At 36.8% G+C, this 60,948-nt stretch overlaps 1 protein-coding gene and 1 long non-coding RNA gene across 2 annotated transcripts; both read left to right on the forward strand.

The window, feature by feature from the left end:
• The first annotated feature begins 35,983 nt into the window (after positions 1 to 35,983).
• On the forward strand, positions 35,984 to 37,060 carry LOC122147853. The gene is made up of 3 exons (XR_006161857.1): positions 35,984 to 36,056; positions 36,171 to 36,202; positions 36,341 to 37,060. It is a non-coding gene; the product is annotated as an uncharacterized LOC122147853 (long non-coding RNA).
• A 5,085-nt stretch (positions 37,061 to 42,145) lies between these two features.
• Positions 42,146 to 54,483, forward strand: LOC109104222 (transcriptional adapter 2-alpha-like). The gene is made up of 15 exons (XM_019117587.2): positions 42,146 to 42,419; positions 43,567 to 43,673; positions 43,772 to 43,831; positions 43,986 to 44,077; positions 45,221 to 45,384; positions 45,912 to 46,000; positions 46,104 to 46,176; positions 46,280 to 46,343; positions 48,163 to 48,206; positions 49,786 to 49,896; positions 50,161 to 50,232; positions 51,505 to 51,637; positions 52,374 to 52,417; positions 53,681 to 53,754; positions 53,861 to 54,483. The coding sequence occupies exons 1-15, from the start codon at positions 42,395 to 42,397 to the stop codon at positions 54,044 to 54,046; spliced, it is 1,338 nt and encodes a 445-aa protein (XP_018973132.2). The 5' UTR covers positions 42,146 to 42,394; the 3' UTR covers positions 54,047 to 54,483.
• The last annotated feature ends 6,465 nt before the right edge of the window (positions 54,484 to 60,948 follow it).

The raw sequence follows: 60,948 nt of genomic DNA on the forward strand, positions 1-60,948 counted from the left end.
TCTCTCCTGACTTTTTTACTGGAGAAAGCAATATTATGGATAGAGTACTCATATTTTATCCAGAAGCAATGGTTTAAATCGCCATAATGATGAATATTTCTTATAAACACACAGCTTATTACTTCACAAGACATTAATTGATAGACAAGAGTTGTGCTGTGGATTATTGTGATGTTTTTATCAGCTGTTTGGACTCTCATTCTGACGGCACCCATTCACTGCAGAGGTTTTGTTGGTGAGCAAGTGATGTGATGCTAAATTTCTCCAAATCTGTTCCGATGGGGAAACAAACTCTTCTACATTTTTTATGGCCTGAGGGTGAGTACATTTTCAGCAAATATTTATTTTTGGGTGAACTATTCCTATTTCCTTTGTGGAAACTATGATACTTTTTTTAAGATTATTTGATGAATAGAAATTAGAATAGAAAGAACAGCATTTATTTGAGAAATAAATATTTTTTAACATGAGTCTTTACTGTCACTTTAGATCAGTTTGATGTGTTTTTAATGAATAAAATAATAAATTTCCTTCAAAAAATCTTACTGATCACAGATTTTAAAATGGTAGTGTACATGTTACAACTGGACGGAGTACAGCAAACAATCCAGAACACTTCTGATATCAGATTTCAAAGCAAGAAAAGAGTGAAACAAAAGAAATGTGCCTGATTTCCGATCAGTGTGCTCAGCATCTCTGCTTACATGACCTGTGTCAGCTGATTTTATCTGCGAGATACTTGATGCACTCAATAAGTGATATGTCAAGGACCAGTGAGAAATCGCACCATAAGACTGTAATGGCCCTGAGGGGGTGTAAATTTCAGCATGATGAAAAGAGAGTCTGGGCTTGGAGTGAGCTGCTGAGGTTGCAGTTAAAATCTCTTTGTAGAAATTGAATGATTTGAAAAGAAGAGAAGTAGAGGTGACAAACCCTTCCCTTTAATCAGCAATTACTCATATTCCTCCTGGAGGGCAAAGGTGACATATTCACCCATCCAAGGCCCATCCAACACATGCCTTGAGCACACAAGATCCACAATACCATCTACTTCTCCAGGGCCCATAAAGTTGGTCTGTTCAAACAGAACTGTTTGCAGATTTGAGCCAGTTCCAGTAGTTCTCACCCACAGAGCTCTCACAATAAGCAGAAGGTGTTGGGAGCCACAGGGCAGGAGGAAGTGACTTACAGTAATCTGATCTGCAGATCGACAAAGTGCTCAATCAATGAAAGGCCTTCCATCCAGCTGGCCGCTGGTGACCCCTCGCCCCAGCAAGAACACTCTTCCTGGGGGCCATACACCCCCTGCCTGTGCCTTGATACTGCTTGGAGGAGGGGTACACACACACACACACACACAATCAAACTTATTAGCATAACCATAGGAATCCCTCTATTAGCAACAAAACAAGCCTTACTTTCCGGATTAGCCAAAGTTCTGCTTAACTTATTTCAGTTCTGCTGTGAACTCCGTAACCCTGATGGAATGGAAGTAATCTCAATATTGCTCAAAATGCTGCTCTGGAGGGGTATCTCTGTAGAAAAGACCACCCGGTTGCAAGGACCCAAAATATGAACCCCTTTTTGAAATACAAATGCAGCTATATAATTCATGACTGATTAAAAGTATTAAGTGCACTATTGCAAAGCCGTGTGTGTCTGTGTCCTACTAACTCCTATTGACCTCAAGAACATGACAATCAACAAGACAATTACACCACGACACAACAAATAACTAACAATAATGACAAAACAAAAGTTTAAATGAAGTCAGCCGACAACAAAACAATAATCCTATAACAGAAACTGTATAAATGGCTGCCCACTGCTCCGGGTGTGTGTTCACGGTGTGTGTGTGTTCACTGCTGTGTGTATATGCACTTTGGATGGGTTAAATGCAGAGCACGAATTCTGAGTATGGGTCACCATACTTGGCTGTATGTCACGTCACTTTATTTCCCATCTCCCAAAAAGAGAGAAATGAAAGGCAGAAGACTGGATGATGACAGTAAGTGACGGTTACAGATTTACCTGTCCCTCTCTAATCAGGGACAGTAAAATGTGCCAGAGCCTGGATATTTACAGGCATATTTAGACGCATCTTTGCCCACTGCAGTCCATTAATTCATAATCTATGACTCATAGCTTTGGAGTGATTTTAGGTTTATTTTGCATTTAGAAAAGATAAATGCAGAAGATTCATCAAGCATCAGCATCAGGGTAGAAGTTGTGAAGATAGGAGTATCTCACCACTGTCATACATGTTAATAATAATGCTCATAATGGATATCAACACCATACAGTGCTGTTTTCCACTAAATCATTGCAAAGCAACTTTACAGAAAATTAAGTTTCTACAATATTTAGTAGTAGCTTATCAGTGATGACTTTCAGTTTATGTGCATACGGTAGAAATGTTCAGAAAAATCAATAAAAGACGTAAACAAACAGACGATTAACATTATTAACAGCAATTATGCAATCAAACTTATAGCAAAATGTGGTAGTTCTGTATGTTGTCTCTGGGTTAGCATCATCTGAGGTCCTCAGGGGCTGGCATCATCTCTTCTCAGGTGTTCTGGATCCAGACTGGAGCTTGTGTAAATCCTAGTTACCACGGGATGTAAATCCCGTGGCAAAACAGAGAAACAAATAGAGTTATGATTGGAATAGCTGCTGTTCCAGCCAAATAAAATTAATTGGTTTAACCCAAGCTAAAGAATAATAATGCGCATTTGATCAGATATAACTGCAGTCCAAAATTATGAGATGCATTATTTGAATGCTTGGCCAAAGAGGTGTGTTTTTAATCTAGATTTAAAGCAGAGGAAGTGTGTCTGAACCCCGAACATTATCAGGAAGGCTATTCCAGAGTTTGGGAGCCAAATGCGAAAAAAACTCTACCTCCTTTAGTGGACTTTGCTATCCTAGGTACTTTCAAAAGTCCAGCGTTTTGTGACCCTTAGGGAGCGTGATGGGTTGTAGCGTGGTAGAAGACTAGTTAGGTACGCAGGAGCTAAGCCATTAAGGGCCTTATAAGTAAGTAATAATATTTTGTAACTGATACAGAACTTAATAGGTAGCCAGTGCAGAGACTGTAGAATTGGGGGGTAATATGATCATATTTTCTTGACCTGGTAAGGACTCTAGCCGCTGCATTTTGGACTACCTGTAGCTTGTTTATTGAGGATGCAGGACAACCACCTAGCAGTGCATTACAATAGTACAGTCTAGAGGTCATGAACGCATGAACTAGCTTTTCTGCATCAGAAAATAGGTAAAATTTTTCATAGCTTGGCAATGTTTCTAAGATGGAGGAATGCTGTTTTTTGTAACATGGGAAATATGATTTTCAAAAGACAAGTTGCTGTCTAATATAACACCCAGATTTTTTGACAGTAGAGGAAGTAACAGTACATCCGTCTAGTTGCAAATTGTAATCTACGAGATTCTGTGTAATGTTTTTTGGTCCAATAAGTAATATCTCTGTCTTAATTTAATAGGAGAAAATTATTGGTCATCCAATCTTTTACATTTTTAACACACTCTGTTAGCTTAGATAATTTTGACATTTCACCTGGTCTTGTTGAGATATAAACTCAGTTGAGTATCATCAGCATAACAGTGGAAACTAATCCCGTATTTTCTAATGATATTACCAAGGGGCAACATGTATATTGAAAATAGCAGAGGACCTAGGACAGATCCTTGTGGCACTCCATATTTTACTGGTGATAAATGAGATGACTCCCCATTTAGATAAACAAAGTGGTAGCGATCGGACATGTAGGATCTAAACCATCTTAAAGCCTGCCCTTGGATACCTGTATAGTTTTGTAATGTATCTATGAGTATGTCATGATCTATGGTGTCGAACGCAGCACTAAGATCAAGTAAAACTAGCAATGAGATGCAGCCTTGGTCTGACGCAAGAAGCAAGTCATTTGTAATTTTAACAAGTGCAGTTTCTGTGCTATGATGGGGCCTGAAACCTGACTGAAATTCTTCATAGAGACATTTTTTGGCAGGTAGGAGCACAATTTAGCAGACACAACTTTTTCAAAAATTTTAAGACATAAATGGAAGATTTGAAATGGGTCTGTAATTTGCCAGTTCACTAGGATCTAGTTGTGGTTTCTTAATAAGAGGCTTAATAACCGCCAGCTTGAATGGTTTTGGGACGTGACCTAAAGATAACGACGAGTTAATAATATTGAGAAGCGGTTTTTTCTTCTGCTACAGGTAACAACTCTTTCAGTAATTTAGTGGGTATAGGATCTAATAAACATGTTGTTGGTTTAGATGCAGTGATAAGTTTATTTAGCTCTTCCTGTCCTATATTTGTAAAGCACTGCAGTTTATCTTTGGGTGCGATGGATAAAACTAAAGTGTTAGACGCTGTAGAATCTACATTTGTTATTGTATTTCTGATGTTCTCTATTTTATCAGTGAAGAAATTCATAAAGTCATTACTATTAAACTGTGAGGGAATATTTAGATCGGTTGACGCCTGGTTTATTTGTTAATCTAGCCACTGTGCTAAATAAAAACCTTGGATTGTTTTGGTGTGTTTCTATGAGTTTGTGGATATGCTCGGCCCTGGCAGTTTTTAGAGCTGGACATACTGTTTTTTTCCACGTGATTCTAAAAACTTCCAAGTTTTTTTTTCTCCATTTGTGCTCAAGACTACGAGTTTCTTTCTTGAGAGCGTGGGTATTACTGTTGTACCATGGCACAGTACGTTTTTCTCTAACCTTTTTCAATTTGATGGGGGCATATTTAGGCAAGTGTTCATCAATCAGCAATGTAGCATACTTGATAAGTGCTGAGAGTATAATGAAGATTTGCCTTTGAATTTCTCAATAAATAAAATACAGAAACATTAAAGCCCCATCAGGGATAAGTCCATTATGCCAAACACACATTTTTTGGCAGTTCTGTTTTTCAAGCTTCAAGCCAATTTCGCTGAAATAAAGCTGCAATCCACCAAAAACTACATCATTTATTACCCTTAATAATGGTCATACGTCCCAGAGCCTATTGGAAACATTAACGTCAACTGCAATCTCAGCACTCCTTCCCCCGTGTATAGCAATTTTCCACACATTATTTTTCGATCTTTCCCTGCACTTCTACTGAAAAACTAAAATACAGATAAAAAATGATGTGTAGTAAAGCTTGCAGAGAGGATTACCCGAAGGACTTGGCTGAGTTCCAGAGACAATTCTGATGAATTAGAGTGCAGTGAGAAAGACTGGATGTAGGGAGAGGAGCTGGAGCTGGAACTACACAGATATTGCTCTCAAGTGTTGATAATTCTGCATTTTCTGAAATTAAAATAAAATAAAGATGGTTTCTTTGCATTTTAATCCCTATGGGTTGTGATCTATATATTGATATGTGATCAGACGTGCTGTTTGTGGACATTTGGAAGAGCTTTAGGTATGTGCTCAAGGAGGTGCCGTTTGCTGCCAAGGCTGCCAGTGCATTCACCCATCGAGTCTGCGCCAGCAGCATTTGGCAAGAACTTATAGTTTGCTTGCACAGAATCCAAACTGAACCCTTCTTTCTGCCTTAGATAACTGATTCAGGCCTAGACTCTCTGGCCGCTGCACTATGAACTGTTTCTAAAAGGGATTTTAGATTTTAGTTGCAGAAGTAAAACTTCCATTCAACCCAGTTACTCAAGTTATTGTAATTTTTATTTTTATTTTTACTCAAGTTATTGTACTTTTTTTACTGTAAAAAAAAACAAACAAAAAAAAAAACTATTAACTAGCTGCTTATTAGCATGTCTATTTTTAACATAATGGCTGTTTATTAGTACATATAAAGCACTTATTCTGCATGATACCTAAACTTAACAACCTCTTTAATATTAATAAACAGTAAATTAGGAGTTTATTGAGGCAAATGTTGTACTTATTGGTTTGTTAATAGTGAGAATTAGATCTTAAAATAAAGTGTTACCAAAATATATATCTATCTATCTATCTATCTATCTATCTTAAATTGAAAACAGAGCTGAATGGAAGCTGAAATCCTGGAAAACTATAAATATATAAAATATGTATTTAAATACATTTTAATATAATATTGATAAATAGTAAATAAAATATAATCTTTAATTTACAGCACTGTTAAAAAGTTTGGGGTTTGTAAGATTTTTTTGTTTTGTTTTTTAAAGAAATCTCTTATGCTCACCAAGGTTGCATTTATTTGATCAAAAATACAGTAAAAACAGTAATATTGCAAACTATTATTACAATTTAAAACAATTGTTTTCTATTTAATTACATTTTAAATTTTAATTTATTCCTTTGATGAGAAAACTGAAAATTTTCTAATGCTGATTTTGCTAATATGTTTATTTAAATAAATAAACATATTTTGAACAGTGCATTTGAATTGTGTTAATAATAATACATTTAAATACATAAAATCACACAAATAATGGTTTAAACTCTATTGTTTACCAAATGTTGGTAACAGGGTTTCAAAGAGATGCAGATCTCATAAAAATAAATGTAAAATAAAACTGATAATCTCCTGAGGCTTACATTTTATGAAGGTTAAGAACCTCATTTCAACTCAAACTTGTCTCCGGATCAAAAATACAGCGAGAGAGGTTTAGCGTGCTTAAAAACTGACTTGAGTTTAAGCATTGTGAGCTCAACTGTACAGACACCCCTCAGGGTCAGCGAGGCTTGGAGTGTGGATGTTGCATGTTACTCATTCATTACCAATCGGAAAGTCTGTGCACCTTAATATGAGCTGACAACTGAGTCATAGTGTGTGTGTATGTGTGGGTGTGTATATCGTATATATGTGTATGTTCACTATAGTCCACTTAGAGAGCAGGTGAACTTGATCACCCTTTAATCCTATAAGCATTATAATGGCAGTTACAGTTTCCACCAGCAGGGGCAAACTTGTTTGAGACACTATGAAGTATTGTTTCATACTACAATATGACGGATCAGATACACATCTGAGTATATCATTACGTGTGCTGAGTGAAGTTAATGTCCTTTCCTGCAATCAGGAGAATTCAGGAAGTCTCGAGAGGTCCAGCCAAGCTGCAGAAACCGAGCACAGGAAGGTAGTGATTGATGAAGTGCGGTTTAACGTGGAGAGAGTCTAATAAACACTCATTTGCCACGGCACACTTCCTGTGCTTCAGAGAACTGTGTGGGCCAAATAGACAGGAAAGCTGAGTGGACAACTTTTGAAGCTTTATCACTCATGTCAGAAAGAAGCGCCTAAGTAAGACGAAGCTAAAGCAATCATTCTCCTCTCTGAAGATCAGATTGGATGGACCAGCTTTGTTGTAACAGAATGACACTGAGTCAGTGAAATCTCGAAGAGATCAGCACGCTTTCCCAGCTCATGGTGGTCTGTAGATCACAGGCACTTGTGTAGCTCAGCAAAGACAGGTGCTGCTAGTGATAGCTCAGGACTCTGCATCTGCTGCTGACAGAGAAACTCTTCTGCTCTGGAGTAGACCTGCAGCAGGCTCGGAGGCCAGCGGACTCATTCCGCTCCACTAGCAGGATATGAATAGGGCAGGAAGTTGTAATCCTAGATCACAAAATTACCCGACTAGAATCTGAACTGTGAACTCAGTGCTGACAGACAGAGGGTTAAAGGACAAACAGAGGGGTAACAGAGTCATAGTGAGTGACATGAATGGAATGGTTAAGGTAGTGGTGTGTTTAACTATTTGCTAACTAAACAGTATATCAGTTTATTCATAACAGTTTGTTTATGGACAGTTGTATGTAATGGTAATGGGTGTTTCTTGATTTAAGGCACTTTAATACAGGTTGTTTTTTTCTTGTTGTTATATGAAAGCCACATTAAAATTGTTATTCTTGTAATCTATTTAGAATGCCTTCATGTTTATTTGTGATATTTTTCAAATGCCTTTTATGCATACATTTATTTTTCCCTTTGTACCAGATCCAAAAAATGAAAACCTATTATATATTTATATATATATATATATATATATATATATATATATATATATATATATATATGTGTATCTGTGTATATGAGTGTTTGTGTGTGTGTGTGTGTGTGTGTGTGTGTGTGTGTGTGTGTGTGTGTGTGTGTGTGTATTAAACTACAATAAATATAAAGAGTTGAATAAATATAAACCATTTAAATTTTTATTATGTTAAAATTATTTATATACACTACTGTTCAAAAGATTGAGGTAGGTAATTTTTTTTATTTTAAGCTCAAAAAGGCTTAATTAATTTGATCAAAAATACAGTAAAAACAGTAATATCGCAAAATATTATTACAATTTAAAATAACTGCTTTCTAGTAGAATATATTTTAAAATGTAATTTATTCATGCAAAGCTGAATTTTCAGCATCATTACTCCAGATTTCAATGTCACGTGATCCTTCAGAAATCATTTGAATATACTGACATGCTGGTCAAGAAACATTTACTGTATGACACTTATTAAAGTAATTTCATAAGAACTTTCAGCATTTAAAACAGATTAGAATTTGAATTAGAAATCTTTTATAACATCATAAACATTTTACTGTCATTTTTTATACATTTTATGTGTCCTTGCTCAACAAAAGTATTCATTTTTTTCTTCTAAATAAATGAATTATTTTCTACAAAATAAAAAAGTACTGACCTTAAACTTTCGAACAGTAGTAAATATTTTTGTGCAAATTCTGATTCTTTTGTGCAAATATTTATCAAGCTGTAATTAGCTAAATTATACAAAAATTGTAATATATATATATATATTATATATATATATATATATATATATATATAATATATATATATATATATATATAAAAAATTTTTGTGTGTTTTGTGGATGCATTTGATTTATGCATTTTGACTGTTAGTAGACAAATTGAATACAATTATTGTATAAGGCGCCGCATAATGTGTTTCGGGGGTTTAAAATTCAAGACACAGCTATGTGGAACAAAAAAAAATGCATAGATATAGCATAGATAAAGAAACCATATAACATTTTTTTTAAGCAAAGACATTTCTGGGTCATAAATGTATTCAAAAATCATGTAAAGATTTGAGTCATGCATGGCTAAGCACCTTCACAGATCCAGCTTCAGAACAGGATGTCACGTCTTTAACCAGCTAATTACAGCCAGTGATCAGAATGATGACCACATGCCAAGCTCATTTAACCAGGGACAATAACTACCTTTATCCTTAGTGTCAGCCAAAAAACAGGCCTCACTAAACACTCATGTAGCTGCTGCTGATGTGCAGTGTGTGCAGAAGCAGCAGAAGCATTTATCATTACTTCATGTGTTAATTAATTTACAAAAGGGCCGGTCTAGTGGGGGAAGTGGTGCTCTGCCAGTCAAGGCACTGAGACGAATGCTAGCTAGACTGTGGCATGCTGGTAATGAGCTCTCTGCTATGAAGAGATAAGCCGGTTACAGTTCCCCCAATTAAACACTGGAAGAGACACTAAGATGCACGAAGGGTCCAGGCTGTCGCTCCAACACCTCGTGTGCGATCTCACAGGCTGCTGGTGTCCTTTGCACCCTTCTGTGGGGCGTATGGAGCACATGGGCCACTGCTAGCAGCAGACCCGCGCACCCCTGATCCTCTCATTAACTGTGTTAGCATGCAACTTAGGCACAGATTCAAAACAGACTGCAGCCTGTTGGTTGCTGTGGATGTGCCCTGTCATAGCTGATGATGTCACAGCTGAGTGGGTATTTATAGTCATGCCTTGGAGAAACTAGAAAGTTAAGCAGCGCCATTAGGATTTGGACACGTGTCAGTGGACACGAAGGATGCAAGAAATGAATTTAACTGCGTTTTTTTAAAGATGAACTGCTACTTTGAGTTTACTTGTGGATTAGCTCTTATTTTATTGTGGATTAGGTATTACCCAGAATGCTTAAACTTAATATGGAAAGTAGATCTTCAATCAGTAGTTTCAAATTTTACTCCTAAAAATCATTTTAGAGAAATTGAAGATGACAGATGAGACATATTATAGACATATCTTTTTGTTTGTTTGCAATGACATTGGAATGACATTATATTGGCAACATTTTACATTTTAACAACTTTAGAGATGTGCAAATTTTTACAAATGATTTTAGGTTAGTGGAATGTTGAATTAATTGTATTTCATCAATGAAATTAAATAAGTTTAAAGCAATCTACCGCATTTACCTAATTTGCCATTATTATAATTTTATTCTGTTCTGTGTTCAGAAATCTGAAGGCATATCAACACATTTTGAAAGTTTCTGTCACTTTGCCCAGTAATAAATGTTTTAATGTTGCAACAATGAAAATTCTGTCAACTACAATTATGTCACGGTACAGGTATCAGGGTAAGGGGCTAATAAATACAGTATCTCTGTAATATAATGTTTTATGCCATGCCAGCACCAAAGATTTTTCATGATAAGAACAAAAATTATTATTGTAAAATGTTACTACACCAATATTTTTAGGATATAATTATAATATACTGTAAGGATTCATTAAGTTTTTTTTTTTTTTTTTTTTTTTTTTTCCATTTCTTGGGACAGTAAGATTTTTTTTTTTTTTTAGAAATTAATACTTATATTGAGCAATGATATTTTAAGTTGATCAAGAGTGTCAGTAAACTCGTTTATAATGCAACAAAAGATTTCCATCTCAAATAAATGCTTTTAGACTTTTCTATTCATCAAAGAATCCTGAAAATAATGCATCATGGTTTCCACAAAAAAAAAAAAAAAATGAAGCGGTCCAGCGGTTTCAACACTGATAATAATAAGAAATGTTTCTTGAGCAGCTTATCATATAAAATCAGCATATTACAATGGTTTCTTAAGGATCATGTGACACTGAAGACTGGAGAAAAATGCTTAAAATTCTGCTTTGCCATCATAGGAATACATTTTATTTATTTATTTAAATCAATGTAAAATGTATTAAAATAAAATGCAATAATATGTCACCCTTTGTCAGTTATCTTATGTCATATTTACTGTATTTGCAATAAAGTAAATGCAGCCTTGTTGAGCTTAAGAGACTTCTTTAAAAAACCTAAAAAAAAAAAAAAAAAAAAAAAAAACATCTAACCAATCCCAGATTTTTGAACAGCAGTTTATGTAAATAATTGTACAGTATGTTTAAGATTCTGTTGGCATGTTCATTTTAAGCTTCAGAATCTGAAGAAAGGTCTGTTTTCTCGGGAGAAACATCTGAGAAGGAAATTCTCCTTTGGGCAGGACTCAGCACAGCACAGTTTGAGACATTAATAAGACCTCTTCTGAAACTAGAGGCTCATTTGAGATTACTTATGACTTTTTCTCAGGAGACACATCTAAGCAGAAGACTTTTCTTGCCATTTAATCAATTTCTGTTCAGGAGAAACAACTGAGATATTAAAGAGATCCCATTGGAGCTTTTTCTCTCCAATAATTAGGACTTTTATTAATCTTTTCTGTCTATTGTATCATGTTCCCAGTTGTAGCACTGGATTAAAGAGTACTTATAGCCCAGACAAGTGCTGGATTTGCTGTCTAGCCATCCAGTGGGACACATTCACATGTGGACACACAGCTGCAGCAGTGCTGATATAGCTGGCCTCTTCTCTGCATGTGATTCAGAGCCATGGTGAAAATGTTTGGGTTGATTAAATAGACTAGATTATGTTTCATTGTCATGACGCGTGAAACACATCTTTGCAACTACACACAGCTTATGTTTTCATAACTATATTGCAGACATGGTCGAGTCCCAGTGGGGTTTTGGCTGATATGAATCATTTACTTGAAATTCGACAGGTTACATGGTTAGTCCTTTCATGCAACGGCTCTTAATTTAGATGAAACTGCACCAGGAGGTTCATGGACATGCACAATGATTCCTCGGAATGATCATTTGTATATTTGGCATCAAACAGATCGCATTTCAGTGATTTTGGAAAGCCTGTGAATTAACCTTCAAATCAATGCAATATATTATTCCAAAATAACCGCAGAGAGACAAATAAATGGAACGTTGTTGGCAGCGTGTTACACAGCACACCTGCTGCCTGTTGGACCTTGTCACTACTGCCATAAACTAACTGTTGTGTTTTCCTGTTTCCACGATTGCTCACATGAGGTGTCCTAAAAGTTCAGTAGCCTATAAGGAAACACAGCTGGCTTACATCATACCTGATTCACACCTGGGCTCAAGATATTCTGTATCACAATACAGTCACACTAAGCTATGAGGATGTGAAATTACTTTGAACACTGAGATGACTATGATATGTTGTCACACTTTAGGGCAAATGAACAAATGAACAAGAGAGCTGTTGTTCTGAATATCAGCATGGTTTTGATTTGGCAGTAGTGAAAAACTGACAGTCAGACCAGGCATGACTGTGAGTGTGAAATTGCTTTTATATAATATTTCAATAAATAAGTATCACAGAGTCACCGGCAATGCCAGATCCTTCAGCTCCTCCCACTCGTTCACAATCACCAGAATTCTGATGCGCTTCACCTGTCAGCACCAATCAGTAACAGTATAAAGCCGCGTTCCCATCACCACCTCAGTGTCTGGTATAATGGTGAATGGAGAGTCATTGCTCACCAGCACCCACTCAACAAAGGTGGCAAAATCCCCTTGAGGTCCTAACTGGACAACCGCACTCTGCACGCGTCGTCCGAGTAGCTATAACTGTTGGCGATCTCCACAAAGACCACCGTGTGCACCTTAAAAGGAAGCTTCCCCTGCTTCAGCAGAAGGAGGAGGAATAGGGGACGGTCCATATGCAAACGAAAAACCAAACTTTCAAAAACTGAAAAAATAAATGCAGGGAATCATGCTGCTTACAATTTTACAGTCTGGTATTCTATAACACCAACTGCTGCAAGGATGATGAAGGCACGTTAAAGATAATAGAAATAAATTATTTTAATAAAATACCCACAAGATTAAGAAGTTCTCACAAACAGGGTAACATCAAACAATACTGGACAACATAAGGAACAAAACGGGGAGTACTTATACTAACTAAACGAGGGAACTAATGAGTAGATTAACAGAACACAGGTGAACAGAATGAACTAATCAACACACGAGGGAAAACTAGGTCAGGGGAAAACATGAGGGAAGAAAACAAACTAAAAGTCCATGGTGGTGACAAAGGGTATAATTCTCAGTACTAACTAGTTGCTTATTTGCATGCATATTACCAGCATATTGTTTTAGTACTTATAAAGTATATGACCATATTTTAGATCCCTTAATCCTACCCCATACCTAAACTTAACAACTACCTTACTAACTATTAATAAGCAGCAAATTAGGAGTTTATTGAGACAAAATTCATAGTTAATAGTTAGCTAATAATGAGAATATTTAATACTTTAATATTTAATCCTTTAGTTTGGTCCCCAAACTAAAGTGTGACCAGATAGAAAGTTGAAATTATTATAATGCGATAATTATTATGTCAATTATGACCAAAAAAAATGCTATATGATTAAAATATAATAAAAAGCCAAAATTGTGACACACTAAATCAGAATAAGGAGATGAAAAGAAATAGAAATTATGACAAAAAGTTTGATTTTTTTTTTCATAAATATAATTTTTAATGTTAGCTTAATCTCATTTTCGACGTTTATCTCATACTGTAATTATGATTTGATGTCCTAATTTTGGCTATCTAATAATTATAACTAAAAATCTGACAATTTCAACATTTTATGCCATACTTTTGTCATAATTATGATTTAGCAAAGTGTGATTTTTTTCTTATGTGGCAGAAATAAGCTTCCGTGGTGTAACCTTAAAAAAAAAGTGTGGCTGAAACACAGATTGACAGTCTGTCTGGAATGCACAAAGCAAGTGAAATTAAAGTAGTTCCAGACCAAAGCTAGACTGTCACCACCTCACCCTGTTACTCAATGACTACACTGTGCTCCATTTTCTAGCACTGTTGCTTCACATCTCATTTACTGGACATTTCTATCCCATTCAACACCTTTATTTGCAGTTATTTTGATGAATAAAAGCTTGAGGCACGTAATGTACATCTGTCCTCACTTTCTTCCCAATGTGTTATGACATAAAGTTCAAATCAATTTCCGTTCTATAGCATCCTAATCCAGCATGCATGCTTTTATATTCCACACAAAGGACATCACAACAACCCTTGTCAACACACACACAAACTATCAGACATGACCCTGATCAATCAGTGTAAGCTCTCTTCCACAAAGAAACACTGGATAGCAAATTACTACCAGTCACCTTAGTTTACCTCTGCCAGAGGCAATTTATTTTATTTATTTATTTTATTTTATTTTTTGCTCAGAAGTTGCTTTTTCAAAGCTCAGGAAACTCAATAAAGTTTTGATAAATAATTTCAACTTTATCTCAGACGTTTCTCTTAAAATTCCTCATTAGAAATAAAACTAGACATAAAAAGACAACTGTTGGAATATCAAGTAGTGTAATAGTAGAATTAATGCAAATAGCATCTCAAGTTATGTATTATGGCAGTATTTGATAAGAAATGTTTGAGTTTATATTGAGAAATTGGCATTTGTTTGCAAAATTTGGTATCTGAGTATAGTTTGAGTTATTTATTGAGATATCATCTGAAACTCCAGAGGAGAAAACACATTAAAGTATATTTTAGTTGACCATACTGATTCGGCAATATACTTTAACCATTTTTCAATGAAAATATAACTAATTGTAAAATTACATTAAAAGATTTACTTAAATCCTTCAAATGTGGGTCAGAAATTGCTCTTAAGTTAAGCTATTTGCATTTAATATACATTTTTAATATAAATGTAATAAATCTTTTTATTTTAATTGTGTTTTAATTTAATTGATTATTAATTAATTTTTCTGTATTAAGTATGATAAAGTTTACTTTTTTGGCAAAGGGACACTTGGATAAATGTAAGAATCAGAAACGTAATAAACTACCTAAACACTTATATAGGAGAAACAGTATAGGAGAAACCATTTCTGACTTTTTTGAAAGAATGTTGCATCACAGCTGCCTCAAATGTTACTGTTTACATGATACTCTGCACAGTTGTGATACACCAAATTTGTGTAAAAAAAAACAACCTCTTTCCAGTATAAAGATAACACACCTGAGGCAAAATTATCTAAAGATTTGAATTTATGTAAATAAATAGCAGAAAATTGCACTTGATAAACCCACTGCACTCAGCGCTACACAAACCTCAATAGCGAACATCCCCAAGCTCCTCCATCAACATTACACACACCCACAGTTGTGATCTAATTCTTTTGTGTCTGTAGTTCGGTCCCTACTGCAGCAGCTCTGCGTCAAATACCAAATGAAATCTGAATGCTCACATGCATTATCTAAAGCACTTTTCGATAAAAATGGGTGTCATCATGTAAAAGTTGTTGTGGGCTGTTAGAGGTATTAAACCAGCATGAGAGAAGTAATTTGAGGGATTATACTGATGCTAAGCTTCTTTTCAGTACTGTATGAGAAAAAAAAAATGTTTATGGGGATAGCCAGAGCTGTGGTGTGCTTACATTTGGCCTGTTCTCAGATATGTCCGTAGTTTCCCTCTTGGCGAAGTGATAAACATAAATCTGTCAAAAATCTTATTGTGTTTTTCTCCATTTGGGCCAAAGGCTGTATATTACAAAAGCTTGGCAGTAGGTTCAAGAGCGAGGGCCATGTGTTCACTGTGTTGCATCAGCCATATAATGTGCAGCAGCAGTTTACATAAAACAAACTTTAAAATGACTGTTTCTCCATGCAATTCTCTAGACGAGGTTTAATGTTCTTAGCTCTCAGTACATATAAACACAAACAAACATACACAAACATACTTAACACACACTGACTGCAACATGTGGTTCTGATCAGCATATGGTTATAGTCATTAAAAACATCAATACACTGTGATCATTCTCTGCTGTTAAAACTACAAAGCACAATAAACCCTATCACCCATGTCTCTGACTATCAGACGAAACTTAAAGAAATCTGTTGTTATTTTTCTTGGAGTCTAATTCTGCTTTCATGTCAAAATGATCATATTTACAGGATGAGCACACATGAACACAACTCAAGACTATTTTCAGTTATGTCAGTTAAACAATCATAATAGATAATTGTCAATTAAAACTAAAACTATAAAATGTCATTTTGCTAATTAAAATAAAGCTGAAATAAAAATGTATCAAAACTTAATGGACATTTTTTTTTATAAAAATGAATAAAACGACAAAAACATACTTAACAACAAAACTAAACTTAAACTACTATGTTAAATACTATAATAGTATATGAGTAATAGTTTAAATACTAAATACTGTAATATATACTATATACAATAAAAGTTTTGCTATGAATGCAAGATATATATATATATATATATATATATATATATACATATATACCCAAACCCGATTCCAAAAAAAGTTGGGACACTGTACAAATTGTGAATCAAAAAACAGAATGCAATGATGTGGAAGTTTCAAATTTCAATATTTTATTTAGAATACAACATAGATGATATATCAAATATTTAAACTGAGAAAATGTATCATTTTAAGGGAAAAATAAGTTGATTTTAAATTTCATGGCATCAACACATCTCAAAAAAGTTGGGACAAGGCCATGTTTACCACTGTGTGGCATCCCCTTTTCTTTTATAACAGTCTGCAAACATCTGGGGACTGAGGAGACAAGATGCTCAAGTTTAGGAATAGGAATGTTGTCCCATTCTTGTCTAATACAGGCTTCTAGTTGCTCAACTGTCTTAGGTCTTCTTTGTCACATCTTCCTCTCTATGATGCGCCAAATGTTTTCTATGGGTGAAAGATCTGGACTGCAGGCTGGCCATTTCAGTACCTGGATCCTTCTTCTACACTGCCATGATGTTGTAATTGATGCAGTATGTGGTCTGGCATTGTCATGTTGGAAAATGCAAGGTCTTCCCTGAAAGAGATGATGTCTGGATGGGAGCATATGTTGTTCTAGAACTTGGATATACCTTTCAGCATTGATGGTGCCTTTCCAGATGTGTAAGCTGCCTATGCCACAAGCACTCATGCAACCCCATACCATCAGAGATGCAGGCTTCTGAACTGAGTGCTGATAACAACTTGGGTTGTCCTTGTCCTTTTTAGTCCGGATGACATGGCGTCCCAGTTTTCCAAAAGGAACTTCAAAATTTGATTCGTCTGACCACAGAACAGTTTTCCACTTTGCCACAGTCCATTTTAAATGAGCCTTGGCCCAGAGGAAAACAACTGCGCTTCTGGATCATGTTTAGATATGGCTTTTTTTTTTACCTATAGAGTTTTAGCCAGCAACGGCGAATGGCACGGTGGATTGTGTTCACCGAAAATGTTTTCTGGAAGTATTCCTGAGCCCATGTTGTGATTTCCATTACAGTAGCATTCTTGTATGTGATGCAGTGCCGTCTAAGGGCCCGAAGATCACGGACATCCAGTATGGTTTTCCGGCCTTGACCTTTACGCACAGAGACTGTTCCAGATTCTCTGAATCTTTGGATGATATTATGCACTGTAGATGATGATAACTTCAAACTCTTTGCAATTTTTCTCTGAGAAACTCTTTTCTGATATTGCTCCACTATTTTTCGCCACAGCATTGGGGGAATTGGTGATCCTCTGCCCATCTTGACTTCTGAGAGACAATGATGCTCTGAGAGGCTCTTTTTATACCCAATCATGTTGCCAATTGACCTTATAAGTTGCAAATTGGTCCTCCAGCTGTTCCTTATTTGTACATTTAACTTTTCTGGCCTCTTATTGCTACCTGTCCCAACTTTTTTGGAACGTGTAGCACTCATAAAATCCAAAATGAGCCAATATTTGGCATTACATTTCAAAATGTCTCACTTTCTACATTTGATATGTTATCTATATTCTATTGTGAATAAAATATGTTTATGAGATTTGTAAATTATTCCATTCCTTTTTTACTCACAATTTGTACAGCGTCCCAACTTTTTGGGAATCGGGTATGTATATATATATATATATATATATATATATATATATTATATATACATATATATATATGTATATATATATATATATATATCTTGCTCGCATAGCATGTATATACTAGCTGCTCGCATAGCAAAACTTTTTTTATAAGTTAAAAAGTATTTTTTTATCAAGATAAATAATTTACATTTTATTATGACAATAATCTGTTTTTGTGTTTTTTATTCAGACAAAAATCTGTATTAGAGTTATAAATTTACAAGGAACACTTGCAAAATGGCTGTAGAAACTTTTTTTTTTTAAGAAAATTGCTAGTTATCAACTGAATTGCATATTAAATTGTTAATTAGAAAGACTGAAATTGTTTTATCTTGTAAAACTTACTTCAATAATGTTTGTTTTATGCACAACTTCGAAAAATACGTTGCCAAATCGTCACAATACTTTTTCCAGAGTAGATCTGAATGACGTTGTGTTATGTTCATAGTACTTCTAGGAATTTTCATTTTATGCTTGGTATTTACAGTTACATGATTTGAATGCTGGAAGACTGCTGACACCAGCAAAATTCATTCTTTTTATACAAGAATCATGAGATGGTGTTTATATGTGTTTGTGGCATCCTGACAGCTAAAATCCAAAGTCAGAAGGTAAGAAGAAAGAGAGTGTAGTTGGAACTGGTGCATTCTGGGACATGCATGCCATCCACATGTTCCCTTGTTACTGTCAGAGGACATGTCATCCTAGGTGTCTCACCCAAAATTACCTCTCAGCTGACTCCACAGCCTACAGCGTAATGACACAGACTGTGAATCCATTAGAGCTGCCAATATTGATAGGCTTCATTGACAGATGAGCATGTGAGAGGTAGGGTTTGGGTGCCAGGATCTGTTGAAGCGACATACTGCAGCTCATCTGTTACATCTACATTCAGCAATTACACACCAACATCATTAAATATGTTCTGATCTTCCTCTAAAAGAATGTTCTAGGATGGATACAATCCTGTTAAGCTCTGTAGAGGATGTAAATAGAAACATAAAACCACCAAAAATCTAACCTCAATTTGTAAAAACAAGCACAAAACCTCCATTTTCAAAGTTCATGGCAACATGAACTTTGAAAAATCACCAGTCTGTCTCTTAAAGTTGACATATTCAACATGCATGACTATATATTTGCTTATTGATTGTGTCTCTGAGCTATTTGGTTCTTAATGCATTTGGGTTGAGGAAAATCCTAAAAAAAACACACACACACACACAAAATCACACTCATTTTATGCTATTTTTATTCTGTTTTGTCTGATACAACGTGTAGCAGATTGTACACCCATTGTCAAAAATCTAGTATCTTTTGTTTTGTAGAAGCATCAAAAGTAATAAATTAAAGGTTTATTGAAATCCAATGCATAAATAAACTTTAAAATCAGTAATTAGTTAATCTAAATATGTACACTAACGTTCAAATCTTCGGAGTTGGTAATATTTTTTAAATGTTTTTTTTTTTCGAGTCTCTTATGCTCACCAAGGCTGCATTTATTCAATAAAAAATACAGTAAAAACACTTATGAAATATTATTACAATTTATAATTACTGTTTTCTGCTTGAACATATTTTCAAATGTAATTTATTCCTGTGATGCAAACTTGAATTTTCAGCATTATTACTATTATCTTATTATCTTTAGTGTCACATGATCTTTGTCACAGATTTTGTCAACCCCTCAGCAACAGACTCCATCACCACACCTCCCCAATCTCAATCACCATAGTACTTATCATCTGCACCTTTTACACTAATTAGAACCAGCCCTTAAGAACCTGCACTTCACAGTCATTCCCTGTCTGGTCTCGTCAATGTCTACCTTCATTGCCTGCCTGACTGCTTACCTGTTATCCTTTGTGGAATATCATCACATCTGTCTTCTTTCTCTATTGACCGCTTCCAGCACCAACATGCAAGAGATAAGCACACTAACTGTTTCCAATTTAAGTTACTCAGCAGTTTCCAGTTGTCAATGAACATCTTGAATGGTTCTGTGAGTCTTCTCTTCTGTGTGTGTGTGACAAAAGACCAGACTGCAAGTTTAACATGGAGAGCGGTGCCACTCCTAACCCCAAAACTGAACCCCTTGCCAAAGTGGTATACCTTCTTCATCAATTGCTGCAACCCGCTACTTCCTCATCGGCTTCATCGTTGCATCCTATGGCCCAACCAGCAACGTTCTCTGGCATGGCGGAGGATTGCAGTGGGTTAATCTTGTAATGCTCGCTGTATTTTTAGATGCAGCCTCACCAGTTCCCATCTGAATGATCTAAAATTGCCTATATTATATCTCTCTTGTCCGGTAGGGCTCTGCAGTGGGCGACAATGCTGTGGGAATCCGATGCCATGGTCACACAATTTCTGGATGCTTTCATAAACCATATCAAGGAGGTATTTGGACAAGCCGAGGTGTATCGATTACAGAGCCCTTTCCCAAGCTGTGAAAAGTACCGTTATCCACTTTCCCTGGTCCCATCTGCACTGGAACAGCTGCAGGGCGCTCACTTCTTCTCCAAACTGGACCTGCGTAGTGTCTACAACCTCATCTGGATACGGAGGGGGGATGAGTTGAAGACAGCATTCATTACTCCCGCAGGCCACTATTAATATCTTGTTATGCCGTATGGGCTGGCCAAATCACCCTCCGTATTCCAAGGATTCATGAATGAGCTGTTCCAGGAGCTCCTCCATCGCTTCGTGATCATTTACATCGATGACATCTTAATCTACTCCCAGACCCTGGCCGACCATCGCTAACACATTACACAGGTTGATTTATTGCCAATCATAGCAAAATATTATCACCCCTTATTCTGGAACCCTACAGCTATTGAAGCCTTCCAACAACTTAAGAATGCCTTCTGCACTGCCCCTACCTTGGTCCATCCAGATCCTGATCTCCCTTTCGTTGTTGAGGTGGACACCTCCACTACTGGTGTAGGGGCAGCGCTTTCCCATCAGCAGGGGAATCCTCCTAAGCTCCATCTATGTGCCTTTTATTCTAAGAAGCTGTCCTTTACAGAGCAGAATCAAATTGGCACTCGAAGAGTGGAGACACTGTCTGGATGGAGCCAAACATCCATTTAAAGTCATCTCTTTTCACTGAAATCTAGAGTTTCCCTATGAAGCTTGACATCTCAATCCAAAGCAAGCACTTTGGGCTCTCTTCTTCACAGAGTTTGATTTCAAATTCAATTTTCACGGTTACATGCACTAGAGGTCAATTCCATTCCTCTACAACACATACTCCCTCCAGCCATAATTGTCAGTTCCATTAAGTGGTCTTTGGATGACCAAATAACCAAAGCCCGCCGAACCGAACCTGCTCCGCTGGGAGGTCCTGAGGGTAAATACTTTGTGCCTTCCACCTTGTGGATCACCCTCATGGAAACAGTGCACTCTTCTTCAGGTTCTGGACACCCAGTCAGCCAACAGACCCTCTCGCTCCTCCATCAGTGCTACTGGTGGTCAGTTAGGACCCAGGATGTTGCTTGGTTTGTGAGAGACTGTCCCACTTGTGCCATATCAAAGACCCCCCCCCCCATCATCTGCCTGAAGGAAAGTTACAGTAGTTCCACTTACCATTCCCAGATGCCCATGGACAAACATTGGAATTGATTTCTTAACCAATCTGCCCCTGTCTGATAAACACACCTGTATTCTCAATTTCCAAGGCCTGTCATTTAATTCCCCTTAAGGGTCTCCCCTCTGCTAAGGAAATGGCAGAAGTGTTTTTCCGACACGTGTTCCATAACTTTAGTATTGCTGAGGACATCAGATCAGGGGCCACGATCTCTCAGTTTTGGAAATGCAAGAAGACTACTGCGAGAAGCTCTGCCACCCCTGTATACCACCCAGACTCTCCATAAGGGACATCCGTCTCCAACTCCCTTGTCATAAGCTGAGTCCCAGTTACATCGGCCCATTCACCATCCAGCGACAAATTAATGATGTCACCTACAGACTTAACTTACCTGCTTAGTATCGCATTTCTCTTATATTCCACGTATAATTACTGAAGCCGTATACTCACCCTCTGGTTCCTTCTCGCACATGGTCTGGTGCCTCAGACATGCCTCCCCCCTCCCATTGAGTCTGATGAAGGGCCATTCTACAAGTTCAACACCATTATGGACCCCCGGAGATGGGTTGGCCAGTTGGAATATCTAGTGGACTGGTAGGGGTATGGACCAGAGGTATGTTATCCTTTGTGGAATATCATCATGTCATTCTTCTTCCTCCGTGGACCACTTCCAGCACTTTACTGCAAGAGATAAGCACACTAATTGTTTCATATATATTTTCTTTTAAGAAAAATCTTAGTGACCCTAAACTGTTGCATGGTAGTCTAAATAATATTCTTAAACTAATACAACAAACTGTAAATATGGAAATGAAATGGTATTTTGTGTAAGCATCTATAGCTTACACAAGTGGCACAGTGTGTAAAACATGGTAAAGTGCACAGTTTAGCTGCATGTCTTTCTAAAGGACCAGCAAAAAATCTATTATTTAAATAAAATTTTCTTGCTTATGATGTAAACGTGTTTAAATGTCAACACAAATATCAAAAATATTAAACTGGTCCATTAGCTTCTAACTTCTGTTTGATTTAAAGGTTTTTGTTTTTTTCCACTGATGCTGTTTACATTCTGAGGTCTTGAAGTATAATGTTTCTACTTGAGTATCTATTAGTTGCTCTGCTCAATTTAGAAGTGTGCTCATTGGGAAATCATCTTTGCAAGCTAGACTTTTGAAGTGATAGAGACACCCAGTCTGATCTTCTGGCCCAGCCGAGGAATTGATCTTTGTGTATGCTTGGACCATTGACTGCCAGCAAGTTAACAGGACATATTATACAGCCAGGGACAGACGGCCCCAGACAGCTGTCTCATCCGTCTTCTACACTGTTCCAGTACACATCACTAATGTCGGGTCTCCCTTTCCCAGAACACATGCCCACAGCCAAGGGAGCGGCTTGTTAGAGCGATGTGTGAGACAATCTGCTGTGTGGTGGAAAGTGAGAGGGTCAAAGGGTCGAGACCTTGTTGCTGACCAGCAAGTGAATGATGAGCTTCACTCTGCACAGTTGGACTCCCAGCATGTTTCATCTTTTATCTTTTGCACTTTCACTGACACATTTATTTTTAAAGACCAGGTGGCCACCAGAAATACCATCCATCTTTCCTGAGTCTGACTTTGGCATTTACATTTGCCACTGAGCACTCAAGGATACAGTCTTCTCACATAATGCTGTTGTTTTGCTATTATTAGGCATAACATGAAAAATGCAAAAGTAACAACCTGACCTCAGGCTGGAAAAAAACTTGTTACATTTTGGTGATTTGCTGATGAGTTTGTACAAATTTGTACAAAAAACTATATAATTCTATGAGGTCCACGCCTTATATCAGCAACATCAATTCATATAATTTTGCCAGAAATTTGACGAAACATAAAATATTTATGAATCGCCATGAAAGTGTGTTTTGAAAATGCAAAAAGTCACAAGCACATTGGTCAAACACATCCATTTTATCATTTTTATTGACTATATTATTCTACAGTTAAAATGTGTTTAAAACAAATAGCTAATGAATTTTAATAATAATTACAAAGAAATTACAAGTAACACTAAATTAAGCATGAAATTTTGAAGTAGAAAAACTATTAACTATGACTTTTGCCTCTGTATACTCCTAATGTGCTGCTTAGTTGTTAAGTTAAGGTGGGTAGGATTAAGGGATCTAAAATATGGTCATGCATTAATATGTGCTTTACAAGTATTAAAAAATGACCAATATGCTAGTAATATGCATCCTAATAAGCAGCTAGGTAATAGTGGGTATTGGCCCATAAAACAAAGTGTTACCATATTTTCTTATAAAATGTGCTCCAATAATCTTTGTTTTATTTACAGTGTGAATTCAAAAAAATTTTTTGTAATTTTATTATTATTATTATTACAATTTAAGTGTGTTTTGTTTCACTGCACTGGAACAATCTTTCACTTGTTGTTGACTCATTAAAGAAATAGTTCAGGAATAATTTTCTCACCCTCAAGCCATCCAAGATGTAGATGACACTCAACTTCTTCATTAGAGCAGGAGAAATTTAGCATTACATCACATGCTCAACAGTGGATCCTCTGCAGTGAATGGGTGCTGTCAGAATAAGAGTCCTAACAGCTGATAAAAACATCTCCAGTCCACCAATTAGCATCTTGTAAGGGAAAAGCTGCATATTTGTAATAACCAAATCACGTTTTAACTTTAAATTGTCTCTTCTGGCAAAAATACCTTCCATAATTCATAATAACACTTCCTACAGTGTAAAACTCCATCCCCTGATGTCCTTTCACACATTTGAATGTCGTAATGATGAACAAACATGCAGCTTTTCACTTCACAAGACACTAATTGATTGAGCCATTGGTGAGCAAGTGATATAATGCTAAATTTCTCCAAATGTGTTCTGATGATGAAACAAACTTATCTACGTATTGGATGACTCGAGGGAGATTACATTTTTTGGGTGAAATATTCCTTTAAGAATAGGATTATTTTACATTGTAAGAGTGGGGGCAAAACATCTTCTAAAGACAACACTGCACATACATAATCAGGTGTTCCCCTGATGAGGGCATGTATGGTATCTAATCACTGGACCCTGTTTTGAGAAATGAGACACGCTGGTGCTCAACGGGACTGTGATGTCTGGGCAAATACAACAGCTCAGACTGTCTCTCCCAGCTTTCCAGAGTGTGTGTGGGAATGCGGGTATGTGCGAATGATCACAGACGTGGTCGCTGATACGCCTTGACAGTGTTTTGGCAGAACAGTTCTGCCATGAGCAAACACATTGAGCTTCAAATGCGGGGGTCTTTGTGCTCTCCGCAGGGCCGTTCCTCACTTTTTGTGTTAGCTAGTGCTACAGGCTGTTCAGGCCTGTCTAGTTGTGCACTCATCAGCAGATCAAGCTCATGCTATCGCCCCAGCTTCTTTCAGTCCTGTCTCTGTTTTTCTCATCTGTTTCAGGCTTCCAGTTGATTCACAAAACTCTCACCCACTGGTCACAGCTTCGCCAACACGAGCGGCCCAATAGCCGGAGGCCCAGTGGCCCTGCGGTATTTCCGCCCTCTTTGGTGAGGTATGACACATGTTTTTACATACTGCATGAGAAAGTACTCAGCTCAGTGTGGGAAACACACATTCCACACATTGTTGTTGAACTGCATGAACTCACACATGCACACGTCTCAGCACTGACTTCAGCCAAAGGAAGAGGAAGTCTGACCTACTCAGCTGACAAGGTCAAACACACACACACACACACACACACACACACACACACACACACACACACACACACACACACACACACACATTTATGTGCTGGGAACACAGATGCAAAATCTCTGGACACATGTTAGACTGGACATGTGTTCAGAGTGGAATATGATACACAACGCTTGAGAAGATTGAGACCACACTAGACATCACGGGGGGGTTGGAGACAATGGATTTCTGAATGTGGTCTAAAAAAAGAGAAGAGAGAAAAAAAAAAAATATATATATCTTCTGAATGGCCGAGCATGGCGGACGTGTTGCGAGCTCCGAGTAAACTTTGCAGTTTTTCGTCTGTTTTACTTGTTTTACTTGTTTTTTTGTTGTTCTACGTGTTGGATGTTGTTTGTATAACTGTCCTACGATAGACACACGCTTCTGAACATCGGTTCTACGTCGCGGAACGCAAACCGGACTTTGAGTTCTTGAACGCCGGCGCTTTGTTTACAGGACACCGCATCAGAGCCTTTGTCTGGGCTGCGCGGGCGCGACCGAGGAAACGCGCCGGAAAAGAGGAAAGAGAGCCCGGCGTCCTCGTCAGACTCAGACGTCTCCCCTCCGACCTCCTCTCCCATCCATTCTGCTGGCTAACGTTCAGTCACTGGACAACAAACTTTGCGAACTGCGGGCACGTATCTCATACCAACGAGAAACAAGGGACTGCTGCATTATTTGCCTCACAGAAACCTGGATGTCTGCAGTGGTTCCAGACTCAATCGAGCTTACGGGGTTCTCCGTGCACCGCTCGGACCCCCAGAACGAAAGAGCTCACAGGGAAAAAAAGGTGGTGGGGGCGTTTGTTTCTTTATCAACAACTCGTGGTGTGATGAAAGGAACCTACACTCTATTAAATCCTCTCTGCTCCCCTGATCTGGAATTTCATATGCTTCTGTGTCGACCATTCTGGCTACCGAGGGAGGAATTCACAGCGGTCATAATCACCGCTGGTTTACATTCCCCTCAAGCCAACACAGACCAGGCACTCAAGGAACTGTATGGGAATATAAGTGAGCAGGAAACCGCGTACCCAGATGCAGCGTTTATTGTTATGGGGGACTTTTTTAACAAAGCCAACTTCAGAACAATAGCTCCGAAATATTTACACCTCACCATCAACACGCGTGGTGATCGTGTACTGGACCACTGCTACTCTCCTTTCCGGGACGCCTACAAATCTCTCCCCCGCCCACCTTTCGGCAAATCGGATCACTCTTCCATTCTGCTGCTGCCTGCTTATAGGCAGAAACTGAAACGGGAAGCACCCGCCCTCAGGACAATTCAATGCTGGTCGGACCAATCAGACGCTATACTACAGGACTGTTTTGATCACGTGGACTGGGACATGTTCCTGGCAGGGTCTGATGAGGCGTACTCAGAAACTGTTACGTGTTTCATCAGGAAGTGTGTAGAAGATGTAGTGCCGACAAAAACAATCCGTATCTACCCCAACCAAAAACCGTGGATTAATAGCAATGTTCGAGCAGCCTTGTCAGTGCGGACATCCGCTTTTAAATACTGCTCGCAAACAATTTGATCAGGAAATCCATCAAAGCCGCAAAAAAGACAATACAAAAACAAAGTGAAGAACAATCAACACCAGCGATGCAAGGGCATGTGGCAGGGAATCAATAAAAATCACAGACTTTAAAGGGAAACAAACAGCTAAATACCGGACGAGCTGAATAACTTTTATGCTCGTTTTTTCACAACACCGCCCACACAGAGAGCGCTCCCGAGCAGCTTGCAGAAGAGGTTAAAATGTAACCCGATCCTTCCGACGGGTGAATTCCGCAAGGCAGCGGGTCCTGATGGCATACCAGGCCGGTGTGCTCCGAGCATGTCCAGATGGTTTTTACAGACATTTTCAACCTCCCTCTCTCTCTCTGTGGTTCCCTCGTGCTTCAAAAAATCCACCATTTGTGCCCATACCAAAGAAATAAAATCACATGCTTCTGGAGGCCTGTTGCTCTCACACCCATCTTCAGTAGTGTTTTGAGAGATGTCTGATACATTGCTCATTTCTGCCTATTATTATGCATTGTTGAAAATACCAGTTGTGCTGCTTTACTCTACACACTGCTCTCTTTAAGTGGAGAACTGTTTGTGATATGTTCCATTGTCCAGACTTGGGACTAAATCTCTTCGATGAATAGAAAGTTCAAAAGAATAGCCCGCTCCTGTACTCCCTGTTGATGTAAGCATCCAGTCATCATATTCTTGCTGATAGGCTGTACAAAAACTGGCCCTGCATGACTTACATAAAAAATTGGTTTGTTTGTTATTTTGTAGTATTGTGGCTTGGGTGATAATTTTGTTTCTTGTGGCTGGTAACAAATGTGTTGCTATGCAGTATCAGTTACTTGCTCATGCTGTACAAAACTGGCCTGAAAGCTCTGAGAGCCCATGCCCCAATTCTGTCTGACATCTACACCATCTTAAGGTCGGAGGAACTGCACATCTCCCACATGGGATCTTTGGCAGCCCATCCCGCACTTTCTTTTTTGACACATACAGAAACATACAGCCATATGGTATATACACTTTAATGTAATTATAACTGGATTATTAGCACATTAATTGCTGTTGCCCAGGACTGGATGTGTATTGATACGCTAACTGTAAGTATGTCCAATAGTACACTGTGTGTACTGACTATATGTATGTGCATATTGCATCATGGTTATGTTTGGGGTGTTTTGGTTACGTAATATGTTTGCCTGGGGGGCTTGGAGATGATGTCTGTCTGAGATGATTCGACATGCTGTTAATGTATAACGGATATTAATAGAAATTTTCTTCGTTAGTTTGATCGATTTTTTTAATGTCTTTTAGAGATAACTCCCATGCTCATTTAAATTTGTTATGAATTTAAATATATTTTCTCTAATTATTGAATCTGTTTGTTATAGATTTTTTCTTGACTAATTGTAACATAAGTATAATTTTTTTTTTCTTTTAATGAGTTTTTAAGGTGGTTTTTGTCAAATTTAGTTTTTTATATATATTGTAGTTTGTTTTTTATCTAGATTAAGGCAACATTAACGTTTGTCACATGAGTATAAGATTACTCCTTTGCAGATTTGGAGCCATATACTAAGTATATATTAATGTATTTATGAATGTTTTATAGATAATACTCCTACTCATAAGGCGACAGGGATTTTTATCAAATGTAGTTTTCTTTTTCAGGTGTTTTAAAAGATTATCCGCAAGAAATTGTTATATAAGGCGAAAACTTTTTTTTTTTTTAAGTTATCCGCTCTGGATGTTATCGTTTCATGTATTTTGCACATAAATGGGAAAAGCTTTCATATGCATTTGTATTTATAGGGAAAAGCTTTCATATGCATTTGTATTTATAAACTTTATATAAATACATCTTCAAGGTCTCTGGGCAGAAAGAATGCATATGCAAGCATGCAGAGGAGAGTTTGGCAGCAGGGCCAGATGCCTCCAACTGACCTCATTCATCAGCACAACCTAAAGACTGATCAGCGCAGGCAGGCAGCTGAATGCATTAGTGATGTCATAGTGGTATTACGCATCATTGCTGCAGGGAACCAATGAGGCACAGAAGTGAGAGGAATGAGATCATGATCAGGGATAATATATGATCAGCTCTCTCTCTTTCTTCCATACTGTGCTCTTTGACACTGAATGTGGTGTGTGATGCATATCAAGCAGCTGTGGAATCATTCCTCCACGAATGGCTCCACCTGATGTGCCTAATGATGCAGGACTGCTAAATTGGCCTTAATGCAAAATGTATGGGGATTATTATTATTCATGGGATCTTTAGGCAATATAGGAGTAAAAACTGTGATTGCTTTGCTTGCCAAAAGGCATTTTCTTGCATATTTGATGAAATGATGCATACTGTGCATAGTATGCAATTATTTTCTTAATGCATGAAATACTTAGATGACCTAATTGCTAAACTGTGCAGTATACAACAGAGCAAATAATATCCCACAATGCACTGATACTGAATCAAATTTTTAATGACAAACATTTACATTATTATTAATAATATGTACTGTATAATACTATATATTGTAAAAATATATATATTTTTACTGTAAATATGTATATATCTATCAAAAGTTTGAGGTCAGCTAAATTTTCTTTGAAAGAAAAATGAACTTCTATTTATCAAAAAATCATGAACTAAAATGTATTATACAGCTTTTGATCAGCAAGTAGCAGATTACAATGATTGAATTAATATTAAATTTAAATGAAGGATCATGTGACACTGAACACTGGAGTAATGACTGCTGAAATTCAGCTTTGCCATCACAGGAATAAATGACATTTTAAAATATTATTACATATTAAAATAGAAAACAGTTATTTTAAATTGTAATATTTCACAATATTTTTGCTGTATTTTGCCACCTTGGAATTATAAGATTCTATTGCACTGAGTGGTTTTGAGATATTGAGCTTCAAAGTTTTTGAATTACATATACTTTGTAGATAGAAATTTTTTGTTTTATAAATAAAAAGTCCCAAAATGTACACAACTTTGAAAAAAAAATAATAATAATAATAATAAAATAAAATCACATAAAGTAAATAAATTGTAAATGATATTAGAATAAACTTAATTTTGACAAAAATGTCCGACAGAACCTTATTATTTCAAGGTGACAATTTCTAATCAAATAAATGCAGCCTTGGTGAGTATTAACATATATATTTGCAATGCATTTTTACAATGGAAAATGAAACTACTCACTGAATTAAATGTTTTTTTTTTTTTTTTTTTTTTTTTTTTACAAACTATTGTATCTAACATGCAATACTGCACTAAGCAGCAATCTAGTAATTTAAAACAGCCTCTGTTTTTTTAAAGAGCACCCACAGAGACATATAGCAGATGCTCTCTTTTCATCTTTGGGGCCCATATACAGCCCTTGGCAACTGGGGTGTCAGGATGGAGGGGGTAAAGCAGTAGGAGGGGTGTATGTATTGTGAAATAGGGGTGATGGGGGTAGGACATATTTTAATGATAATGTGGCACACTTCTTGTATGAAGTGATCCCAGTCTTAGATCTGCACAAAAGGACCCCGAACCCCACTGGTCCATGTCTATCAGACCATTTATAGGCAGAGGGTAGGTCACAAGCTGGCTGGTCCAGGGCCCAAAGGCACAGAGCCCCACCGCTCTGGCGTATGGGCCTCCACGTGTCTCTCTGCATGTGGTTTGCGTCACTGCTTTTGTTACTGGCTCCCAAGTGTATAATTTGTGCAGCCATCTTTAAGCATCTAGATTTTGGTAATTCTAGTGCACAAAACAATCATGTTAAAATATAAACAGGTTTTATTAAAGCAAATGTATAGCACATCTGATTGTGGTTTGTAAAGACCTGTAACAAACACCTGTAAGCATCTGACAGCTTTTTAAATCAGTGCTGGATATACTGGTATGTTAACACATCAGAGACTAGTCAATGGATTTAACTAGCATATGCCAACAAAGGCTAAACTAGGACTAAAACTTCAACAGCACACAATGCAAACAGATATTTGCATACAAGTTATTGAGTTTCAACTATTGGGAACATGTGTTTGCTCGGAAAATCAATAGTATGGCTCTAAGTTCATATTAGATAGTTCATGTAGCTGGCACAAGTATGATTAATCCTCTACCTAAAGATTTCCCAGCATTCCACTGGGGCTGTCTGGTGCAAACGGCTCTCTATATCGCTCTCTTGTGGTCGGAGGAGAAACCCTGTAGAACAGAGTCCAGTTCTTTGTGTGCCTTTATCATTTATCATAACAGGATTCTGCCTTTTACTTGAAGATATCCATTTACTCTATATGATCTTGTGTAAGTCAATAATAGAAAATAAAGCAGCATATTTGTTGTGGTCCTACTTTGTCTCATTGTGTAGTGCAATATCGCCACCCGGTGGTGTGAGATGGAAAGTTTTAGGAATGTTAAGCATAAAAATAATGCATCTCTGTTATTTGTGATGAAAGATATCTGGTATCCTTTGGGGAAAAAGAAGATAAAATAAAAAGAAGTTGCTTAATTTTATTAAATGTGTACTGTAATGTAAACTGTACTCTCTGATAATATAATACTAATGAAATTAAATTAGAAACATAAGTGCACTTAGAGTACACTTCATGACTGGTTCTTAACACACTTATGTATGCTTTAAAGAACTTTGTAAGTATGTCAAATTAAAATATTTTCTTTTAATAATAAAATAAATTGTAATAATATTTAAAGAAGTACAATTCTGATGTGTTGATTAATATATTCATTCATATTAAAGCATGTCAAGTACACGATTACACATTTACATTTATACATTCATCATCCACTTTTCAAAGGAACTTACTGTACTTAAAAACAACAAAAGCAATTTGTCAAAGAGCAATATTTGCCATGTACAAAGCAAGGTTTGGAGGATTAGGAGGCAAGATAGAGAAGAAGAGAAGAAGGCTGATTGAAGACATGCTGCAATGATCTGGATTGTTTGCAGAGGCTTAGTCATGCTGGCTGAAGGGCCTGTCAGTAGAGCACTGCAGTAGTCCAGTCTTAAAATGACAAAGGCTTGGACAAGGAGCTATGCTACACATTCAGGAAGAACCCGAATTTCCTAATTCTGTACAGTGCAAACCATCACAGTCTGTTGTTGAAATGTGGGTGGAAAAGCTCAGTTGGCCGTCAAAAAGTACCTCCAGGTTCCTTGCTGTCCTTGTTGGTGTTAGTGTTGTTGACCCCAGGTGCCCAGTAATGTTGTGGTCAACTGATGGGTTTGCAGGCCTTTCAAGGAGCTCTGTCTTCACAAGGTTGAGCTGTAGATGGTGCTCCTTCAGAGCAGAGATGTCCGAGCGGCAGACAGAGATACAGTGGAATCATCAGGTTGAAATGATAGATAGAGCCATGTATCATTTGCATAGCAGTGGTAGAAGAAGACATGTGTCTTTATGATCATTCACAGTAAAGTTGTGTAAATGGAGAAAAGAAGCGGTGCAAACACTGAACCTTGAGGCACCACAGTGATTAGCTGATGTGAATCATCCATCCTCTCCATAAAACCTTCAAAGATCTGCCTGTGAGCTATGACTGAAGCCACTGAAGTACTGTACCTGTGATGCCCAAGTCAGAAAGGTTGAACATGAAGATGTGGTGGTCAACAGTGTCAAAGGCAGCACCTTACTCTTTCTCTTAGATCATCTGAACCTGGCCTTTTGTCCATTCCTAGATCTTGGTTGCCTACTATAGATGTAAGGTCATTTTGAAGATGTTTTGAAATGTAGTTTAGATAATCTGGAATTAGGAATTTTTTTTGTTGTTGTTGTTGTTGTTGTTTTATGTTCTGTTTTGTACCTGTGAAATGTTCCTGAAATGTACTTTTTGTAAAGTGACCTTGAGCTGTGGTAAGGTGCTACATAAAACAACTCCTCGCCAGCTGAAGAGATTCATCAATGGTCATCAGGGAAGGGTCTGGAGTGTCTGCTTTTGAAGCTAGACTGGTTGTTGTAAAGTAGATCGTTCTGTGAGAGAAGGCAGAGACCTGATTGAACACAACTCTTTCAAGAGAATTTGACAGAAAACTGGAAGTAAGTGTTGGCTTTTTGAGCAATGGGGGTTACCCTAGCCTACTTAAATGTGGTAGGAAATCTGCCAGTAGTAATTGGTGTTTATGTTGTGAGTCAAAATCAGTAGCAATGCTGGTGAGATCTCCTGAAAATGGTCGGAGGGGACTGAGTCTAGGGACAAGTTGCAGGATGACTGGCAAATTGAAATGTACAGACCTCATTCTTTGTTGGAAGAGAGGAATATGTGTGAATGGAGGTTGGCTAGAGGTAAGTAGTGCAGAGAACTGGTTGCTGATGGTTGTCACCTTATTGGTGAAATAGCTGGCAAAGTCATCAGCAGTCAGAGAAGAAGTGGGAGGAGCTGGTTGGGTACAGAGTAGAAAGGAGAATTTATGAATAATTTGAGGTGTTGCTGATTTTGTTTTGGTAGAAGACCATAGTAACAGAAACACTATAGAAGAGATTGATACTTCACCAGAAGGGCAGCTAAGTCCATTTTCTCAGCAGCTCTGAGCATGTGGTTATAAAAAACATCTTTTAGCCAGGGACTGGAGGTGCTGCACATGCTAGCCTGGATGTGAGAGGACAGATGTTCTCAAGGCAGGATGTTAAGGTAGAGCATTGAGTGTCTGTGGTTTTATTGACATTGAGAAAAGAAAACTGGTCGGTGAGGGAGAGAAATGGAGAGACCACAGAGGAAAACCATAGGGAGAGAGAGAAGGTTATGGCAGTTATAGCAAAAGCAGACAAAGGAGGAGGCCATGGTGAGCCTCAAGGCAGAGTGACAAAAGAACTGGAGAAGTAGGAGAGATGTGGTCGAGTAATATGATGGTTGTCACGTTACGTGTTAGGATGAGGTCTGGTTCATTTTGGTCTGGGATGAGGTCTGGATCCACCTGCTTTTTGTGCTACAGGGGTGCGCCGTCTTGTGATGTTGAACGAGGCCAGCTAGGACAGGGGTGTCCAATCCTAGTCCTGGAGGGCCAACGTCCTGCAGAGATTATAGTAATCCTGAAGACCTTAATTACTTAGGGGAAGTCGTGGCCTAGTGGTTAGAGAGTTTGACTCCTAACCCTAAGGTTGTGGGTTTGAGTCTCGGGCCGGCAATACCACGACTGAGGTGCCCTTGAGCAAGGCACCGAACCCCCAACTGCTCCCCGGGCGCTGAAGCATAAATACTGCTGCTCATTTTACTGCTCATTTTGGTCTGGGATGAGGTCTGGATCCACCTGCTTTTTGTGCTATACTGCTCTGTGTGTGTGTGTTCACTGTTGTGTGTGTGCACTTTCGATGGGTTAAATGCAGAGCACATGAGTATGGGTCACCATACTTGGCTGTATGTCACGTCACACTTTACTTTGTTTAGGATGTGTTTAATTGATATTGGAGCTAAACTCTGCAGGACAGTGGCCCTCCAGGAGTAGAAGTGGACACCTCTGAGCTATGAAGTCAGTAACTTGAGGTTAGTTTAGGTGGATGTTGAAGTCACCAAGGATTAACAGTGATGTGCCATCTTCTAGAAAAGAGGAAGATGTCTAGTTGACCTGCCGGACAGAAGATGATGACAAGATAAAGTCTGACAGGATTAGTTGCAATAATGGCATGCTACTGCAGGGAGGAGAAAGAGGAGTGAATTTCCAGGTGTTGGTAATGAGTAGACCTGAGGGTATTAAACGGAAAACCAGAAAGTAGTAAAGAATAAAAAGTAAGAAATACTGAAATAGTGCAGCGTGCTGTGCTTTGTCAACACCAGGTCTTTACCTTACCTGGTCTTCACACAAAGAAGTCTTTAAACAAGCGCCATTGCTTTCGCTTCAATAATATTTGCTAATTGTAATTTTAACTGTAGTATGTTATTCAATATTCCATTTAAAGGTAATATATTTTGAATGCACTAACTTGCAATTTGATCATTACAAATGTGTAATTACAAATATATTTAAATACATAAAATACAAGTTAATTAAGTCAAGTCAACAGAAATTACATTAAAGTATATTTTAGTTTTCTAGTTCTACTAAATGCATTTAATATACATTTAAACTACAATACATTCTTATTTAATTGCAAATAACATGCAATAAAGAGTATGAAAACATCACATTCAGATATATTCTTTTATATTTTAGAAAGGAAAAAAGGAAACTACAATCTTCTACAAATGAATCAAATATGACTGTTATGAGTCAGTATGAGTACGCACAGAATGCAACACAATAATATGCAAAGAGTAACCCGGATGCCACATGAAATCGACAGTTCAGGAGGCAAAACAGTTGGCCATGCCACGTGGAAGACAAAGGGTATTTTATATGCAATCTTATATGCACATAATGCAGAATGAAAAGTTATTTTCTATGGAAAATTTAAACCGAAACCTACAATATTACAGTGATGAACTTCCTTCATTGCTGAATGGTGTGTTGGTGAATTTTGATAGTGTTTGAAAGCGTGTTTAGCATTAGCCTGTGTGGCTAGGTCTCGTGGGCAAGGCGAATGTTTGTGTTTTGGTTTTAAAAACCTGATGTCATCATCATATTGTGGAGGACAGTGATGGAACAAAAAGATCAGTGTTACTATTTGGTTAATGTCATTGTAAGTTTCTGGTCAAGTCCTTTGCCTAATCAAATATGTTTTAGATGGGATGGAGGACAGGCACATCCAACAGATCAGAGCACAGTGCAATCAGATAAATATCGAATCAGTAGGGGCTTCTGGATTGTTTAGCATGAATTTTGGATTGCTAAGGTCATGCTTAGGAAATGTTTAGTAATTGGAATAATTCTTGAGTCTAAAAATATTTAGCTATATCCTCTGGTTCGCCTTTTTTAAACTTTCATTTTTTTTCTTTTCAGGTCCCAGTCCAATGTGAAGACACTGTATGTTTGTTTTGGTTTATTAAAATGTAGAATGAAATATCTGCTTAAACACTTGCAAATTTTAGATAATGTTTGAAACTCTTTGGATTTTTGTTTTGTGTGTGGGTGTGAAATTTTGGTTTTTTGTTGTGGTGTTTTTTTTGATGAAAAATTCTTTCCCTTACGAAGGTGCAATCCATTTGTGACTGGGTCATATCACAGGTAAATCAGAGTCATGTTGTATTATAAAGACATTTGGTTTTTAGCCTTTTGAATGAGTTATTAGTAATTAGTTGAATTAGCTAAATTAGTTATTTCCCTCAAAATCATTTGTAGGGGACGAGTTCCTGGGCAGAATCAGGATACTGGTAGGTACATTTATTAAACATTCTGCTTAAAAAGGGTTCGTTCACCCAAAAAGGAAAGTTTTGTCATTATTTACTCAACAGTGTTGTTCTAATGTTGTGTCAAGACTTGATAACAAAAAGGCTATTTTCTTCATGTAGGCGTGTCTCCAGGATTCATAGCACCTGATGGCATGGGCGGCAATGGCCAAGAGCTGATGAACAGAGATGAACGCTATAAAAAAGAGAAGCGTGTGCATCCAAAGGGAAAGAAGAAAAAGGTTAAGAGAGGCGAGAACACAGCTTCACCATTAAAGAGGAAAATCATCCAGTCAGCATCTGACAGTAACGAAATGTGATTTGATTAATAAGATAAATAACACCTATTTTCTTGTTTAAAGTGATAGTTCACCCAAAAATTCTTTCATTAATTACTCACCCTCATGTTGTTTCAAACCCGTAAGACCTTTGTTCACCTTTGGGACACAAACTAAGTTATTTTTGATGAAATGCGAGAGCTGTCTGACCCTGAATAGACAGCAACGGAACTATCACGTTCAAGCCCAGAAAGGTAGTAAGAACAATCATTAAAATAGTCCATGCGGCATCAGTGATGGACAGCGTTGCTGTCTATGCAGGGTCAGAAAGCTCTCGGATTTTATCGATAGCTTAGTTTGTGTTCTGAAGATGAATGAAGGTCTTACAGGTTTGGAACGACACAAGGGTAATTAATTACAGAATTTTCATTTTTGGGTGAACTGTCCCTTTAACGTAGCATACACACTGCTTTTCTATAAGCTTAAGCAGCACTTAAAAGCTTTATAAACTTTGAATCTATAACTCTAACTTTCTGTACTCTTTAAATAAATTCTTTCAAAAGGACAATAAAAGCTGTCATTCATTATCGTAAATGGAAAAGACTGTCATCATAATTAAAGAGCTGAAATGAAATTTCTGTCATCATTAACTCACTCACACAAGGGTTGATTAATCTTTGAAACATAATATTTTAAATTAAACCTGAAAGGTTTCTGTCCCTCCAATAAAAGCCAAAGTAACCAAACCTTAAAAATATCCACAAACTTCGCTTCACAAGACATGAAAGTGAGTAAATGATGACAGATTGACATTTTTTGGTGAACTAGCCCTTAAAAAACTGATGCTATACCATACAAAGTGCCAGCAAAACAAAGAGTCTGCAAAATACACACATGAAATCTGGAAGAACGCTTTCTGTTTTCATTCTGTCTCATCATGTCTGTATTGCTTCCTCTCTTCTCTCAGCTCTGGAGTCAACTTTTATTAACCTGTCAACTAACTCTCACAATGACCTCTAGTGGTCAGTACATACAGTAGATCAAGCAATACAAGTTTCTGCAAACACATTTGCAGTCCTACAATAAGTTTTGCTTAAAATCACATACATTGACTTCTAAATGGTTTGGATGTCAAATAGTTTTCAGAATTTTTTATTTTTTTTGCTTGGGTGGCATTTGAAATCAAAGTGAAACTAACTAAAAGAACTAAGAGAGCAAAACTCACTCCAAGCTACACTAATTAAAACATTATTTGATGATGATAGATCTGTATTTTCAGAAATTATATAAGAATATCTGTAATAGAGATTAAATATCTGTAGTAAACATGCAAAGATCTGCACAGATTGTGTTTCAGGTCATAACCAGTCAGCTGAAAAGCCTTACTTGCATAACCAGTCAGCTGAAAAGCCTTACTTGCATTAGTCATAACCAAAATCATAAATACAAATGGAAAAACAAGCCAGAGAAACTGGTTTTGAGGAACGAAAACAGAAGCTGTAAGAGTCCCTGCCCTTTTATTTGCATCAGCGGAAACTATCTGCTGTTTAAATCATTTGTGACTGGAAGAGTACTGGGAACATTTCAAACAGCACTGTTCATTTTACGCTGGTTGGATATAAAGAGTTTAAGATTACATCAGGCTGATAGAGCAAATGTTTTTTCCTGTATGTCTGAGAGGATGCATCAACAAATTCCAAACCATAAAGAGAGGATCAGGGGAGACCAGCATGGAGCAGACATCTATAGTGAATGGACATAAATTAAGTGAACTTTCTAAAATCGAGTGAACTTTTTACAAGTTTACAGGAGAAAAACAAATTCTGTTCTGTATAAACTAAAATGTTAGGTATAAGCTAAACTCTTAAACAGGAATGGAAGACTGTCCAGACCCAGCTACAGAATGAGAACTTCCAGATTCGTGGACGTGACACAGAAGGTAGGACAAAACTCAGTGCCAAATACTTCTTATTAATTTTGTTGCATTAGAATATGAGAAGACAGCATAGATTTTTCCTTTGTGTTCTAAAACAATGTATATAATGTCATCTGTGGATTATAAGCAAAACTTTTAATTTGGATGACTCGATACGTATGATGTCACGTTGCTCGTGACCTAAACCTACTTCCGCGCAAAGTGAAAACAAGAATGGCCTTTGCAACTGACCAAAACGAAAAGGTAAAACTTTAATATAACCATGTAGTCCTAAATGTTTTTTTAGGCCTGATGCAAATCTTTTCTTAAAGGCATTTAAGGAAATAAACTGTCTTTTACCGGTAGATGATTTCAGTGTCTCACATGGCGCACGCATTGACCCTGTTTGTCAACGTTTTCTGTTCAATGCACAGCTGAGTTGATCGTTTTTAGTCCTTGTGTAATGATTAAAATGATTCGTTTTTAGTCCTTGTGTAATGATTAAAATGATTGCATTATATGCTTGTCTTCTCTACCGCTGTTTCTGAGGCCTGATTCATGGAGCCATTTTGTTTGTTTGTTATAGTCAAGACGATGGGGTTAGACACATTGGTTAAATATCACATGGTTTGAGTCAGTAGTGATAGTTGAATCAGTCATCTCTTTGTCATTCTGGCTTTACAAAACTACTGTTATGACTGGAGATCCACTCTACTAACCAGCATCAATTTCACTCGGATGGGTTAAATGCAGAGCACAAATTCCCAGCATGGGACACCATACTTGGCAACATGTCACGTCACTTTCTGTATATAAAGCTAGTGCAAAATTATTGTTAATAATCATAAAACCTCCACAAAGACCAATCCATTTGGTTAATTTCTTTATATATATATGTATATATATATATATATATATATATTGTGTGTGTGTGTGTGTGTGTGTGTGTGTGTATGTGTGTGTGTGTGGTATATATATATATATATATATATATTTTTTTTTTTTTTTTTTTTTTTTACTTCTGTAGTAAAGTATCCCAATGTACATACTTCAAAACATAGCATTAGAATTATAATATTTTTAGATGGCAAAAAACAAGCATGTGCCTTTCTAAGAAAATGAAAACAAGCATGTGCCTTTCTAAGAAAATGAAAATTCAATTTTGTAAGGTACCTATTTTATTTTTATTATCCATTCATGTTTGTTTGTTTATTTATGATATGATGTCTTGGATGATGTCAGTGTGTCTTTGTTTTATACAATTAAATTGTGCCTGTATTCTTAAGGGCCTTACATATTACCAGGTTTTGGCAATAGTGAATTTTGAACAAAATCCAGTCCATTTCAGTTGGAAAACACATGCAATAGTGAATTTTGTGACATCTAAACAATAGTGAATTTTGTGACTTCTAAAGTCCAAGAAAACACATGTAACATTAATTTATTTTAATTTTTTTGCTTTTTAGTTAGGTATTGTTTGTGAGGATTTGAATTTTTTGGATTTGTGTATTTGTGTTTTTTTTTAAGGTTTCGGTCCAGTGTCGGGATAACCCATATGGATTTAATGGTGTGGTGGTGTATGGGGATGAATCCTACGGCATGACCTTAGGATATATCCCAGATATGACTGGCTACAATCAATACCTAACTAGGTAGGTCTATAAAATTAACTGAAAGAAATGAATCCGATGCAGGCTACTCTATTAGCCACCCTAGTACCATCAAGCATTGCAAACAGTTCTCATTTGTTTAAAGGAATATTTCCCCTAAAAATGAAAATTTGCTGAGAATTTACTCATCCTCAGGTCATCAAATTTGTAGATGAATTCGATTCTTCATCAGAACAGAGTTTGGAAATGTAGCTTTACATCACTTGCTCAACGAAGGATCTTCTGCTCATTCAGACGGCACCCATTCACTGCAATGTTATGGACAGAGGACGCATATTTTTGCTTAAAGCAGTTTGAAGATAAAAACATCTTGACAGCTTTTCACTTCATAAGACATGTGACTAATGAGCTGGAGTGTGGATTATAGTAATGTTTTTATAAGCTGTTTGGACTTTCATTCTGACGACACCCATTGACTGCAGAGGATCCACCTTTGAGCAAATTATGTAATGCTAAACTTCTCCAAATCTGTTCTGATGAACAAACAAACTCATATTTTCATTTTTGGACGAACTATTCCTTTCCAGGCTTTAGGGTGGGTTACACAGTACGCTATAAAGCTAGGTGTGAAGTCTATGCCAGTTCATACTTATTTGTTTTCTGAACCTTTGTTTTCCATAAAATTTACTTTTTTGAGTGAACTTAATTAATTTATTTATTTTCTATTTGCAACAGACGTGGAAATGACTTCAGTGCTGGAGTCGTTAATGCAGACGATCTCAATGATGGTAAGATTTTCATTTATTTATCAGTTCATTTCCTAATGACTTAAGAAACATCATCTAACGAGCTCTTAAATTAGTCATTTCAAGTGTGCCATATGTCTGTTCACTGTTTATTTGTAATGAACACTTTATCTGTTCCAATTCAGCTCAATCATCTCCTCAAATGCTGCCAGTGAATGTTTCAGTGACCATATCTGGTATGACGGCTCCAATGAACACTCGCAACCAACTAGGAGCTCGTCACATGGACCCATACTTCACTTATGGTGAGACATTGGATCTATTTGTGTTTCTGTAAAGAGATATCAGATTTAGGGCTACCAAATGCAAACTTACTGTTATCCAATGATGAAACAAATGCACTGATTGGTTCTCCTGTTGCTGCAGGCAATGCATTAGCACCCGTTTATGGATGGGGAGGGAACAGGTATCAGCTTTGGGACAGAGATGAGCAACACGAGGAGGAAGAGAGGGATTCTCGTCTTAAGGGGAAAAAGAAGAAAGCAGAAAGAAGGAGGAGGAAAAGATCCCGTCATGCTGGTCATTAGAAGGGCTAAAGATCTGACCAGCATGTAAATAAATAAATAAACCATTTTAATTCCAATGTATGAATTTCTCTGTGCTTTCTTTTGTTTGGTTTCCATATTCTTAAGTTGCAGAATTAAGACCAGTTCACAACAAGAACGATTACTATAATGATAACTAATTCTATGAGAAGAGAGAAGATCCTGCCAAAACTAATCGGCAGAAGACATAACTTAAGTTGCTGGTCTTTCATTATGCGAACGCTTCCCGTTTCGTTTCATTTAACTTCCTACCTTATTGGAGAGAAATGAAGTAACGTTAGCACGTTGATCTGCGAACCGCTGGTCTTTATGCAGAGAACTCAGCTCATATTTTCTGTATAATGATGCATTTAAAAGTTAACGACCAAACGGATATTTATAAAAGTTTACATTGCTGTTGCAGATTAAATATAACACAGATCAGATTAAATAAATATTATTTCACCAGGTTAAAAGTTGAGTATTAGTAACTCAAACCCCTTTAATTAACCAACTCTGTCTATGCTTAACCGTCGGTCGCGCGCGTCCGCCATGTCTGTAGTTTTTTTAACGCTTTTTAGTCGTGATTGTAGTTCTCAATCGAATAATTCGTTACAGCGCATTAGATTGTGGGTATTATTATCCATCAGAGTGTGCACGGTCCACACTTCATCGACCTGAAATAGTACACCATCTGGGGTCTTCTGGCACACTCTTTTAAGGACTTGGCTCAACTGAAATGAACTGTCCAGGTTTACAACGCAGGTGCCGCTAGGGGCGCTGTTATAAAACTTCACTTCCCGTCCTCATGGGATGTTCATTGAACTGCACGGATCGACACACAGACCCACTGAAGTGTTTACGTTCTCATTTATGTGCTAAAATCACATAAAATCACTGTTTACATGAGCTCCTTTTAACGATGAGGCTTAATCCGAGTAACGTGAATCGCTGAGTTTCATTCATCAGAAAGCTGCACTGCGTTCAAAACAGTTCAAGAGGAAGGGTTTACATTTTTCCTGATCACACATCCTCATCTGCAGCATGGATCGCCTGGCCTCTTTTGGAAGTAAGTAACATTACATCGTCTAGCAAATCAAGGGAAGGTAACTAGCTAAATGAGAAAAAGAAACGACATTCGATACAGAATTTTAACATAGTAACAAAGTGACTAACAAAAAATGCTCTTATAGTACTACCATATAGGTAGTTATTTATTTTTATTTTTTATTTTTTTTCTGAACAAAGCATAATGACTACTTTACATTTTTAACTTGATGTACAGAAGAAACTCATTAAAATGTCATTCAGTGTAACGATAGTTCATGTTACAAAAATTGTGTCATGCATATGTTAGAACAAGAATCATTAGATGATATTAAAAGACTATTTAAGGATCACAGTGCAGCCCACAAAAACTAACTCACTGTCATTTTAAATCTTTAGCAAGCTTTGATACTGTCCTTCAAACTACTGGGTTTCACCCATTTGTACACCCATTTTTATAGAAAACAGAAATCTTTTGTAGCAGTATACACTACCGTTCAAAAGTTTGGGGTCAGTACATTTTTATTTATTTTTATTTTTTTTTTTTTTTTTTTTTTTGAAAAATTGCTAAAAAAATGTCAGTAAAGACTTACATTGTTATACAAGGTTTCTATTTGGAATAAATGCTGTTCTTTTTAACTTTTTATTCATCAAAGAATCCTGAAAAAGTATCACAAGTTCCAGCAAAAACTGTTTCTAACATCAATAATAAATCAGCATATTAGAGTGATTTCTGAAGGATCACGTGACTCTGAAGACTGGAGAAATGATGCTGCGAATTCAGCTTTGATCACAGCAATACATTATATTTATATACAAATATATAAATATACAACTATTGTTAAAAAACTACAATTAATTTATTTTTAGCAACATATTTTTTAATTGGCAGAATAATTATATTGCTCATTAATTATGTTTTTATTAATGTTATCCTTCAAGCTGTAATGTTACTCGCTATTTTATTAACACTTTTATTAAAATGATGCCATATCATCTGTATGATGCAGATAACTTGACCTCGGTGACATATTTTAATCCGCCAAATTCAATAAAATGCTTCTGTCATGTACTGTGATGTGAAGTACTGTTGGCATGTTTTTGGTACAGGATATAGGTCTGTTGAAATGATCGCTTCATTCTGTAAATAAGTCTTTATGTCTCCTCAGATGATCCTTTCGATAAGCCTCCCTGTCGAGGATGTTCCTCGTATCTAGTGGAGCCTTACATTAAATGTGCTGAGTGTGGACCGTCACCTTTCCTCTTGTGTCTGCAGGTGAGTCGCTGGACTGAGGATCTCATTACTGTCTGACTGCAGAAATCAAATACTGGCACCCTTGATGTGTACTATATGCTTTAATCTTTCTGTTGCAGTGCTTTACTAGAGGATATGAGTATAAAAAGCACCAGAGTGACCACAAGTATGAAATCATGGTAAGGAGAAATTAAAATGAAAATGTGAAAAACAAAGACATTTTTATTATTATTAGAAAAAAAAGCGTATTTTTTGCATTTCCGTGCTTCATAACTTATATCCTGTGTCTTGTGTTGATAAATTACACATTTAATTTGATCTGCTTTCTTCTAGACATCTGATTTTCCCGTGTTGGAGCCTGGCTGGACTGCGCAGGAGGAGATGGCTCTGTTAGAGGCTGTCATGGACTGTGGTTTTGGTAACTGGTCAGTATAGTTCCTCACCTCATACCTGTTATTCTGCTGGGGCTCATTTAGCAGGGATTGTGGGGATTATGAGGTTATTGAATTAATTGTTTTATGTGTTGTTTGAATTGTTTATATTTATTTTTTTTATTTTTTATAATAATAATTAGATTAATTTAATCAAGATATATTTATTTGATGTGCATATTGTGTATTTGATTTTTGTTTTTTTTAATTGATCAAAATTGAGTGAGTTTATTCTTAAAATATTTTAAAATATTTATGCTTTTCCTTTTCAATTATGTTGATTTTTCTGAGCCCATTGGTAAATATTTGTTCTTGTTTTAAGCATAAACTCACTTCATTTTGATAAATTTGACAGAAAACATCTTATTTTTGTCATTTTGCTTGTCAATTAAATGTATCTTGATTTCAGAATTAAGAACCTGTGGAAACCCTGAATTCTGTATTTTTGATCAAATATGTGACCAGTGTTTTTTGTTGTTTACTAAAACTATTAAAAATTTGGTTAATTGAAATATTTGTTTTGGAAGTAAGTACCTTGTTTGGCAGGTCACTGATCTGATATTGGACAGCATTTAATTACCTAAATGTGAAGGGAAAAAAACCATTTACCATAGTAACCAGACACTAACAAAAATGTTGTTGGTACGTGCCCAAAACCAAGGTATTGTGATAGTACATATAGCATGATATTTTTTAAAATACCTTGGAGTATTTAAAAACAATAGTTGATGGATGCAGTAATTATATTTTTGATTAAATGTGTGACTTAAGTTTTTCTTATTGTAAACTTAAACTATTTTATATATATATGTGTATATATGTATGTGTTTTTTAATTTAAATAAAGTTGTAATCAAATAAATGCAAATATTACATGAATGAGAACTTAAATGAGAATTAGAAATGTTGCCTTGGCATAAAATAAGTTCTAACTGAAGTACAAAAAAATTAAATAAAAATATGTTGTAGATTATTATAGTTATGAATTAAAGATTACTATAGATATTAACAAAATTACTAAAACTTAAAGTGAACACTGCAAATATAAAAGTAAAAGCTAGTTCAAAAATATTAATAAATGCTGTATATGCATAATAATAAATAGCAATGCTAATGACAAATCTGGGTGTTTCTTCAGGCAGGACGTGGCTTACCAGATGCGCACCAAAACCAAAGAGGAGTGTGAAGGACACTACATGAAGAACTTCATCAACAATCCTCTGTTCTCCTCCACTCTGCTCAATCTCAGACAGATGGAAGATCATCTGTCCCGGACAGCAGACACAGCCATTCCCTTTAAGCGTAAGTGAGCTCCAGAATCAAGCTACTGTTTAAATATATACACATACAAGGTTTGAACTTATTTCTAATCAGTCTAATAAAATGGCATTAAATTGCTACCATAGTAACTGATCATTTTATGAAGATTCATCCTCCTTTAATACACTTAATGAGCACTATGCACAGTCCCCTGTATTCAGTCTGGCCAAGACTTGAGGTTGTCAGACAAATTGGATTAGTAAGATCAGACCATCTTTTCTGCAGGAAATCAGTTTTTGTTCTAATCTGTTGTTCTTTCATTGTGACCATTTGTGTTTGTCATCATGCGCTCACCAGCCCCTGCAGGCACTGATTTATCACACTTTGGCCAGACAGATGAACAGCATGAACTCTAGATGGGATTGTCTGATTTATTTTGTTTTTAAGGCAAAAAAACACACAGAGAGCACTCTACAATATTGAAACTGTGACGATTGATGTTTGATTATAGTATATAGATATCTTTTTAGGCAGTAGTAGTCAAGTGCTGTGTCTTGTGTCTCTTTCAGCCACTGATGATCCTCCAAGGCCTTCATTCGACTCTCAGGTGTCCAGAGATATGGCTGGATACATGCCGGCTCGAGCAGACTTCATGGAGGTGAGTGATCTATGCTTAATGTGCTGTCTGTTGGAAACAAATTAATTTGTACATTATTCAGCTCAACCCCTTTCTCTCTCTTTTTGCCTCTATGTAAAATTAGGAGTTTGATAATTATGCAGAATGGGATTTGAAAGATATCGACTTTGTTGATGATGATTCTGATATTCTTCATGGTAAGTAGCACCAAGCCACAATATGAAGTTAGCAGAACATAAAAAAACAAACCAGATAGATAGATATATGCCGATCATCTTCTGTTTACCATTTTTTTTTCAGCACTGAAGGTTGCAGTAGTTGATATATATCACTCCAGACTTAAAGAGAGACAACGGAGAAAAAAGTAAGTGGGAAAACACGCTGTACTGGCAAAGAAAAACCACTCGAGGGCCTCATTTGACTATTTAATTCAGCCTAAAATTGTAGCATTCCTTATATTTCCATTTAAAAATGTTTCTCAATAAACAAAATATGTGACCCTGGACCACAAAACTTAAGTCTCTGGGGTATATTTGTAGCAATAGCCAAAAATACATTGTATAGGTCAAAATTATCGATTTTTCTTGTCGATATGCCAAAAATCATTAGGATATTTAGTAAAAAACATATTCCATGAAGATATTTAGTAAAGTTCCTATTGTAAATATATTCAAACTTAATTTTTGATTATTAATATGCATTGCTAAGAACTTCATTTGGACAACTTTAAAGGCAGTTTTCTCAGTATTTTGATTTTTTGGCACCCTCAGATTCCAGATTTTCAAATAGTTGTATCTCGGCCAATATGGCCTATCCTATACATCAACGGAAAGCTTATTTATACAGCTTTCAGATTATGTATGAACCTCAATTTTGATTTAAAATTCTCAAACATTTACCGTTATGACTGGTTCTTTGGTCCAGGGTCACATATATACCATACTGTTATAATAACTACTAATTGAAGAATCGAATTATCACATGCACATGCGAATCCACTGAAATGCATTGCTGAGTTCAACATCTGGTGTGTTAAAATGTAACCTAATCCATAGCAACTGATCAGCCAGCCTGATTTTCTCTAGCACAAGCACAAACACAAACAGCTCTGGTGGTAACAGTAACGTTGTGTAAATAAGCATTAATGAGCCCCAGCAGCCCTGTAAAGGACTCGTGATATGTGTGTGAGGCCTGGCTGAGCTGTGTGGTTGTGTGGAGCCGCAGCTGTCGTCTGAGATCTCCTGCAGAGCAGCAAACAGACCAGTGACTCTCCGCTTCCACACAACATCTGAGACCAGCACTCCAACCAACACACACCACGGATGAGATGCTTTTAATAGCGCATAGCCCTCAGCTCATAATGCCAAGCGGAGTTAAATAAGCAGCAAACCAAGGCTGTGCATTACAGTCATTTTACCACGGTTATGTCACGTTTATTGTGTTCCCAATGCAATCTTCTGTGAAATAACAGCATCTGTAGATGATGTAAATAATAGACAGTTTAAACAATAACATAAATTGTATTTACGATAGTTGTGAAGTCATTGTAATGCACAGCCTCAAGTTATGTGTTGCTTTAATAAAATGGTGATAAAAAATAAGGGTTTAGAAAGTTGCATTTGGTAGTTGTATTTGGTAGTAATAATTTCATATGCTAATTGTGATATTAGTAGGTGCATATAAAGTGGTTATATATGTTTTTTTTTTTTTTTTGTATTTATTTTTTTTTTGTTTTTTTTAAGAAGTCATTTATCCTCACCATGGCTGCATTTATTTTAACAAGAATACAGTACTAAAACAGTAATATTGTGGGGGAAAAAAATGGTTTCTATTTTAATATTTTAGATTTGCGGAAACTGTGGTACTTTTTTAGGATTTAAAAGAATGACTGCATTTATTTGAATTAGAAACCTTTTGTAATAACAATATTATAAATGTCTTTACTGTCATTTAATATCAATTTTATTAATTATTTTATTTATATTTTTTTTGTCTTTTGTTTGGTTTATTGTTTGGTTGTTAAATTAATAAAATATTTAATATAGAGAAGTATTGTGAAAAAACGAGCCAGATCTGTTTTATAATAGTCTATTTAAGGATCATTAGCCATCATTAAGATAATTTTGAGTTTGACTTGCTTCTCACAGAATATCGAGTGAAATGTGTCAACTGTTGTCTTTCAGGATCATTCGAGACCACGGCCTCATCAACCTACGCAAGTTTCAGAGTAAGATGAGATCTTTTTTTAAAACATGGTGTTGTGCATCATATTAGCCAAACCGTCTTGCCGTCTCTTGTACTCTGTTGTGTATGTGAGGTTGTAAAGTATGTTCCCCATGCAGGTATTCGCTGGTTGGTTACAATGTACAGACCACAAGATAACCCTCCCTGACCTCCAATAACACGAGCCATCTGTGCCAAATGTTTACAATGAGCACCCGGAATACTGCAATGCCAGATCAACACTGATCCCAGAGCTGCTTCGCCAGCTGTGATTGCTCCCCTCTGAATAGTTTGGCCTGAAATGAACATTTCGACTGTAATGACAAAGGAGATTGCATCTTTACGAGTCTTCATTGATCCGAGCCCTCTGGGCACCATGTTGCTTCTCTCAGTAAATAGCAACCCGTCTCTGTCTATTTCCCCATGGACATTTCGGTTGCCCAACCGATTTCGATAAGAATACGTGTATCTAATTATTTCCTCTTTGCGTGCACGGGGGAAAAAAGCAGGGAAATCCAATCAGGTTTGTGTGTTTTGCTGAGACGTATTGGGTGTTTGTGATGCGAGAAGTCTTTTTTATTTATCAGTCGGCTTCCAGCCGCCCTCCTCGTCTCCCTGCACGCTCAAGACAAAAGCGAGGCGATAGTTACCGTGGAACTGCAGCCTCGTTGTCATGGAGACTGAGGGAAAGTGTGTGTGTGCATTGCGAGTGATAATGGAAGCAGTGGCCAAGACCTGATGGCTCGCAGCGGTGTTGGTTTATCCCCAATTCAAGAGAGCAAGACAGCTTGACCTGGCTGTGCGCACACCAGCCGGTCTCGTATCCCATCAGCCACTTCTGCACGGAGGGCACTGATATTGTAGTGTGATACATCTTGACTGATTTTTGTAGAGTGACAGGGAGAGGTGTGTGTTTCTGGGTAACATCTAGGCAAGCTAGCGTTGGCAGATATCACACCTCACACTCACCCACATAGCAGCCTTCTCTTTCTATCTCTCTCGCTCCGTAGCAGCAGGGCCGATGGCTGATAGAGCTGCTCACTCAAACCTTCCAAGTGTGGTGGGTGATGGGCCACTCGGCACAGCTGGACTCTTGATACATTGCTGTTGGCATCTGCTTTTCAAACACAGCCAATCAAACACAACATTTTAGAATAACTGTGTTCCAAAACCTTGTAAGCTCCCTAACTAGAAATCATTTTAGGGTCCCAAACATATCCTAAAAGTGTAATTTGATCGATTTTCAACCCGCTTTGTATTGTTAAATGAACAATGCTTAGTTATTCTCCGTGTTACATGGGCAGGGAGGTTTATGTTTATTTGTTAGCAAATCTCCCAGGCATTCAAGAAAAATAATGTCCCAGTGCACATTAGTTATTCATTGTTTTGTAGTTAAAACATCTTGTTTAAAGGGGACATAATGCACAGTTTCTGCCAATCTCTTGTTAATCTTGAATATCTATAGAGTAGTCACTTATAAGGTGCCTATGTAGACAAGAAGGTTGTAAAGAAGGGTTTAGAGCAGAGCCATTGTGTTTTGTTGACTTCATCAGATTGATTATGTGCATCTGTTGTGTTGTCAGTTCTGGAGAGGCGTTATCCCAAGGAAGTGCAAGACCTTTACGATGCCATGAGGCGCTTTGCACGTGTGGTGGGACCCATAGAGCACGACAAGTTCATCGAGAGTCACACCTGTGAGTATTCATCTCTCTTTTTACACACGTGATGGTTTATATATACTGGACTCTCTAGTTTTCTTCCTCAGCTGACACGGGATCAGTCTAGCCCTGTGTTGTGGTTTAATGAGTGTGTGCAGGACCGTTCGGGTTAGATAAACAAGGCCCTGTGTCATTCACCAGCGCTGAGTCTGAGCCAGTTTGAATCAGTCAGGGTGAAAAGTTCACCGCTCCATCTGCTCTGTTTCTCTCTCTCTCTCTCTCTCATGCACTCGTTCACAGTGGAGTTTGAGCTGAGGAGGGAGATCCGCAGACTGCAGGAGTACAGGAGAGAGGGAATACAATCCTTCTGCGGTAAGATGCACCCTCACTCAGAAACATATCATGGGAGGAAGCCCGAATCAAAATGAGGTTAAAGGGAGAGTTCACCCAGAAAATGAAAATTTGCTGTTAATTTGCTCACTCGCAGGCCATCCAAGATGTAAGAGACTTTTTTTCTTCAGCAGAACAGCTGAAACGGTCATCTTTGGTTATTCATAAAATGCAAGTCAGCAGCTACCGGCACTTCAGAGTCAAAAAAAGCAAACAAGAACAATCGTTATTTACAACATTATGACCTGTAATCCATAGCCTCAGGCGAGTGGTCAAGACTGCTATCTAGTTCACAGACTAAGTATTCTTTGAACCTTTTTTTTCCCCAAGTGAACTTGATGCACCAGTTCACCAAATCAGACTGAACTGTCTAAAACAGTTTGCATCTCAAGTAGCACAGATCTAGAAGTTACTCAATCTAACCTCACTTTCAGATGTGCCCAACAGTCACTGCAACTTGAAATAAGCCAAAATACTGATCCTATGATGCACGTTTTTGCAAACTAATTCAGCCCTCCAGTTCCTTGGACTGAGGAAATGGCTCTGACTCGGACCAGAATTGATGAGCTGCTGATATGAGCATGCATGAACCGAACACTTAAATGAAAGATTTTTAATGCTATCTCATGGTTTATGGAAAATGGTGACGTGATCTAGACAAGTTTATTCACTTTCTGTGCTTTAGACATGTAAAACATCTGCGTTTCACCACGTCATTATTGGGTGCTTTAATAATATAATTGGGTATACATTACGTCATTGCGTGATTATGCAAACAAATTGGTGAATCAGTTATTTGAATCAGTTTATTGTAACAAACTGTCCCAAAGAACCAGTTTGCGGTAAAGAATCAGGCTTGCCTGTTTGCCTGAGGCTTTGGATTACTGTTGTAAATAATGTTTAGTTTGGTGCACGGACCTTTATAAGACCTCAATATATCATCAGGAGCCATGGGTATTAGTTTTGTGTTGCCTGAAAGCTGTTTTTGACTCTAAAATAGATAGACGTTGACTTGCCTTTTATGAATCACAAAGGACAACGGTTTCAGCTAAAAATGTTCTTTACCGTTCTCTTGAAGAAAAAGTCAGCTGCATCTTGGGTGACCTGAGGGGGGGTAAATTAACAGCAATTTTTTGGGTTAACTATCCCTTTAAATTAAACACCGTCAGCAAGTGATAAATGACAGATCTATCTGAATACGGTGCATACTATCCACAGTCAGATGTCACAACTGATCTGTCATCTGGCCTGCAGGGGCTAAAGTGTACGAGAGAGTCAAACGCATGCGAGAGGACGAGCGCAGGAAGAGGAACATGCTGTGTGACATCCTGCAGTACATTCATGACTCTCGTGCGTGCCAGCAGTGGCTCCACAAACAGGCTGCCATGTAAGAGCTCTTCCTTAACGCCACCATACTCACTCTCTATACTACTAATTATTAACAATACTTCAATACTGTTTAGTTTTGCAATTATTAAAAAAATATATAAAACTAATTCAACTCCAAATGATCTTACTGCAGGAAATAATATGAAATAATTAAACACGATTGTAAACACTATTACGGTGGTGAACACTATATAGAAAATATAATGTTACAAAATATGAATAAATATGTTGTTAAACATTGTAATATATTTATATAAGCTGTTTATCTAATTATTAAATTAAACAGTCTGCAAAAAAAAGAAAATTGGCCTAACTCACAGATCACAGACTTAATCTACTATTAAGTTTTACTCTTATTGCTGCGATGCAAGACCTGCTGTTTCTTTCTATATACTATACTTTCATATGCTGTTTATTAGTATCACATATTTGATTCAGGTTTCTTTCTGCTTGCTGGTCCTCAGTGTATTCTAATTCAAACAATCTATTTGGCGCTCAGTTTGTTTGTTTGTGTTTTTGTAGCTCCAGCAGTAGTTTCACAGAAGTTGGTGTAGGTATTCAGCAAAAGCAGACAACGTAAAAGTGAATGATGAATCAGGCGCTCTATTAATACTTTATTTTGCTGAGAACCCCAAGAGCCCCAGCCAGTCTTTCAGAGATGTTTCAAAAGTTTTTGAATGAAAATGTTTTCTTCGCTGAAGCAGCAGTTGACTGCCTGTGTTTCTCTCTCGCAGCGATGCTGGAATCACCCCTGTGGTCACTACTATCACTACCTCAGGTACAGTGCTGCTTATTTCCTCCATATTTCACACAACGTCTCCTCTCCTCCACTCAAGTCTCTTTGTGCAATCTTAGTGATGTCCTCTTCAGCCGTGAGGCCGCAGGCTCAAACACAATAATGTATTCTCTGAGATGCACTGCTGTAAATACAAGCAACAAAAAAAAGAAGCCACTCACATCTCTTTATATTTCTCATGTACTTTCACATTTTGTCTCTTTTTGTCACTTCACTGCACAACTAGGACAAATTTAAATGCATATGCAGACTCTTTGACTTTATCTGATCATTCAAGCGTTTTTGGATTTTGATGATACTGAAAACTAAATTTGCAGGGTAGTTTATTTCTATCAATTATCATATTTTAAATAAATTTATTGAATTTCTCATTACTCTCTCTCTCTCTCTCTCTCTCTCTCTCTATATATATATATATATATATATATAATGCAAAAATCTGTTTTTATGCATGAATTGTAATTTTTTATTTAATGGCATATAAAAATACTAATATAATAGTAAGTAGCATTATTTCTTATTGACTAAAACTGTTGTGTTGGCATCACAAAACAGTTCTTATTGACTAAAATTGTTTTGTGTACCTTAATGGGAAATTGTCATGAACATAATTTTAAAATATAAAAATTGTTTTATTTATGCATTATATGGCAACAATTATTTTTATTAATTTTTTTTGTTATGATTTGAAGCTCTAATAATAGTAATATAATAAAAAGTATTATTATTATTATTATTAAGGAACAGTGTTTAATAAGAAGTACCTTAATGGGCAATTGTCATGAAAAAGTCTTTTTTTTATTATTATTATTATTTAAATTAATAATAAAATAATAACAATTATAATTGTATCATTAGTAGTAATAGTAGTAAAAAGAAGAACAATAAATGTATTTGGTCACAATTTACTATTAACTAACAATTAACTATGACTTTGGCCTCAATAAACTGCAGAATCATGCAGAATAAGACATTTATATGGACTTTATAAGAACTATTAAACAACCAATATGCCAGTAATATACATGCTAATAAGCAACTTGTTAATAGTGAGAATTGTCCCCTAAATTAAAGTGTTTCCATGTACTTTTATTGAATGCAGCACAATTAAGAAACCATGGGACAATCCCTGTAATGCACAGTCCTTTGGCTAATTGCTTTGCTCAGTTATTTGCTAAATGATAACTTGTTGCTAACGGTTCTTGATGAGGAGAATCTGAATGGTCTCAATCGTCTGATCCACAGGCAGAAGAAGCGCACCTCCTCTCAACCTAACAGGACTGCCTGGCACCGAGAAACTCAATGAGAGAGAAAAAGAGGTTTGGAAATCTTGATTTTGCTTCTGGCACAAGCTCATTTCGAAGACACCTGCCTCATTGATGTGATATAATGGATCCTAAACGATTCTCTCGTCATCTCCCTCAGCTATGTCAGGTGGTTCGTCTGGTGCCTGGGGCGTATCTGGAGTACAAACAGGCCCTGCTGAACGAGTGCCGGCGGCAGGGGGGTCTACGGCTGGCTCAGGCCCGATCGCTCATCAAGATAGATGTCAACAAGACGCGCAAAATCTATGATTTTCTTATCAAAGAGGGCTACATCAATAAGGCTTAGTGCTGATTGAACTGCTGCAAGGACATCTGATAGATGAAGAATCATACTCATTGTGGATCATTCGTGTTGAGAGAGCAATGAGAGATGACAGATTTTGTGTACCGCTTGAATGTGTTTTTTTGAAGTCATTGATTCCTTACAGATCTGCACCTGTTTGTTTTTGAACGACTGACGAGGTGCTTCTGTAGAGTTGTGTTTAGGACTATATAAGCTGATAGTTGTGTATAAAGACTGCTGCTGTTTGTACCGAGGAGAATCTGATTACACGTCACTGTAATATCAAGAAATCATTTTATTTTTTATTTGTTCACATGCCCTTAAAATTGTCAATTAATTTTTGAATTCTAGAATTGTAAGATGAATATCAAAAGGTCTTTAAAGAACATCTGAATCACAAAATCAAAATAGAAATAAGAAATATATTTCTTAAAGAAAAGGAAGTTTTTTGTTTGTTTTTTGTGATTGTTAAATGTACTGTGACATTTTCATGACTATTCTGCATATATATATATATATATATATATATTTTTGGCCACGACTGTATATATATATATTCTGAGGGGATAAGTAACATTTATAGTATAAAATTGCATTGTATAATATGCTATTATTATATTGTGATTATGTATTTTTATTGTACTGCCCTTATTATTAAAATTGGGGATTTTTTTTTTTTTTACAGTAATAAGAGTAAAAAGAATTACAAAATCCAAAAGTAAATGACTACTCTTTACATCAGTCAAAAAAAATTGGGGGGGAATTGTCATGAAAATAATTTTACAGTTCAGAAATAATTTTATTAAATCCTGAATTGCGTCATTTTCATCAAGTGCAATATCTTATTTTGATTTTCATTCTGAGGTGAAATATAATCCAGACAGGTTTTGTGAGAATATTTATGTCTGCAGAATATGTTGTACTGCAACCAATCTTCAGTTATTAATGCAAAACTAGTAATTACATTTTTGTGTAACAGTTGTGTTAGGTCTACTGTTTTATTTGAACATAAATGTGTTCTTTCAAACTGGCTGGTTTTAATGTGAAGGCTGAGAAAGAGTCAAATCTCGGGAGGCGGCATTTACACCAGTTGAGTGTGAAATATATTACCGTCGCCTCTCGCTCAGCATGACGAGCGAGAGCCGTGACTAACGCTAGCAGCAGCAACCATCAGGCTTTCAAGCTTATCACAACAGTGTAAAGCGACCTGATTAATGCTCCAGATCCCACCTTTGATGATAAGCCCCATGGAGAAATGAAGGCCTGTTTGATGGCTGAAAGGCGTGAAGTTTGGAACTGATATTTTTATTTTTTTTATCTTCATTCCTCTAGGTAATGTCTTCATGAAGCGTGGAGGTCTTACATTATGTAGGTTCTGAATCTGAAGTGCACCGTGTTGGTGAAAGCATGTCATGGCTCTCTTATCACAAAAAAAAAATGTTGAATTCTGTGTACAGATTCATATTTTTCGACGTCAGACTCATTTGGCAGTTTAGGCAGAAATATTAGTAACATACAAGAGAGTAGCATCAGATTGGGATGGCAAACTATAAAGTCCTTGATCCATCGAGTGATTGGCACATGAGCGAACGGCCCTCGACTGGCAGCAGAGCAGAAAGACGGCAGATTCTGGTGTCGGCTCACTGTGTGGGAGTCAGATCTGTTGTTTAGCATGCTCGTTCCCTCATCAAACCACACAGCCTGTCTTAAAATGAGATCTGATACCTCCTCATACACTCCTTTTTTACCCGCAATTCATAGTCATCTACATTTTAGTTAATTTTCCTTAAAAGAATCATTTACTAGGACTGCTGCTTTTAGACTTCACAGCGGACTGAAAATCACCATAGAAGTATCATAAAAGTACTTTGTGACTTGTACATTTAAATTTCTCAGTTCTAAAGTCTTGATAAATCCTAAGGCTTGAGTTGATTTGTCAGCAAATCAAAGATCTGACTCAGAATGACACTTTGTTCACAATTGAGCATTGCAGTTTCATGCGTGTTTCTGCATGGCAATAGATTTGTCTTCTCTTTCACAGCCCTCAGTGCTCGTTTTATAATGTTCTCTCACCACTTCCTAATCGTCTCATATTTATGGAAATTACATCAGTGCTCTGAGGGAAATGCTCTTGCGCCGTTTACCTCCCTTTTTCTCTTCTACTCTATTGATTCGAGGCTGTAAGCAAAGCAGTGTTTCTGTACCAAGAACTGAAGCTCTAATCACTGGAACAGCGGTTTTTATACCTCAACAGATTTCTACAAGCCGGCTTCTGGAGGTCAGTGAATGAAAGACTGCTGATTCCATCACAACGAGGTACAAAATCACATTCCAGATCCTTCACTCTCAATGTTCCGCTGTGGTGAAAATGAGCTTCCAAACTTTGGTATCATTAACAATTCAACTTGTTCATTCAAGGCTGGGTTCATTGTACCTTGCTTTGCTAACTTCCCTCCATCTTGTTGACTCAAATGTACATCACTGCTTACAATGCACAAGTGCCCAATACTGGGCGAAACCCTTGCATTGGGTTGAACTGGAACATCTTAAGCCCTTGATTACTTGGAATCTGCTATGGAGCTGATTTATTTTCTTTTTTCCCTTATGATGCGCCATTCTATATGCCTATAGGTATGCTTAATAGCTTAATATAATGCTAGTATTGCCTATACTCTACAAAAGAAACATGTTATCAAAGCCCTCCTTATGGTTTTTGATCAGGCATTATAAACAGCTACCTCCTGGTGTCCTAGATGGATCAAACTTAAACCACGGTCATAAACAAAGCCACCGTCCTGCATTTTACTTTTGCTCTAGCTTCTGTACACCTATTCTTGAAACTTGATAGCAAGGTACTGCATGTATTGTTGGTTTTTGCATAATATTTTTTTTTTATGAAGTCACTACAGGTCAAATTGGCTGATGAGTGACTAAATGTGAATGACTAAGTGTCATGGAAATGTAGGTCAGATTAGGTTGGCAGAACAGTTGGTATCCAGCTGAACTAGTTAAACACCGGTTTGGCAGTCCTGGGAAACCAGACTGGTTTAAACTGCTTTTTCCCCATCCCTGCTAAAAAAAAAAAAAAAAAAAAAAAACCTGAGCAGAAATGTATTTTATCTATTGGGAACTGACTGCATTTTGAGAAGTAATAGAGCTTGGTGAACGTTATTAGAAGAGGGAAAAGTTTTTTTAATGTAAAACTTTTTATTTTATTTGGAGTAACATGCACTGATAAATCAATTACAGTAAGCAAGTTTATATCTCACAGTTCTGACTTTATTTTTCTCTTTGTTCTAAGAATTGTGAGATATAAATGCAGAATAGTGAGATAGAGTATAAAATTGGAATTGCTAGAAGGAAAGTCCGAATTGTGAGATATAATTTTGCAGTTTTGAGGGGGAAAAGTCACAATTATCTTTATTTTGTTGTGAAAAAAATAAAGAAAAAATTGAGGCGTAAACTCAGAACACAATGAAAAAAATGTGATTTGAACTCGAAATTGCGAGAAAGAGTTAAAATTGTGAGTTTGTCACAATTCTGAGTTTACATTTTGCAATTCTGAAACAATGTCATAATTGTGAAATATAAACTTTGCATTAAATGATATAAAGGTTATATCACAATTCTGAGATGTAAATTGAGTTTATATCACAGAATTGCAAAATGTAAACTCAGAATTGTGAAGAATAAATGCAGAACTGCAAGATATAAACTCAAGAAAGTCAGAATTTCAAGATGTAAACACAATTGTGAGAAGAAAAGTTTGAATTTTTAAATATAAACTCATAAGTGCAAGAAAATATCGCAATTACCCTTTTAATTTTTTTGCTTAATTGTGAGACGTATCTCAGAATTCGCCGAAAAAATCATGAGAATTGTGAGATATGAACACGTAATTTCAAAATAGAAAGTCAGAATTCTTAATTTATATTGCAATTCTGAGTTCATATTTTGATTTCACTTCACCTTCTAAGGAAGAGCCTGTGCCACTGGCAGCCCTTCACCTTATTGCTAGGCAGTGATTAACATGGTCTTAAACCTGTCTTCCATTGTCAACACTCATGGTTTCCTTGGCAACCAGGTCTGTGGCATTCTAGAGCTGTAGTCTGAAAGAGGATCGTCTCAGTGGAGGAGGGGCAGAGCGAGAGTGGACACACACACACACACACACACACACACTGTTACACATGCTCATCTGCTCAGCTGAGGAGTCATGACTGAGCTCAGCACTGAAGCGCTACATCTCTCCTCAATGTGTTTGACCCGCCAAGTCCTCCTTTAACACAAGTATAAGCAGCTCAATCCTCATTCAGACTGGGTTTGTTTTGATGTTTTCGGTTTGTTCAGACTGTACTTATCACTCTGGAGGCAGACAATGTTCTTGTAACTCTGAGCGCTTAGCATCACACTTCAGTCTGTGTTTGTTGAACTGCCGTGTGTTAACCTGCTATACACACGCAGCCCTGTATAAATCCACGTGCTAATTCGTTACGTGGAGGAGGAGATGTCTGACATGCAGGGACAGCTGGAGCTAAGGACTGTCTAGCAGCATGTACTCGTGTCAGCGTACGGATCCGGAGTCTGTTCACTGCTGCTATCACAGCTGGAGAGACACAGGTGCCTTTGGGATCAGACACCGGACTGCATTAGCAGCTCTCTGTGAGGGAGGAATTGCGTCAGTAGCCAAAAATAGGTTTCATGTCTATTCATTGTTAATCCAATTCCGCTAGAATGAATATTTGCAGTAACAGAAGGAATGCTGCATTTATGGGATTGGATTGTAAAATAGGCTCTCTGAATATTGTAATCCTATACTACAGTTAGCTGGGCAAGGCCTACATTGGAATCTGAACTTCAAACGACATTCGCAGGCCATTTCGCTTCAGTAATGTGACGGAAAGAAGCAAATGTAGAGCGGGACTTAATTTTGTTCATTATGGAATTGATTGGATTGTGAAAAATCTCCATTACGTACCAGACGCTGCTGTCGCTTGTCGTCGGCAGCCATCGGTTGAAACTTAAGCTGCCCTGGTGACGTCAATGGAAAAGGAAAGTCATTTCAAAAGTGTTTTGATGAATGATTATGCAGATTATAAAGATTTTTTTCCTTTGGAATAACATTTACTCATAAATCTTAGACAATAAAACCATCGATTAGAAAGTAATTAGGGACCATTTTAGTTTCATTTGACTTTAAAGCTGTTGTAAAGTTTAAAACAGAAAGTTGCTTTAAAGTTGTTTTGTCTTATATTAAATAATTTTTTATCATCTTGAAACTCCCTTGGAAGTTTGCTCAGGCCCCTGATTGAAACCACTGCTTTAAAGGAAGGTTTTTTTTTTTGTTTTGTTTTTTGCAACAAAAAAGGGCTCTAACACTAGCTTGCTCTATTCTTTTTCTATTCTATCTGTTTTCTTTTTATTTATCATGTAATTAAAAAAAAACCTTGCTTTACGTGTACTGCGATAAGCTAACTGAGACTTGTTATAGCACTTGCGTATCATTGCTCTCTTGTTGATTTTGATTGCTTCCATTGTTCTCATTTGTAAGTCGCTTTGAATAAAAGTGTCTTCTAAATGAAATATTGAAAATATGTCTTTAAAAAAAATTGACCATGGGTTGTGGTATTAGAAATGACATAGGACCTGTTGAACAAAACATGCATGTATATCTCAGCTTCATTATATATATATAATGTATGTATGGTCAAGCCTGCATTTATTTGATCAAAATTTTAATATACTTCAAAATATTTTTTTATTTCTTTGATGCAAAGCTGAATTTTCAGCATCATTTCTCCAGTCTTCAGTGTCACATGATCCTTCAGAAATCATTCTAATATGCTGATTTATTATCAATGTTTGAAACAGTTGTGCTGCTTAATATTTTTTTGTAACCTGTGATACTTTTTTCATGATTCTTTGATGAATAAAAAGTAAAAAATAAATAAAAAAAAACATTTAAAAAAAATTTAATAAATAAAAAAAGAACAGCATTTATTTAAAAAATAACTTTTGTTACAGTATACACTACCATTCAAAAGCTTGAGGTCAGTATTTATTTTATTTTTTATTTTTTTAAATAAATTCGTTTTTGTTAAATTGTTAAAGTGATAAGATTTATAATAGCAGAAAGCATCTCTATTTTGGATAATTGCTGTTCTTTTTCATTTTTTTTCATTTATCAATGAACCCCCAAAAAAGTATCACAGGTTCCAATATAAATAAATAAATCAACATATTAGAATGATTTCTGAAGGTTCATGAGACCCTGAAGACTGGAGTAACGATGCTGAAAATTCAGTTCGCATCATAGAAATAAATGATATTTTAAAGTATTTTAAAATAGAAAAACATTCTTTAAAATTGTAATATTATTATACAATATTACAGATTTTTTTCCAGTATTTTTGATCAAATAAATGCAGTGATGAGCATAAGAGACTTTCAAAATGCTGCATAATTATCAAAAATGGTAAAATTAAAGTCCTTTCACAACATCATTTCGCCAGTCAAACTTCGAGATGGTCCTCACTGCAGAAGACAAGATCCAGGGTGCGTGGTTGGATTCAGATCCAACTCCTCCCACCTTACATATACCTAAGCCTACCCGTCTCCACCCCCTGAGCCCTAAACCCACCTTCTCCTTCTCCTAAACCCACCCCTCCACCCCTAAACCTACCCATCTCCACCCCCTAGATGTGGATCCAACCAGCCCCCTGGATCTTGTGTTCTGCAGTGAGGGGCTACTGCAAACTTCACCTAATAGCCCTGTAGGTGGCACTTGGACTTCATTAACTGTGATATTTCATGAAATATTAAACAGTGTATCAATAATATACATAAATACCAGTGAATTGAACAGTACTTACTATTAATGTGACTTTTGGTGCTGCACGGTTTTG

This window comes from Cyprinus carpio, chromosome A15 (assembly GCF_018340385.1).
Source record: "Cyprinus carpio isolate SPL01 chromosome A15, ASM1834038v1, whole genome shotgun sequence".
NCBI classification, from domain to species: Eukaryota; Metazoa; Chordata; class Actinopteri; order Cypriniformes; family Cyprinidae; genus Cyprinus; species Cyprinus carpio.

Coding starts and splice junctions, on each gene's coding strand:
- LOC109104222 (XM_019117587.2), top strand. CDS start 42,395: ATGGATCGCCTGGCCTCTTTTGGAA. Junction 43,832..43,985: donor ACCACAAGTATGAAATCATG/GTAAGGAGAAAT, acceptor GCTTTCTTCTAG/ACATCTGATTTTCCCGTGTT. Junction 51,638..52,373: donor CTCCACAAACAGGCTGCCAT/GTAAGAGCTCTT, acceptor TCTCTCTCGCAG/CGATGCTGGAATCACCCCTG.